This window comes from Protopterus annectens, chromosome 2.part2 (genome assembly GCF_019279795.1).
Source record: "Protopterus annectens isolate FY-2018-M chromosome 2.part2, PAN1.0, whole genome shotgun sequence".
NCBI lineage: Eukaryota > Metazoa > Chordata > Ceratodontiformes > Protopteridae > Protopterus > Protopterus annectens.
In genome coordinates, this window is record NC_056730.1 from 585,778,110 (window position 1) to 585,850,198 (window position 72,089).

The following is a 72,089-nucleotide window of genomic DNA, read 5'->3' on the forward strand; positions in this document are numbered from 1 at the left end:
AATATAAGAACTAATTCAATGAATACAGAACTGTTGCATGTGAGAAAAGAAATATAATACGTAACAAGAACAAAATACACTTTGACCACTGGACCGGCTAGCTACTAAAGTCAGAAATGCATATTTTGTAGATCATGTAATTCTAAAGGCTGTCTAGTCACTAAAGTTAGCACCAGCATGGGGAACCTAATTCTGAAAATAAATACCAATAAGAAAAAAATACTGTTCCTTCCAAATACCATAATTCTGAACATGTAGTTATTGCATTCCAACTTCTTGAAGGTCAGGAGCCTGTATGCTTGACAATTGAACACAAGAGCATATAAAGTCTTTGTCTGCATTTGCACTGGGTTCTGTCTAAGTGAATGGCTAAATGGTGTCCAAATATGTAACAGGAAAGATACTCTGTAATAAAATATGTCTTCTTCTTTTCACAGTTAGAGGTTGCCACAGCAGATCACCTGTCTGCTCATGATTGGCAGTGGAGTTTTATGGTGTCAAGTTACCAGCCCAGCACTCAACCTTCAACAGAAGGCACACACATGCACAGGGCCAATTTAGAGTGTCCACTCCACCTACAGCATGTCTTTGGGATGTGGGAGGAAACTGGAGAACCCAGAAGAAACTCACACGACCACAGGGAGGACGTGCAGACTCCATAAAGAAGGCACCCCAGCTGAGAATCGAACCAGAGAACCTCATGCTGTGAAGCGGCAATGCTAACTGCTGCACCACCATGGCCACCCATAATAAAATATGTCTGTTTTGTTTATTTATTAAAAATGTCATTTAGAAATATATAAGTCAGCCACCAAATCCAAAACATACACAGGAGCGAAAAACGGCAGTTGAATATAATAAAAACGTAACTCAGTAAAGAATCCAAAGTTCAAATGGAACTAGTAATCAATTCCGAGACGTGAGAAGTAAATAAAAACTTTTATTTGACAAGCAAAAAAGTAAGCGCTTTCACCCTGAGGCTTCATCAGACTATAAAAACATTGGTAAAGATTTGTTTAAAAAGTAGAAGGACAAACACCATAGACTAAAACAATCCTACACGTCAGTGATGTCTATTAAGCACATAAAGGCAAAGGTCTCCTTTCAAAATAAGCGCCACCAAAAACATGAATAAATCAAATCAGAGTAGTCAGTATAAACTAATCAATTATCTATTTGGAATTATTATTAATATTAAAACAACAAAACTGCCTAAAAAGTTATAAATTACATTATAAAGGAATCCTTGATTTTGGTCTAAACGGTCTCCTCTTCCTGAGGATGGGTTTCAAGTGGATCTTATCATTCAACCCAGGTGTTCTGTCCGCTCTACAGCAGATAATCCAACGTAACTCACATTCCTCAGTATAATTATCTATGTCGCCCCCTCTAATACTAGAGGCAATAATTTGTATGACATAGAATTTAAAACAATGTGTCATCCCTAACTGTCTACAGTGTTTGGCCAGAGCATTATGGTCTGAACCAACACGTATATGATAGGCATGTTCTCTAATGCGTTCTCTCAGCTGTCTATTGGTCTTCCCAATGTAGAACGCTGTACAAGATACACACCTAGCAAGGTATACCACATTAGTACTCTGACAATTGGTCTTAGTGTGAAAACGAAATTCATGTCCAGTAACAGGTTGTACAAAACCATTGTCAGTATCAATATACTGACATTGTCTGCAATGATTACATGGTATAGTATTATAAATGGATAAGGTAGATAAAGTATTACTCGGATTCCTAGGGTAATGACAAAGCATTTGTTTCACATTTTTCTTGTTTTTATAAAGAAATGTAGGTCTTAGGCCCACAACATCACTAATATCATCATCAAGCAAAAGGGTTTCCCAATGTCTCTCAATAATACCTTTTACATGTCCAACCCCTTCCGTAAAAAACAATGGTACTTTCAATCCACATGCCCTCATCGGCTGTACGGTGTTAGCATTGTCAACCCAATCCGAAAAGTATGGACGTGCTCTTGACGTCCTTAACTTATTCACAACTGATACTGCTTTATCAACCTCTGCTTTATTGTAACATCTCTCAGAGAGCCTATTCCTAAGATTTAACACTTCTTGTTCATATCCCTCATCCAAAGGATTAAGTCTGGACACTCTCATTATTTGTCCTTTCACCACATTGTCAAAGACATACTTAGGATGCATGCTATGCCTATGGAGTAAGGTATTCCTATAGCATGCTTTCCTATGCACAGATGTATTTAGCAGTCCATTCTCAAGTCTTATTATGTTAACATTATGTTAACATCTAAAAAAGAAATCTCATACATAGAAGAACACAAAGTAAAGCTAAGGAAGTCAGTTAAATTATTCATAACTGACACAAAATCTACAAGACTAGCCTCATCACCTCTCCAGATCAAAAAGAGGTCGTCCACGAACCGCCTATAGAATCTAACATATTGTTGAAAGGCTTCTAGTGGAAAAAGAAGTTCTTCCTCCCAATCAGCCATTACTATGTTGGCATAGCTATTGGCACACGAAGTGCCCATAGCTATGCCATCCTTCTGAAGATAAATATTTCCATCAAACACAAACACATTATTATATAGTACTGTTTCCAAAAACAGCGCTAAAAGTTCTATTGTGTTACAGTTCAAATTAGACTTAGTGGTTAGATAACGTTGTAATCTAACAACTCCTAGATCATTGGGGATAACTGTAAACAAGCTCTTGACATCTAGTGTTGCTAAAATATAAAAATCGTCATCCCCTAAAGTCCTGGTATAGCTATATAAATCTAAAAGAAACTGTTTACTATCTTTCAAAATCAATCGGTTAGCCTTAACAACTGGCCTTAGATGGTGCTTTAAATAAATAGAGAAAGGTTCAGTGAACCAACCCTGCCCAGCAACTATAGGGCATAGGGGTGGCTTAAAAATTGATTTGTGAACCTTAGGCAGACCTTGTATTATGGGTATGAGTGGATTATTCACCCTTAAATACTTGAACAGACTCAAAGTGATGTTGTGGCTCTTGACCAAATCATCAAGCATATCATATACCCTAAAAACCTTATTGGTTACGTCCAATAAATCAATTTTTGAGTAGAAAGCCTCTTCTTCTAACATGGCCCTCATACTTTCAAGATAATCGGGATGATCCATTAAAACAATAGGACCCCCCCCTATCAGCCGGTCTAATTACTATTGAATAGTCCCTACTCAAATCCAAAAGTGCCTTTCTCTGCAGAAAAGTTAAGTTATATTTCTTACCCCTGTTCTTAACATCGCGGTTCTCCTCATAATACTTGTATAAATCATTCTCCACTAATCTGGAAAAAGTATCTAAAAGTGGATGTAGAATTGGTGTGCAAGTACTAATTGGTCGAAAACTAACTGGAAGTTCATTACCATTATTATTTCCTTCATTCTCACCAAAATCTAATTTCAATTGAACATTCCGAACATACAATTTAATATCTAAGATAGAATCAGTTATGTCACTCTTGTTAGTAGGTATAAACGTTAGTCCTTTATTAAGGACTTCCTCACATTTACTTAAAACTCTATGTGATAGGTTCACAACTAAAGACCTTCCACTCTCCCCCATATCTTCTTCAGAGTGGGGCCGGTATATTCTCCTCCTGACCCCTTCCGTTTCTGCCGCCCTCTGCTCACTGATCTCTGTCTCCCAGCCTGGCGGAGGGGCTCTATCGGAAAAGGGGTCTGAGGGTTAACACCGCGTTCTTGTGAACATATTGACATGGGTTTATTACAACCAGTTTTCCTCCTCACTACAGGCTAGTCTTGTGGATTTTGTGTCAGTTATGAATAATTTAACTGACTTCCTTAGCTTTACTTTGTGTTCTTCTATGTATGAGATTTCTTTTTTAGATGTTAACATAATAAGACTTGAGAATGGACTGCTAAATACATCTGTGCATAGGAAAACATGCTATAGGAATACCTTACTCCATAGGCATAGCATGCATCCTAAGTATGTCTTTGACAATGTGGTGAAAGGACAAATAATGAGAGTGTCCAGACTTAATCCTTTGGATGAGGGATATGAACAAGAAGTGTTAAATCTTAGGAATAGGCTCTCTGAGAGATGTTACAATAAAGCAGAGGTTGATAAAGCAGTATCGGTTGTGAATAAGTTAAGGACTTCAAGAGCACGTCCATACTTTTCGGATTGGGTTGACAATGCTAACACCATACAGCCGATGAGGGCATGTGGATTGAAAGTACCATTGTTTTTTACAGAAGGGGTTGGACATGTAAAAGGTATTATTGAGAGACATTGGGAAACCCTTTTGCTTGATGATGATATTAGTGATGTTGTGGGCCTAAGACCTAAATTTCTTTATAAAAACAAGAAAAATTTGAAACAAATGCTTTGTCATTACCCTAGGAATCCGAGTAATACTTTATCTACCTTATCCATTTATAATACTATACCATGTAATCATTGCAGACAATGTCAGTATATTGATACTGACAATGTTTTTGTACAACCTGTTACTGGACATGAATTTCGTTTTCATACTAAGACCAATTGTCAGAGTACTAATGTGGTATACCTTGCTAGGTGTGTATCTTGTACAGCGTTCTACATTGGGAAGACCGATAGACAGCTGAGAGAACGCATTAGAGAACATGCCTATCATATACGTGTTGGTTCAGACCATAATGCTCTGGCCAAACACTGTAGACAGTTACATTGTTTTAAATTCTATGTCATACAAATTATTGCCTCTAGTATTAGAGGGGGCGACATAGATAATTATACTGAGGAATGTGAGTTACGTTGGATTATGCCCTGTAGAGCGGACAGAACACCTGGGTTGAATGATAAGATCCACTTGAAACCCATCCTCAGGAAGAGGAGACCATTTAGACCAAAATCAAGGATTCCTTTATAATGTAATTTATAACTTTTTAGGCAGTTTTGTTGTTTTAATATTAATAATAATTCCAAATAGATAATTGATTAGTTTATACTGACTACTCTGATTTGATTTATTCATGTTTTTGGTGGCGCTTATTTTGAAAGGAGACCTTTGCCTTTATGTGCTTAATAGACATCACTGACGTGTAGGATTGTTTTAGTCTATGGTGTTTGTCCTTCTACATTTTAAACAATTCTTTACCAATGTTTTTATAGTCTGATGAAGCCTCAGGGTGAAAGCGCGTACATTTTTGCTTGTCGAATAAAAGTTTTTATTTACTTCTCACGTCTCGGAATTGATTACTAGTTCCGTTTGAACTTTGGATTCTTTACTGAGTTACGTTTTTATTATATTCAACTGCCGTTTTTCGCTCCTGTGTATGTTTTGGATTTGGTGGCTGACTTACTTTGTTATTGGTATCACAGGAGCGTACATTTCCTGGCGGTCCTTGCTTTCATTTAGAAATATATGGTCATGTGCAATTTCACTGTTTACAAATAATATTTTTTACAAGCAATATGTATAACAAATTTTTATACATTAATTTCAGTTAGCCATTATATCCATATTTTCTCCAAGGCATGCCTTCCTTTACATTTTTAATTAACATTTTCTTTACAGCATGATCTTACTTTCTTACAAAAAGGTTAATTTCCTGTCATACCTGTATTTGCTGTACGAGTGAGAAAAATGTTACTTATTTCTGAGTGTATGTAGTTATTTTTGGGCAAATATAATTCACAGTGGGATGGCATTCTAATTATTCAGTGGAGGGGTACATGTATGAGGAGTCTTGGTGCATATGGGTAGTGTATGGTCTTATCTCCAAAATGGATCACTTTTTAAGTGTTTTGTTTTAAATTCCTTAGCTGTACTTTTCTGATGGAAGAACAGATACAAATTGTGCAAGCTGCATGCATGGTGCATACTGATACATACACACACACACACACACACATATATATATATATATATATATATATATATATATATATATATATATATATATATACAGATATATATATATATATATATATACACACACACACACACACACACACACACACACACACACACATATATATATATATATTGTATATATTATATATATATTTACACACACACACAGGTTCACAGAGTAAGACTTATGATTTTGGGTTGGTTTTGCTATGTTGGAAGATTTGCCAGATTGGTATTGCCTAAAAAGGCACTATGGGGGAATAATGTTTTAGCCAATATTCAAAAGCCTTGAGGGGATAGGTGAGGACCATACCTGATATATAAGTGTGGTCTGTTGACTATATCCCCATGATGACAAATATATCCCCTTTGAGTGACACCAAAAACTAAGCCAATTATTAAAGTCAATCATCTTCTGTTCATGTAGTGGCATCATCCTTAGAGAAGGTAGAATGCTGCTCAATGCTAGGCTCATACCAGCCTAGAACAAATAGTTCAAGAGTTCCATCATGTGTCTTTTCATATAGTTTATAGAAATACATCTCACATTGTTTATTCTCACATGGACTATGACTGAGTCATACTGGTACTTGTGTTTCAGTGACCTAAGTGCATGTGTGATCTGATGGATCCCGGCCCCTGATTGGCAACTGACCATGACTCTCTCATTACTCAGTCTGTTGAGTGGAGCATTTGTGTGTCTCACAATGGAGTCTCTTATGACCAAAATATTCGGTTGTGTGGAGGCTTGCCTTATGGGCTTAGAGGCTGAGATGCCATGAGATGAGGCTGCATGTGTTGTAGTGGGTGTTGTTTGACAGAGAGCTTTAGGGGTTGCTGATGATATTTGTTGTAGGTGCAATGACTGTGAGGCCTTTGAGGTTTAGGAAGATTACATTTAAGAGCCTCAGCATATGTGGGTCTGTGTGACTTGTCCATACTGAGTTTGGTGGGTATAGTGTGTGCATTACTGACAATCTAATTGGTATTATGAGTGCTTGTATATGAGACCCTTGCCACCAGTGAAATTATCTAAATGCATCTCTCACATACCATATCAGTTTATTTAAGAATTAGTTGGTTGTCAGTAAACATGAAACAATTGGTACGTTGCCTTAGGATACCTATATCCACCAAACAGTCTGCAAAGGAAAGTGCATATCCATGGTTACAAGTCCTTATAATGGGCGTGGTAGAAGAGGGGTTTACACCAGACCAGTTTGGGTGCTGTAAGAGCCTCGACTACAACAAGAATATCTAATGCTAAATCCTTGGAGTGGTGACCTGAATTCCTTATTATGTGATCTACAAGGGGGTGGTACAAGAAGGGTTGTAAAACAGGTTTTAACACTATTGACACAATTGACTTCAATGTTTGAACAACGGACACAACCAACAGCTTCCCAGATACCGGGGAACCAACAACAATTTAACAATCCCCCCAGAACACTTGCTGAAGTGGTTGGGGTTGGAAATGTTACAAGGAACGCTGAGAGAGGATGTAATCCTAGTAATTTGAATTCGAATTGTTTTGACCAAGTTAAAACAAACAACCAGGCTGCTTCTGGGTCAAATGAGCAGAGGAAGTCATTTGACTTCAAATCTTGGACAAAACAACAGTTTAATTTCAGAAAAGGTACTGTGCTTCATGATAATTACAAAAATCTTGAAAATGTGTTTTTTGACTTTAAAGACAAACTGTATTCTTACAAGAACAAACAGATGGAAGTTGATTATCTAAATGAATGTATTAATGTACAGAGAATTCCTAAAGGCTTGAGGTTTTTTAAGTTCCCCAACAACGTACAACATGGTTCTGTTTTATATGACCAGCTTTGTGAAATTTTCAACAAAGCAGGTTTGGACATGTTAAAATGTATGGTGATGGACTATGAGAAAAAAATGACTGTTTTGTTAAAAGATTTGGACAAGCTTAACGTAAACATGTTAAAAAATGAAACTTTTAGCTCAGTTAAGAGGGACTATGACAAGTTGTTTAGTGATGTAGACCAACATTGTTCTAGGGTACTTAATCGAAAAATTAGGAAATTAGAGAGAGACTTAACAGAATACAAGGAAGGTAGAGCCTACCCCCTCCCAATTATAAAAGGAAGAAGTAACAACAATACTACTGAAAATGTCTTTCATGAAAGGGGTGAAAGTAATAGGCAAGGGGAACCTATAGGGGGAGGAAATGACAATCTCAGAAGAAGTGAGAGAATAGCACAGAAGAACAGGAACCCGTCTACTCAGGATTTTTATTATCCCCAGAGGAGAGGGACGGGGCGCAGGGAACAATACAACAGTTGGAATCATCCAACAAACTAATTTTAAGATCTACAGTTGATGAGGACAATAGTACCATATTATTTCAAGGTAAACAAATTAAACATAGGAAAGGCAATTTTACCATTTTTAATTACACCGACTTATTAATAACGGACAATTTTTTTAGTTTACTTTCTAAGGGTTTTCATTATGTTCCCGTTAGGCCTTCCCCCATGGTTACAACCTTGATTGATTTAAAGCTTTTCATGAGGCAGCTTAATTTTAATTTATTGTTTAAAGATGAACGAAACTCAGAAAGGACTCTCATAAGAAAAAGCACCTTTAACCCCCCGGTTCACCCCACCATCAAAATTTTTGAGGAGTTAGTTGAGACTGACATTAGGAAACTTAAGGAGAAAGATTATTGTGAAACATCTGACAACATTACTGAGGATGAGTTGACTCTAATTAAAAATCTTAAAATGGAAGGGTGTAGGGTTATGAAACCAGACAAGGGGGGAGGGGCTGTCTTGATGTACACCTGGGAATATGAGGCTGCTTTGCACACGGTGTTACAGGATACCGATCAATATGAACTTGTCTCAAAAAATGAGATCAATATAGCTCAAGCTAAAATAAATTATTTATTATATGACCATTTAATGCAGAATGCTATTAATGAGAAGTTATATAACTACTTATTAGTAAAAAAACCCAAGGTTGCCCAGATTTTTGGAATTCCAAAGACACATAAGAATTTGAACCCCCTTAAATTTAGACCTATAGTTTCAGGAGGTGGAAGTGTCACAGAACCCTTAGCTAAATTTATCGACTTCTCCTTAAAACAACATGTAGAGAAAATTAAACATATATGTAAGGATTCGTGGGACTACCTAAAAGGAGTGGACCAGAGTTTATTCTTACCTGAGATGTTTATGGTCACTGTTGATGTAGTCGATTTATTCCCTAGTATTCCACACAAGACGGGCCTGGAGTGGTTAGGTACTTACTTATCTAATGAAGTCCAACTGGGGGCCAAGTTTACTAACTTAATTTTGGAATTTATGGACTTAGTTTTAGAAAATAACTTCATTCATTTTAAGGGGGAATTTTATCGTCAGAAAAAAGGTGTGGCAATGGGTGCCTCTTGTGCTTCCATGTATAAAATCTGGTATTATACCAATGGGAAAAGAAATACATTTTTACTAGTACATGGTATCAGGACATCTTGTACTATAGGAGATTTCTGGATGACATCTCCTTTATGTGGATGGGAAACGAAGGAAGTTTAATGGAATTTATGGATTACATCAACATGACGACCACATTTTTTAGGTTTACCTATAAGATCAGTAAACATCAACTTGATTATTTAGACATTTCACTGGTTAAGGACTATTCAAATATGTGTTTTCAGTCTAAGATTTACAGGAAAAGCACTTTTTCAAATGCATTCCTAAATTATCACAGTGGACATCCCTTCTATCAAAAGAAGGCGATAGTGAAGGGCCAACTAATTAGGGCTTCACGAATGTCCAGCACGGACAAACTCTTCAATGAGGAAGTTTCCATTTTAAAGAGATTCTTTAATGAGAAACAATATCCGGAAGCCCTGGTAGAAGCACTAGTTGTAGAAATTTCTGAGAAGAGGGCAAATAAATATCCCTTTATTGGGGGTGGGGGTTAATGAGATGTTACCAAACCCTTCAAAAGACATTCCACAGTCAAAAAATAGTTTTATACATACTTTCTCTAACAACTCAGATCAGATCGAGAAGATTATTAAGAAATATTGGCCCATTCTCAGACTTCAGGAAGATCTTAAGGATTCTATGCCCAGTTTCCCCTCTTTTGTTAGAAAAAGGGGCAGGAATTTGAAAGAACTTTTAGAAATTAGGTTAGCGGATCCACAGAATCAGAATAGAAAGAAATTAGGTACTTATCCATGTGGGATGTGCAAGCAATGCCATGCTATGCTGAATTCGGGGTCCTTCTACTTTCCCTCTAGAAGATTTAAGTTCCACTCTAACAAACATTTTAATTGTGGATCTAAGGGGGTAGTCTATCTTGGATGCTGTGTTATGTGCCATGGGTTTTACATTGGGAAAACTGAAAGGGTGTTTAGGAGAAGAGTTTATGAACACTTCAATGACATCAATACAAGGAAGGAAAGTAATGCCTTTTATAAACACTCTTTAACATGTAAGGACATGGGCATAAAGTTCATGGTTTTGGAACAGGTACAACCGGATATAAGAGGTGGTAGTTGGGAGTCAAAATTAGAACACCGTGAGCTATTTTGGCAGCTCCGTTTAGACGCTACTAGATACCCAGGTCTGAACGACACCCTTAACATTATTAGTGTTCTGAAATTGAGGCAAGCCCGTCTATAACACAGTTTGGCATAACATGAGATTTATTGTTTTATTCACTTTTGAATTTACAAAATTTTATAATAAGATATATGGAATGTTATGTCATACACTTGAAACTTAGAAAAGAAATGTTTTACAATGCTATTCAGTAGCTCTAGGTTTTAATTTGGAGTTTTGATTTTATCCCGATGAAAAAGGGGTCACTGCACTTATTTGTGATTATAAAAATATTTTGCAGAATTGTTTTTGGCACATTTTAACAGTTTGATTTAATTTTATGTTTAACATGGTATCCAGTTGCTGAGATTTTTTTAGAAAATGAATTTCTAATGATAATAAGAATGCATTTTAGAATTTCCTTATATGGTAATTTTCCTGTTGGGAAAGGTTTACAGGAAGTCATGTGATGATTGTGGAAGTATTTAATGTGAATGAACTTCCAGCAATGTTTTTTGCCTTGAAAAAGCTTGCAAGTGGTCGAGTGAAAGCGCTTGGAAGATATTGTGGATTTTTACTTTGCCTAGTTATATTAAAGGAGCTCATTGGAGATCTAGCAGCTGTTTGATTTCTTCATCTGCTTATTTTGAAAGCCTTTGTTTACGTGCTTCCGGGTCCTGTGGTGCCAAGTGGTTTTCATTCTTGGTTTGATTTTGCTTCTAGTTTTGGTGTTTTTTGGTACAAGAAGGGTTTACACCAGACTAATTTTCCTTATTATGTGATCTACAAGAGGGTAGTACAAGAAGGGTTTACACCAGACCAGTTTGGGTGCTGTAAGAGCATAGACTACAACAATGCTATCTAATGCTAAATCCTTGGAGTGGTGACCTGAATTCCTTATTATGTGATCTACAAGGGGGTGGTACAAGAGGGGTTTACACCAGATTAGTTTTGGGTGCTGTAAGAGCATAGACTACAACAAGGCTATCTAATGATAAATCTTTGGGGTGGTGACCTGAACTACTTATTATGTGATCTACAAGGGGGTTGTACAGGAGGGATTTACACCAGACTAGTTTGGGTGCTGTAAGAGCATAGACTACAACAAGGCTATCTAATGCTGAATTCTTGGGTGGTGACCTGAACTCCTTATTATGTGATCTACAAAGGGGTGGTACAGGAAGGGTTTACACCAGACTAGTTTGGGTGCTGTAAGAGCATAGACTACAACAAGGCTATCTAATGCTAAATTCTTGGGGTGGTGACCTGAACTACTTATTATGTGATCTACAAGGGGGTTGTACAGGAGGGATTTACACCAGACTAGTATGGGTGCAGTAAGAGCATAGACTACAACAAGGCTATCTAATATTAAATTCTTGAGGTGGTGACATGAACTCCTTATTATGTGATCTACAAGGGCGTGGTACATGAAGGGTTTACATCAGACTAGTTTGGGTGCTGTAAGAGCACAGGCTACAACAAGGCTTTCTAATGCTAAATCCTTGGGATGGTGACCTGGACTCCTTATTATATGATCTACAAGGAGGTAGTACAGGAGGGGTATAGACCAGACTAGTTTGGGTGCTGTAAGAGCATAGGCTACAACAAGGCTATATAATGCAAAATCATTGCGGTGGTGACCTGGACTTTTTATTATGTGATCTACAAGGGGCTGGTACAGGAGGGGTTTACACCAGACTAGTGTGGATGCCATAAGAGCATAGACTACAACAAGGCTATCTAATGCTAAATCCTTGGGGTGGTGTCCTGAGCTCCTTATTATGTGCTCTACAAGGGGGTAGTACAAGAGGGGTTCACACAAGACTAGCTTGGGTGCTGTAAGAACATAGAGTATTTTGAGACTACAGTAGCAATATGTTTGAGAAATTTGGTTAGCATTAAGTTATATACAAGGAATATAGCAATACCTAAAATAAAAAATATTTTCTAATATGTCATATACAGTTCAGAGTAACATTGTGACATAGAAGAACAAGGATATGTTTAACAGCATAAGTACTAACTACAGAGAGAGTAATATGTGCAAACAGTTTAGATAGCAGATACAAGGCAGATATGTTGATTGCAAGAAGGATGCATCTAATAAATAGCTGCATTACAGTTTTAGTGATGTGTGCTACAACAAGTACCTTTCTGAAAGGAGAACCAACTAACAATAAGTTAAGTCTGTAGCAGAGATGCTTTTGTAAGCCTATAACAAAACCTTCATCTGAAACTAGTTTCTGAAGTCAGACATTGAGGCCTGTATCAGGTGTATGTGTGTGACCATAGTTTTAGATAGTAGTGCTGAGCAGGTAAGTGTGTCAGTAATGGAGGTATAGTGGGCTGGTTGGTTTGCTTTGTACAGTAAGGTGTGATAGGGTTCCTATTACCTTATCGAAATTATAAAACTTCAAATACCACAAGATCGAACTTGTGTGTTCGAAGTTTTATAATTTTGAACACAACGGATAGAAAGTAACTGTCATAAGCAGGGGGCAAGTCCCTCCTGCATTCCCCATGTGGGGGACTGCACCCCCACACCCCCCACTCTTTAAATATACCAACTCCGAGATTGCACTACAGTGTGGAAAGGGAATATTTCCCTTTACTGAACTGTAGTACGATCTCAGAGTTGGTATATTTAAAGAGCAGGGGGTGTGGGGTTGTGCAGCGGGGCTTGCCCCACTGCTTACAACAGTTATAGACCCGATTTTTTTTTTATTCGAATTGCTGAAACTTCGAACATTTCTGTTTGATGTTTTCAGGTTTGAAGTTTCAGCAATTCGATAAGGTAATAGGAACCCGGTGTGATATGACAGCATGCAAATGGTGTACTTTAAATTAGTTATAGGGTTATAGGTTGGTGATACGAATGTTCAGTAAGATTATATATCCCATATGTATCCACAGTGTATCATAGCAATGGATACTAACAAATATGTGATAAGATATTTTTCTGGCCTGAAATAACATGTGGAAAGTAATACTTTTATCGCCATCATACCTATATTGTCAAGTATTCATCACCACTCTGCCTGATTCATTAAGTTAAGAAAACTCTTCTCCATTCACACTAAAAAGGAAGGATGAAAAAACAAACTTTATACTTTGCACACAAAAATGCACAGATATGCTCAGACATGCATGTACACACACACACACACACACACACACACACACACACACACACACACACACACACACACACACACACACACACACACACACATACACACATACACACATATACACACACACACACACACACACACACACACACACACACACACACACACACACACACACACACACACACACACACACACACACACACACACACACACACACATTGATGAAAAGTTAAATAAATATGCAAACAAACAAACCCTGATCCTATTCAAAAGAAACCTTGAATATTACATTGGAAATTGGAAATTTAACCCCGGTCTGACCCCCCCCCCCCATGTCCTTTATGGACAAAGGCAGTCAAAAAGAAAAGCATTATCCTAATTAACAACCTCCTTTAAATCCCTTACAAATCTCCTTTAAATCTCTTTACTAACATGTATCTCCCTCATATACACCCATGATACTTAGTATCTAAATGAGTTTGGGGTGCATGGCTAGACCCTAATGGTTGTTAGCCCAGAAAGAGCTCTTGAACCTAAGAAACAAATATAAACCATAATTAGGTAGCCAGAAAATGTCATTACCAGCAAAATTAACCTGAATCAAATAGCCACATTAAAATTAAACTGATTAAAACATAAATAAACTGCAAATCTAATATAGCTGGTCACTCACTACACTTTTAAAATAATATCACAAAATTGCCTGACAGTATCACAGTTTTTGAAACTTACCTTAGAGTTAGAGTAGGAACCCCCCAGTAGACAACCTATTATGTGGTATTTAGACCCTTTTTTACCAGGACACAGACCACAAGAGAAAGGGTGAATGCAATATATATGGACAGTTTACAGCAGCCTATCAACTTGCATGTTTTTACGATATACGAGTAATCCAGACCACCTAGAGAAACGCATGCAGACAGGGTGAACACATGCTAGTTCCACACAACACAGAGAGTGTTCAAAAGTCAGGGCTGAATTCCAGACTTTGATGCTCTGAGGCAGTGATCTTAAAGACTGACCCACTTATGGTGGTTCCATATTCAACTGAAATTAATGGGAAGCATAAATACTGACTAAAAAAAAAAGAAAAAAAAAAGAAAACTAAAACATGTGGAGGGCTCTTTTGTGTGGTACATTTGAAATGAAGTTTTAGGGATGACATTTCATGATGATTTGACTCATGGACAGTGACAATTGGCTTTGTCACTCATCATGAAACTCAGTCTCTACATTTGCAGTACAGGATATATTTGTATCACAAATCAGACCCCTCCCCCCTACATACTCAGATTTATCATTGTACCCTTGGGCATTCATTTCTGCCTCTACTTAAAAGACGTGTTAAAAGTTGGGTACACAAACTTTCATATAAGAAATGTGTGCATCTTTTATATAGTTAACAAAATAATTGCTAATTAAAGAGTGCATTTGTAAGACTGCACATCTGGTCAGCATTCAACAGCCTCATGTAAAAATATAAATGGTAATGTGTCTTATTGTTTAAGGCAAAGAACCTTGAATGGCCATTATTTTACAGCACTATATTTCACTCTTGGAACATTTATCGTTACACTGATTAACTCAGAGATAGATATTTAAGCTATCCTGGATCACTCCTGAATACAGAGATTGAGTCTAGGAAGGCAGGACTGGAATATGTAATACCATTTCAATGTAGTCTCTTTTGGAACACCTAAAGCCAAAAGCAACAGGTGTGATGGTTACCCAAGATTAGGTCATTTTTTCCAGGTGCTCATAAAGCTATACTTGCACTGTCTGATGATGTTTATTTTTTTACTGACTTATGTTTTGTTGACTGGCTTGGCCTTATAAGAACGATGACCTATTTTCAGATGAGAATTAAGGTGATATTTGTATATACACTCCACTATTCACATACTGTTCCCTAGACAATGACATATTGTGAGGATACAGTGTAAAAAAAAAACATGGCAAGCATTCTCTTACCAAAGCACTGGGCTAGACATTGAAATTAATCTAAGTTTTCAGCTTTGCTGCAATAAAACTTAAAACAGCAAAACATTAGCATGGCATGTAAAATTAAAATGTTTGTGTTTATGTAACGAAAGCAAACTCAGTGCCTACATCTGTCAGTACTATTTTACAAAATACGGGCGTCACAGCCCTTCTGATGATTCTTTTCATAGCAGGATCAGATAAACAAACTTTTTGTACAGTTGTTAGAATAATTACCGCTAAATGAAACACCAGTTATCATTGACCATTAGATGCAGCTGCATGAACAATTTAGATGGGGGTTATATATTTATCATTAAAATCTACCTCATGCCATCATAGGTGGCACCAGCCTTAATCAAATAGTTTGACACTTCAGACTCCATTACTAATTATAAGGTAGATGGACTAATTAAAATAGTTTTGGTTTAATAATGTTAGCTCCTGTAACTAGCCCAGAGTTCATAGAGAAGGACCAATGGATTCAAGCTTTTGTTTAATGATTAATGGAAAGAAGAAGAGTTTACTAAAATAATCCGGGTATATTATTGATTAAAATGTATCTATCCGCAGCACTCTGCACCTTGATCTTCACAACCTTGATTCAAATCTTATTTCATTGCAGTATGAAAGGAGTGGTGGTTTCACTTCTTCCTATTTGAGAGAAGGTCCATGCTCAGTGTCAGCAGAAGCAGTGCTGTGCAGTCAAATAGGCAAACAGAGAGGAAGGGGCCAGGGAATTTATAATGCAAATAACAAGACAGTGAGTGGGTAAAAGGTACAACAGCCTGTGATATCTAACCTACTACTGTCTGCACATTTCTGTTCTTTGTAGTATAATCCAAGCTGAGAATATTCTGTTTTATCTCTCAAATTAAAACTACCTCATACCATCATCTTCAGAGCTATTAGCTCACTTTCAAGGGTTCGTCTTCTATGGCATTGTTTGCTAAGGCTTAGAGTGGGTAACACACCATTGGCTTAGTATAAGCCTATGGACATATGAACCTAAAAATGATAATGAGGGAAGATCATCCCAGGAAATTTCACATCATAGATATTTTGGACTTCCTTGTAAACATTACTTATTTGTTTGCAGGCAAACTTGTAAAAATAAGGAGATTAACAAAATTTAAAATGAAACATCTCTTGTTTCTTTTATAGTACATAATGTATCTGCAGAAAACTGATTCACAAAACATGGAATCACAATTTTTAGAGGGGGATAATCTTCTGGGTTTGCAGTCATTGTTGTAGGTGTCAAAACCCTGGTATTGTGAACTTTAATTGATTCAACAATGACATTTAGCCTCAGTGCCACTGAAATTTCTCATAATATACTCTACAGACACTTTAATTCTTTGTCACTAGAAAAATGAGTAAAATTATTGAAGCATAACTCTTGCCAAAACTACATGTTTGTGAGAGAGTAATTTTTGTTATATGGTGCAGCAGTACTGCTTAACACCGAAATATCCTTTGTTTTACAAAGTTATGGTGGAACTTTAACCTGAGATCTGTACACAGCAATGAATAAGATATTTATAACAACCAAAGGCAAATACATAAATAAGTACATTATCTCAGATGACCCAAGGAGTAGACTCAGTATGTTAAGACAATAAAGAAGGTTAGAAGGGGACGAAGCATTTCCAGTAGAACAAATTATTTTCCCTTCAGTATAGCAATAGATATGTGACCAGCTCTGGACATAGTTTTGAAGTCCCCACATCCAAAATAACTAACATAATAAAGGTTGCCTAAATGACTGAAACAAATATGGTGAGTGGAGGACAAAGTACTTTAATATACACTCTTTGGAAGAACAAAGGAAGAGACTACACATAAGACATTTAAGCATCTCAACAGTTTCAAAACATTTTTAATAAGTATAGATGTACAGAAATAAGATACATACTTCAAAAAGGGAGGCTTGGTGGCCACGTGGGGCTAGGGAGCACCATAAATAAAAGAATAAGTGAGACAGATGTGAAAGAATCCTTGTGCAATACAAATTATGGAGGTGAACTACTACATAAACATTAAAGTTATAATGGGCAAATTAGGAAAACCCAGAAATTCTCATTGGGCAATAGATTATATGGTTCATACTTCTGAATTTACGCAATTATGAAGGTAAAGAATACAAACATGATTTTTGTGAGGTTATAGAAATTTTAAAAGAACTCTTTGTCCTTACTTCCAAAAAGTTTGAATCACTTGCTTGGTGTATCGCACAGTTTATCTTAAATAACAGTTACCTGGACTAAAATTTGTTAAGGGTTTGTTCTTGGCTTCTTGCATTTGTTTCCTGCCGCATGGATGGTTTATCACTAGCAAAGTTACCGTTCTCATGTTGGCAGCTATGCATTACATTATGGATACTAAAGTGTAATTGGTGTTTACCATGTATTTGATGGTAAATTCAGAAGCACATTCTTCAGTAATTTCCACATTTTCCAATTGACAAAGTAACTTTCTATCAAGTAATATGAGGCCCTATGCATGTGTAATTTAACAGTTGTCAGACATACGGTACCACTGTTTTGATATATTAGAAACCAGTACTGCAAAAACATCAAGTAATGAAGCTGGAAAAACTAAACTAGAAGGTAGATTCTGATGATTCTCTGCATTGAATTCTGATTGTGCGAGTTACCTTTTGTTGGTTTAATGATGGCACAATAGCTTGGGAGTGCTATGGAAGCAATAACATTCTTACAAATATCATTCACTGTAACAGAGGAGCCTGACATTTATAAATCTGATATCCCCAAACTGGTGCAAGATATACCTCTAATAATGGGAATAGACAGATGACTGACTTGTTACTAGTCAAATGTTGAGAATTCAGCTGAATTAAACAATAACATTCTAGGTTTCATTATGGATAATTGATTAGATACAAGTAATGAAGTTAAAACTATGTTGCGTTGACACCCTCTTGACTGACCTGAGAACATCATCACTGGAAGGTTGCTTGTGTCTTTTAATGGAGGTTTGACTTAGAGAAAAGGAAGCAGACAAGTATTATGTTTTCATCATTTCTTCTTCCTGGCAATTATGCAGTCTTCAAGTTCATATACATCTAGTTTGGGGGTGTGGGGGAGGATTGCCCCCCACATAAGGGGTTTACAGTAGATGTTTTTGTATTCTGCATCCTTGGGAATGTTGTTGTTTTAATAAGCAGCCCCTCAAGGTTTTAAATATTTAGGGGTTGAAAAATCACATGTGGATTAAGCAAGATGCAGTTATTCATAGGAACCCATAATAAAAAATCCCTTAAATACAGCAGCAGCATTTTTGATTTCATGTTCACATAGTTTGTTTCTTATTGTTTGTACTGTTATTTTCTTTCTTAATGATCCAATAAGCATTATATACTGAAGGTCTTTGTCTTTACTCCCTGTCTCTTATTCCTGGAAGATCTCAGCTTTGAGGTTTTCATAAAGCTTGCGATCAACAGCAATGCAGTTTTTCAAATTTTCTGGAAAAATCTGGTAAAATTCCTATAGGTCTCTGAATATAGGTAAGATAATGGGTTTCATGGAATTTGGTGTTTTAAACTAGAAGAGCTCACATTTCTTACTTCTGCTGTTTGCATTACTATTAATTTTATTTCATGCTTTGGATACAGAATTTACATTTATTCTGCTTAAATACAAATGTGTTAAGATTATAATGAAATTGCTGGTGTAATTCCCATAATTTAAGCTCATAAAATAAAAGTACATAATTTGCTAACCAGCAGCCTTATGTTTTATGATATTAATAGCTTTGTAGAGGAATCCTTTATTCAAAGAATACATTCATCCAATTTGCCTGAAGTTATAGTAGAAAGATTAATGGATGTTAGGAAAAAAAACACAAATAATGCCACTGTGGAAATGGTATAAGTGGAAAACAACAAATCAATCCAAAACAGAAAAGAAAATCCACTTCACCTCCACGACTCGAATCATATAAAACCAAGACGTATTTCTTATGTAAAACCAAGAAGTATTTATTAGGTTAGCGCTTTCATGCCTCAACAGATACTTCTTCAGACCATAAAACATATAAAAAGATGTCATTATATATACATCACATTACTTTCAAATCAACCTATCACAAACAACTAACAATAAAATCATTTAAACAACCTCCTTCCCTTCAAAAAAGGTTTTAAAGGGACAGGGCCGTTCAAACCTGGAAATGTATCACTATTTAAGCTAATGATCCAGTTTGTCTCTCTTTGTTCAAGGGTGTTATTTAAGTCACCTAGTCTTCCATTACTAACAAGCTGTCCCAGTACTTTAAATTTAAAATTATGTGAGTCGTTACTTTAGTATTCATAACGTGTGTTACAAGTGCATTAGTGGAATCACTTTTCCTAATAGCTAATAAATGTTCCCTAACCCTTTCTTTTAGCTGTCTTTTTGTTTTACCCACATAAAAACATGTACATGACTGACAAGTACCCAAATAAACAACAAAAGTACTCTTGCAGTCTGCCATACAATGTATAAAGTACTTATAATGGGTCACCAGGTGCTCAAAAACGTGGGATGTGTCTATACATATACAGAAATTACATTGACCATACCTGGATGTGAAACCTTCTCTAGATCCTGTAGAAAGCCTATTCACATCATAACATAATAGACGTTTCAAATTACATTTGTTCTTAAAAACAAATCTAGGAGTAGAACCCACCACCTACCCTATCTTATCGTCTAACAATAATACCGGTCAATGCTTCTTGATAATTTCACAAAAATTACCATGATCACTAGTATAATGCATCAAAAAATTGACAGAGTCAACTTCTCTATCACCATGTCTAATAAACTGCCTTCTTTCTCCATTTAATAAAGGTAGGGCTGTGGCACATCGCAATTGCATAACCTCCTTTGTCATATTATTAACCTCCTTAACGGAGTAACCCATCTCCTTAAACTCATCAGATAACTTCATTAAATCATGTTCAAACACAGTCTGCACACTATCTAGTCTAGATGTACGCATCCCTTGTCCTTTCATAATATTCCTAAAGATTCTACTCGAATGCATACTATCGCTACTTAAAATATTATTAACATGACATTCTTTTCTATAAAGATTAGTAGCTATGGAGCCATCATTGTCTCTGTAAATGCATACATCCAAAAAAAATCAATGGCATCCATAGAAAATTTATAAGTAAATCTCAAGAATGCCGTTGTAGTGTGTAGATAATTAACAAAATCAGGAATCAGATCAAGTAGACCCTGCCATAAAATAAAAAGATCATCAATAAATCTTTTAAAGAAAACAATGTGTTTCCTATAAGGATGATCATTCAGCACATACTTATTTTCCCAACAACTCATCACAAGGTTCGCATAATTATTCGCACAGGGAGTGAATACTAACGACTCACATCATTTTAAATTTAAAGTACTGGAACAGCTTGTTAGTAATGGGAGACTAGGTGACTTAAATAACACCCTTGAACAAAGGGAGACAAACTGGATCATTAGGTTAAATAGTGATACATTTCCAGGTTTGAACGGCCCTGTCCCTTTAAAACCTTTTTTGAAGGGAGGGAGGTTGTTTAAATGATTTTATTGTTAGTTGTTTGTGATAGGTTGATTTGAAAGTAATGTGATGTATATATAAAATGACTTCTTTTTATATGTTTTATGGTCTGAAGAAGTGTCTGTTGAGGCATGAAAGTGCAAACCTAATAAATACATCTTGGTTTTACATAAGAAATACGTCTTGGGTTTTATATGATTTGAGTCGTGGAGGTGAAGTGGATTTTCTTTTCTGTTTTGGATTAATGGATGCTATTAGTCACTAGTCACCAGACAGTGTGAACATTGGCTCTAGATGATGTTCACTGTTGATGTGATAACACGATTCTATGTGCAAAAATCAGAAAAAGGGGGTTATGGATGCATGGATTAGTCAACTGGATATGAAAAATGGATTCAACTAAGGAATAAATGCAATACAGACAGCAGTCATAAGTTATCATTATGATGACATGACAGCATTACGAAGGTGCTAGGAACTTAATAAAACACTTTTAATAACTATGAAAGGAATAAAATGAGTCAGCATTATGAAGGTGTTAGGAATTTAATAAAACACTTTTAATAACTATAAAAGGAATAAAATGAGTCAGCATTACGAAGGTGTTGGGAATTTAATAAAACACTTTTAATAACTATAAAAGGAATAACATGAATCAGCATTACGAAGGTGTTGGGAATGTAATAAAACACTTTTAATAACTATAAAATGAATAAAATGAGTCATTTTGATAAACAAAGTGAATACATTAAAGTTGTAATAAATAAAATTAATAATTTAATGAAAATAATTAATTGATAAAATGAATAATTTATTTCAACTGAATAACTATAAAATGCATAACATGAATCACTTATCTCATCAAACTCCATTTTTTAATGCAAATAAACCCAAAACCTCATCAAAAAAGACAACTATAGCATAATGGTGAAGCATAGCTACTAGTGCTCAAAATTCAGATTTTTTTTTGTGGTGTGAGCAGCATTATATTTCTTCCTTCCACTGAACTTCTGTCAGCAATTTGCCGAAATAAAAAATCCATTGCAGGGTGAAGTTTATAAAGAAATGGCACTGAATACTCTGTGTGTGTGTGTGTGTGTGTGTGTGTGTGTGTGTGTGTGTGTGTGTGTGTGTGTGTGTGTGTGTGTGTGTGTGTGTGTGTGTGTGTGTGTGTGTGTGTGTGTGCGTGTGTGCATGAGTGTGTGTGTGTGTGTGTGCGTATGTGTGTGTGTGTTTGTGTGAGAGAGTGCGTGTGTGTGTGTGTGTGTGTGTGTGTGTGTGTGTGTGTGTGTGTGTGTGGAGGGTTCCTTCACACTCCTAAATGTAAACATACCATTTGTAAGGTCTCAAAGCCTAAGAGAAAAGAAAAATACTCAGTTTGGCAATAAACCAAGTTAATCTAATCTACATTGCTCTGCAGATTTGATGATGAATGTCTTTATTTATTGACCTACCAAATTAGAATCCATGCATTCACAGTGACAGTTAATGAATAAGTGCTCATCACAAATGATTCATCCAACAGCCTGCATACCCTTTTAAATATATTGATTTAATCAAACATCACAGTAAAGAAGATATTCATTCATGTGAAGCAGAGTTCTCCCTAATCCAATTCAGTGCAACTTGGACAATTGGATGGGAAACCAGAAATTCATCCCTGATTTGGCACCTATCTCTCTGATGCAGACAGGTAACCTATAAATGGTTCATCTCCCAGGCCCATGCTTACACTTATCAAGGGTATCAGAACTTGTCAGAGATTTGGGATGCATGGCTAGGCTTAAAAAGGCCCTTGTGCTTGTTAGCTGAGTAAACACCTATGAACATATGATTTTGACTAATTGTCGTCTCACAGTAAGACGTTGTCCTGTTCGATTCTCAGCTAGAGCGTTTTCTGTGTGGAGACATGTGTGAATGGGCGTACCTTCATTGAAGGTTGTCCGTCATGACCAGCAACTCAGCACGTAAAAATCTACTGCCAATCATTAGAGGACCGGAGGTCCGCTGTGGCGACCACTAACCAGGAAAAGCAACATTAATTATTGTATGGGAACTTGCTGTTTTTTCAGCCTTATTTCTTGTCCCATGCCACTGACCATCAATCCCTAAAGATGACTGTTGACATTCATTTCTTTACTGGTTGTGTACATAATCAGGCAGCCATGTTGGTTATTTATTTATTATTTTTCATTTGGTGGCACTAATCCCAAGTGCCTAATATGCTTTCCCCTGACACCACACATGTTATCCTACATGCATCATGAAAGCTACTATGTAAATACAACGTGCCACAGTGTGACACATGTCTCTGGCCCATGTACTACATATCATAAACCTTTGTTTGATTGGGTTCAATAATTAATTAATAAAACAAATAATTTATTTCAACTGAATAACTATAAAATGCATAACATGAATCACTTATCTCATCAAACTCCACTTTTTAATGCAAATAAACCCAAAACCTCATCAAAAAAGCCAACTATAGCATAATGGTGAAGCATAACTACTAGTGCTCAAAATTCAGATTTTTTTTGTGGTGTGAGCAACATTATATTTCTTCCTTCCACTGAACTTCTGTCAGCAATTTGTTGAAATAAAAAATCCATTACAGGGTGAAGTTTGTAAAGAAATTGCACTGAATACTCTGTGTGTGTGTGTGTGTGTGTGTGTGTGTGTGTGTGTGTGTGTGTGTGTGTGTGTGTGTGTGTGTGTGTGTGTGTGTGTATGTGTGTGTGGAGGGTTCCTTCACACTCCTAAATGTAAACATACCATTTTTAAGGTCTCAAAGCCTAAGAGAAAAGAAAAATATTCAGTTTGGCAATAAACCAAATTAATCTAATCTACATTGCTCTGCAGATTTGATGATGAATGTCTTTATTTATTGACCTACCTAATTAGAATCCGTGCATTCACAGTGACAGTTAATGAATAAGTGCTCATCACAAATGATTCCTCCAACAGCCTGCATACCCTTTTAAATATAGTGATTTAATTAAACATCACATTAAAGAAGATATTCATCCATGTGAAGCAGAGTTCTCCCTAATCCAATTCAGTGAAACTTGGGCAATTGGATGGAAAACCAGAAACTCATCCCTGGTTTGGCACCTATTTCTCTGATGCAAACAGGTAACCTGTAAATGGTTCATCTCCCAGGCCCATGCTTACACGTATCAAGGGTATCAGAACTTGTCAGAGATTTGGGATGCATGGCTAGGCTTAAAAAGGCCCCTGTGGTTGTTAGCTGAGTAAACACCTATGAACATATGATTTTGACTAATACATTAATTATTGTATGGGAACTTGCTGTTTTTTCAGCCTTATTTCTTGTCCCATGCCACTGACCATCAATCCCTAAAGATGACTGTTGGCATTCATTTCTTTACTGGTTGTGTACATAATCAGGCAGCCACGTTGGTTATTTATTTATTATTTTTCATTTGGTGGCACTAATCCCAAGTGCCTAATATGCTTTCCCCTGACACCACACATGTTATCCTACATGCATCATGAAGGCTACCATGTAAATACAACGTGCCACAGTGTGACACATGTTTCTGGCCCATGTACTACATATCATAAACCTCTGTTTGATTGGGTTCTGACAAACTTCCTTCCTTCCCCCTAGGATGATGAGCCGGTGACAAATTCTAAATCTGCTCCTCTCTGTCAGCTCCTCCAGTACCAAAATCACTAGGTAATCCTGTGTCACATGACTTAAAGTCAGGGCTTCAATCCTTTCTATAAAAATGTGGCTCATTTTTTGAGGAATTCAACAGATATGTTATATATTAAGAAGCTGTTTCTTATGATATTTATGCATCTAATTCATGCAACAAATCTTCCTAAAGGCAATAGTGTGATTTTTAGTAGGCTTCTAGTTGTACTGTTAAAATTCTGCTATTATATATTTATCTCTGAGGACAAAAGTGTTTTTAGATTACTGTCATGCATTAGTTAAAGTGAAATACCATAATCTAATATGAATCATACAGAGTTTTTCTGTTACTGTAATAGCCCCTTGCAGGCCCTTCTTTAATGCATTCTGCCTCTGTGTCTTGGCTTAAGTATCACTTATTTACACTAGTGCATAGATATCTGATCACAGATATCAAACAGGATAGCGTACAGTATTCATAATAATGCACACTAGCATAATGAATGATGCTTCACAATAATGTAATGGGACATTTATTCTTGACATTCTGCTAATAATACAGATAGTTTTATGGACATTAAGTGTGCTCATGTTTGGGTTTGAATTATGATGATTTATGCAACCTAATGAAATCACTTCACTTAACATTGCATTTATGTGCCTCCCACCTATTTATTCCCATGCTTCTGACACTAATTTATGTACTTTTACTATGTATTGTTTACACTTGCCAGTTTTACTGACACAGAGGCGTTCTTCATCATTATTTCATTAGACACAATTATTAATTACACATTCAGCAGAATTCTTAAAAAATGGGGGGGGGGGGTCTAGCAGCAATCTAATCCAGTAATACAGTGCTCTGTTTTGTAAAAGGGCTTAACGTTGCCTAAACCTTGTGTATATCTAATAAGGATAGCAACAGACTTTAGTAAGATATTTATCAGTGAGCTACAGTAGTCATTAGTTGAACAGTACTAACATACAAACACACAAAGCACACAATGCATGGAAAAGAATAAGCATGTCAAATGAGGAGAAGAATTTCTGAGACTGCTGCTGTGTATAAGAAATTATTTGTCGCTTTTCTAAGTCAGCACTGTTTAAGATATGTTTAGAAGTTAATTTAGAGTTCTAATAAGCATTGCTGTAGTGGATTGGTAGTAGCTGCATTTATTTTGTCAAGATAATCAAGGTGTTCTTGATGTCTGTACCAAAAAACACTGAGGGGTGTTTTGATGAAATAAAAGGATCTGAGAGTTGTGACAGGCCTACGAAGGTAGGGCCTAACACTATGTTAAATGGCAGTCATTAGCAAAGTGATATACAAGAGCAGAGGCAGGTGTGTGCATGATATTGTGTCCATTTGATGTTAAATGAAATTATATCCTTGCTTTTTCTGAAGGAGGTTGGGATAGGGTCCCATTGTTTGGAGACACCGTTAGAATATAATGAGTCTCCTCTAGTATTTTTGGATTTGAATGAGGTAAGAAGATGTTTATCAGTGGAGCACAAGGTTCAGCTGGGGGGAGTAGGGGAGACGAAGTTATTTAGTCTTGTATTTTTTCTAGAGTATTTTATGGATTATCGGTAATTGTGAACATATAAGTGTATGAGAGAATGAACCACTGCATGGCAAAATTCAGCTTAGTGCTTTCATCTTTATTTGTTGTATGACCTCATTAGAATCAAAATAACATGTCGGCCAGCAACATATATGCCAGCTTCAATCTAAAATCACCAATCAAAAATCAAAAAAATTAGACATTATTTAATGTTAAATATAAGAAATAACAATGTCTGTTGTTAAATAGCCTCTAAAAATCCTAAAGATATTTAAAAATCTTTTATCATAATTTAGATGCCCGTAATTATAGGGCAGTAGTAGCAGAAATAAATTGATTCAGTCCTAGTTCAACAATGGTATTCCAACTTTAGCTGCCAAGTTAGTTCTTTGTATTGCAACAGACTCTCCCAAGCTCCACCCCTATCACTAATGATTATTTTCTCCAAAACAAAGAAAACAAATATCTTAAAAGATGCACAGACCTGAGAATGTTTATATAGTCTATATATTACAGTCTGTGATAAGGATTAAAGACCCACATTCACTGTGACAGTAACATTATAGCCAGAAGCTAAGTGGCAAGTGAATAGCTCAGTGCTAGAGAAAAAAGGCATGTAAATGCAGTACAATATATGGTGGGGAAGTGCGAGTTAAGTGATCGTGCAGCACTCAGTCTGCCAGTAGTATGGTCACAAACAATGGATAGTGACAAAAAGGATGAGATCATAGATGAAAGTGATGGAAATGAGTTTTCTTGGTTGGGATTTTGGGCTCACTCTCCTTGACTGAGTGAATAGGGTTACCACCTGTCCCACTTTGTGAGGGACAGTCCCTCTTTGGGTAGTTGTGTCCTTCAAAATAATTGTAAAAATGGCAAATGTCCTGAGATTTTAGGACAAAATTATTTCCTATATTTTATTTAATATTTGCATAAAACAGTTATTCTGTATCTGAAACACCTAAATGTTATAAGAAACAGGATAAGCAACTAACATGCTACAAGAATAAGCTACTATTTAGGCAAAAAGTGAAGTTCTGTCCTTTGTACTGGCCATGGGTATGTTTCGCCCTGCAAAATCTGACGTTTGTACCAAAAATGTCCCACTTAGGGCATTTGAAAAGGTGGCAACCCTATGAGTGAAGCACCATGCAGTCCAGGAAGATCTCAGAGTACAGCCATTGCTGCTACAGACAGAGAACAGTCAGGGGAAGCAGTTAGGGCATCCAGTGAGAATATCTTCTGCATAGTTTACACAGGAGGTGTGACAGATATGCCCAATGGGGGGAGCCATGATGTAGAATCAGGAGATGCAAGTGAGATTATGTCTTTCAGGTAGTCTCTACTGTAGCTGGGACAAGAATGTGTATTTTACCCTGCACAGTTTTCTACCTCAATAAGCCTCAGCGGGAGAGAGATTTCAGAAAAGTGACAGAGAAGTGACAAGTAGGATATGTTTGGTTGTCTGAGGCTTTATCTTCCTAAGAATTTTTTTGTGTTACTAAGTTTGTGCCTAGAAAGTTATTAAAAATTAGGTTAGGACCTAGAAAGCAGTTTCAGTGCATCTGAAGTTGAAAAAAATTTTGAGAAATGTTTGGGCACCAGTGACACAATTCTTATACATCTGCATAGCCGGCCTTAGGCATAGGCCAACCAAGCGGCCGCCTTGGGTGTCACTCTAGCAGGCAACTTTTCCAGTATTTATTTATTTACTTTTTTGTAGTAAATAAATAGTTTATTTAAAATGTGTTCAATGAATACAGGAAAAACTGAAGAGTATGACAAACTGCGAGAAAAATGAAGAAAAAAAGTAAATGGGATGGTATAGGTAAGCCAGGGTGGGGGCAGTGAGTGGTGTTGGGGAGCGCTGTGCAGCCCTTTTGCCTAGGGCACCACCTGACCAAAGGCCAACCCTGCACATCTGTATTCTACTTCTACTACTGGATATCTTGGAGAAGATTTGGAAAATGAATTAAGAGTTTTAAGGATAAATTGATATTTCTTGAAAAATATAAATAAGCAGTCTGGCAGCCAGCTGAATGGCAAAGAGATTTTGGCCTTGACTGTTCCATAGACACACTGAGTATAACTATTGATAAAACTATTGGCCCAGGTACTAGAGGAACTGGCTGGGGAGGGATAGGAGTACAGGACAGATGCCAGCTAATCCATTCCAGAGAGGTTCTATTGGGGAAGGCTTAGGACTGCAGCACTTGTAAGTACGACTAAGGGTAACTCAACACCACAAGGGGTGCACATGTGGAGGGCCAGGTAGTTGCACAAGGGCTTGTGGTGCAGGCAATTCACAGTGCTAGTTAGAAGTATTGTTAGGAGTAAGCAGAAAAATCCCTTAGCTCCTGGTGGACGACAACTGCTATGCCAGGTTCTTGCTTTCTTCTCCTGATGAACTGGACACTCAGTGTTCAGAAGAATGAATGAACAAGTGCTAGTGGCATGATAATCACTGGAAGGGGCAGGGGTCAAGAACATTTTTAAAACATCAAACTGAAAAAAAAAACAGTTTGAAAGAAAAAATGCCTTCACATTCCCCCTCAGCTTGACTCTAAGGACCATGAACAGTACGGAAGTATATAGGAGGCCTTGCAAGGAGGATGAGACTGCTGCCTTCAAGACCATAAATGCTGGTATGTTTATGAAATTAGTGGATCAGTACTTTGAGTGGTAAAGTGCAGATTTAGCTGAAGAAAGAAAATGTTTTATCAAATGACTGATACAGTCCCCTCTTCTGCTTCCCCAGTGTCTCTACTTTCCTTTCTCTGAGAACTGTGGAATTTTAAGAAACATTTTTTTTTTTTCCTGGAGACTGACTAAGGATTGTAATTCATTCTGGAGACTGACAGTAGTCCTAAGGGTTGAAATTAAATAGAAAAAAATAAACTTTGCCAAACAATTACAACTACAGCTACAAAGCCATTTGTATCTGATCTGGAACGAGTTTATTTGACTGGTGCAAAATTTGGAAAAACTTGATGGCTGGTAGTGTTGCAACTCTGAAGAAGGAGAATAAGGTGTTTGGTGTGTTGGATTAAGAAAACATGCTTTTGACTTTGTGGGAGGTAGGAATTTCAGTTTGATGAAGTTTATATTAATGTACTAATAAGATACAGTTTACAAAATTACTGCAGTGCTGCACAACATGATTATTGGCACTGATGGCAGAAAAGTTATTAATATTTTAAATATAGGTAGCAATCTCTGGTTAAATGACTTATTCAGAGTCAGAAAGCAGGCACATAGAGAATGACAGGACTAAAACCCTGGACTACAGGAAGCAGCTTGTTAACTGCTCATCGCCTTAACCCTCTGTGATATCTACCAGCTATGTTGTCTAAATTCTCTTCACATATTTATAAGTAAATTTATCTGTGGCTTAATTTGCTTTTAAATTGGCAGTTTATGGTGCCATCTGTTTGAGGAAAGTATAACTTAAGGGTTAAGTGTACAGGGAGAACATTGTTTAAAAAATTCAAGAACCTTTCTATTGCATCTGGGGTCATTTTGTGGTGAAAGCAAGTACTTAAGAAGGGAAGTTAAGAAGTAAGACTGAAGAGGATTTGCAGGGTCTATAGCACAGAGAGCTACAGCCCTGACAGTGAAATATTGAGCTGGGACTGATTAGTGACCCAGGCTGTGGAAGAACTGGCTAGAAGGGTAGGAGTGTGTGATTAGTGCCAACTCATCCATTCTTGGGAGAGGGAGGTTACCTTACCGGAAAATCTGTTGGCCCCAGAACTTGGACCGAAGCTCCAAAGGTGGTGGTGTTTCCATATTCATAAAGGATGCACACACCTCCAGACTGGTAGCCCAACATAACGCCTCATAGATACTTCAGGAGCAGCTAACATTGGTTAAGACAGCGATTCAGGTCGTAGCCTGTTATAGGTACCCAACCATGTCCCAAGACTCACACTCTATGTTCCTAAGTACCCCGGAGAATATTAGGGTCCAACCTAACACTCTCATACTGGGCAACTTCAACTACCCCTCCATTAACTGTGAAAACTATTCATCTACCAATACACTTGCCCAACGTTTCCTGGAATTCATTAATTCTAATACCCTGAACCAGCTTGTTTTTACTTCCACTAGAGGTAGCAACATCCTTGACCTGGTCATTACTAACATGGGTGACCGTTGCTCTACACCAATAGTCAACTCCTCCCTGGTTAGATCCGACCACAAACTAATCACCTTGGAAATCCCCCCCACACACACACACACAAAGGTAACCACCATGAAAAACTTCTCCAAAGCTAACTTTGGACTCCTAAAAACAGAGGTGGCTAACTTCACGGCACCCATGCAAATGGAGAATAGTTGCATGACTGCCAAATCATACACAAATGCACTGTACAAACACATACACAAATGCATGGAACTCACCATACCCAATAGAACCAAGATGCTCTCCTCCAAAAAAAGGAAGCCAATCTGGTGGTCCCCTGCCATAAACAAACTCTACAACTGAAGGAGGAAACTGATACTGAATAAGGTGAAGTTCCAAGACTGGAAAAACTCCCTTATCAGCTTCAACAAAAAGCTGAGATCCCTCATCAAATCCTCTAAAACTAGCTATGAAAACAGAATTGCAGCAGATAGTAAAGACAGCCACAAGTCCTTCTATAGTTATGTAAAGAATCTCCACGCCAATACCCAGATTTGCCCTGAGCTACTGCAAAATGGTACCTCCTATACCAAGCCAGCAGATATTGCCAATATACTAGCCGACAGATTCAGTGCCAGCATTACCCCTCCCCCGCAAAGGACCAATCATAATACCAGTAGATTGCAGGGCACCCAGTATTACTGCTGCACAGGTTAAAACAGCACTGTCCAAGGCCAAGATTACAGCTTCTGTGGGACCTGACAATATCCCTGGCTGTGTTCTACATGAACTACAGAGTGAACTGGCACCTCACCTGTGTGCCCTGTTCGTCCCTACCAAATGGTGCACTGCTGCAGTCACCACTATCCACAAAGGAGGAGCGACTATAGACCCAGAGAATTATCTCCCCATTAGCCTGACAAGTCTGATATGCAAAGCTCTGGAACACATCATCATGGACTTAATAAACAAGGATATAGGGAATCTCCAAACTCTGGATCCCTGACAGTTTGGTTTTGTGAAGGGTAGAGCATGCCTGCTCAACATAGTCAACTTCTTTGAGACAGTCACCAGAGCTGTAGATGAAGGCAAGGTGGTCATACAGTCTACCTTGATCTAGTCAAGGCCTTTGATACCATTCCCCACTCAGGAATCAAAGAAAAACTCACAAGCTAGGCAACAACCCCTATATCACTAGGTGGGTTGCAAACTGGCTCACAGATAGAACGCACAGTGTGAAAGTAGCTGACTCCAAGTCAGACTGCCCACTAGTTATGAGTAAAGTCCCACAGGGATCAGTCCTGGGTCCTCTCCTGTTTGGAATCTACTTCTCAGAAGTCCAGGTCAACATGAAAGGACTTTGGCTGACAAAGTCCGCAGACGAGTGCAAGTTGGGAGCCATTATTAACTCCCCAAGTGATGTTGACATCCAACAGAAATGCCTCACTGAGACCAACGACTGGTGTCAGACCCATGGCCTTAAGCTCAATGCCAAAAAATGTGTCGTCATCCCCTTTGAGAAAATCCCAGTCCCCACGAATTACCACATTGATGGTAGTACACTGAACACAGAAGGCATTATAAGAGATCTGGGAACACAGGTTGACTGCGACTTCTCTTTTGACCACCACATTGCTACTGTGGTCAGAAAGTACTTCTATGTGGCACATCTCATTACTAAGGGTTTTGCATCCAGGAAGAAAGAGGTCATTGTCTCCCTCTACTCTTCCCTCATTAGGCCAATCATCAAGTACAATGCCCCATTTGGCATGTACCTCACTAGACACCTGCAACAGGTGGAGAAGCCACAAAAATACCTCACAAAGAGGATCCTAGGCCTTAAACACTTGTCCTATATGGACAGACTCAAAAAACTCCAACTATTCTCTGTCTCATATCGCCTACTTAGAGGCAATCTCTGCTTGACTTACAAAGCCATGTCTGACCCAGCTCTGTTAGAAATGCTACATCTAAAGAAATCTCAATCCCTCCGCACCACATGCTCCATAGACCTCAAGCTCATTACCACAGTCAACAGAATGTGCTGGAGAGACAGGTTTATAACCCAGAGACTGCCCATGCTATGGAATAGACTTCTCATACATGTCAAACAGAGCACCACACTGGCCCTCTTCAAGAGAAATCTTGATGAGTGGATGGGAAATAGAAAATTCACCTCGAGGATCACTCCAGTGGATCTACTCGACAGAAGCACTGGGAACTAAAGTCGGATGGCATGATGCCAGGGTAATCTTATGGGCCAGGCTTGTAAAGGATCCAGGGCCATTAGCCTAGTAGACACCTATGAATCTATGAATCTATGTTGGCTCTAAGGGGAGGCAATGAGTTCAGGGTCAAGAGCACTAAATAGTTATCAAGCTCAACTTTATCTTATAGACAGTATGACATATATGTGGATGCATGTACACTTGCCTCAAAAGGATAATCCACTCTTTGGTGAAGGAGGGCAAAAGAATTAGGAACCCTACAGAGAAAATCCTGATAGCTACCTAAGTGTTGGACTAAGAGAATGGAGACCTAATGGCTAGCAAGCAGTGGGGAAAAATGTTCAAGAAAAAAGGTTAAGGAAACTTTATCTGACATTTCTCCTGTTTTTTCAGAGTTGATTTCCTTTGAGTAGAAGGCATGAAGTTTCCTTTTTATGAACAGAATATAAATGGTCATCATTCTTGTTTTGGGTTCAGACTTTTCAGGACAGAGCTTATGGGAAGAATCACCATGCAATAGGTGATACTCAGGTCTCAGAGTCAGAAACCTTTCATGGTCAAAATCATCTCTTTGTAGAATAATCCCTTTAAATGATTCCCCACCTCCTCAGCTCTTGATTCCATTTCCATAAAAGATTTGGTGGTCTAAGGGCAGAAATGCACAGTTCTTCAGCAGCTGGGAAGGTATTTAATAGCACAGATCTATGACTGGTAGGACTGCTGAGAGGGATTAAAATGTGCTGTTTTGCTCATTCAAGCTAGTTTTTTAAACGATTCCACTGCCACCCACATTACTGTGTTCCAGGGCAGGGCTCAGTTTATATGAGATGATGAAGAATAAAGTGATAGAGAGGGTCCCCTCTCCTTTCATAACATCATATTGCTCCAGATTCCTATTCCTTACTATGCTGAAAGTTGAGATCAGTAGAGATTAATTCTGGATATTTCCAGCCTCAACAAACACATTAGATGTGTAAGTTTAGAACTGTGAGATTTCAGTCACTGGTCTCCAATTTTTGTAATATGGGTGGTCACTCAGGATCTGAAAGATGCTGATTAGTGGCATGAACTGTTTTTCAAATCTTAAGTTGGAGTTCTCCAGTTTGGTTTTGAAACTGCTTTTACGGGCTTTTCAATGTCTGGGACCAGATTTTGCAGCCAACAAGCTGAGGAATATCCACATTTACTATAATCCAGATGTCTTTCATATACAATTCACAGAGCAGCCGTTGAGTATTTGCATCATTTCATCCTCTTCCTGAATACCCTGGTTTTGACAGTAATCAATAGGAAGTTAAATAATTTTTCTTCCCAGATGAAAGTGTTAATGTGATAGCTGGTGGATTTTGTGAAGGAAAGATAGTTTCTTATTTTGAACATGGATTAAGAGATGGTGATATCCCAGAGTGCCTTCTAAATAGCATGAAACATGACCTATCTGGCCCTCTGGAATTGTTATTTAACTGTAGCTTCTAAACAAGCTTTGTGCCTCACAAATGGAGAATAGCAACAGTCATCCCTCTACACAAAAGTGGGCAATCTACAGACCCTGGAAACATCAGAACAAGTCTCATTAGTCTCATATGCAAAACCATGTTAAGAATTATCATGGAAGTAACCAATAATGACATAGGAACCATCCAAATACTGGACCCAACCCAGTATAGTTTTGTCAAGGACAGGTCATGCCTACTCAAACTGGTGGAGTTCTTTGAGTAGGTCACCAAAGCAATGGATGAGGGAAAAATATTTCACACTGCTTACCTTGACCTGGCCAAGGCATTTGACACAATACCCTACTCAAGCATTTATTTTTATTTTATTTATTTAGGAAAATCCAGCTTGGAGCGAAGCCAATTTTAAGCGGAGGCCCATGGAGAAACGCTCCAAATGCATGTCTTTGTAACGTGGGAGGAAACTACAACACCTGGAGGAAACCCACATGAATGCATGGAGGACATGCAGACTCCACACAGAAGGCACACCAGCTGAGAATCGAACCAGAGAACCTCTTGCTGTGAAGCAATAATGTTACCGCTGCGCCACTGTGCCATATTATTTGGCATTATTGACAAACTCAGGAGGTTAGGTATAAACTGTTATGTTACCTGGTGAATAGCCCACTGGCTCACAAACAGGACTCAGGAAGTTAAAATTAGGGAGTCTAGTCACAATTGGAGTCCCACAGGGATCAGTCCTGGGATTGCTCCTTTATGGTATTTAATTCTCTGAATCCAAGGCCAGTGTTAAGGGCCCCCAGCTGATTAAATATGCAGATGATTGCAAATTAGGAGAAGTCACAGAATGCTCCACCAACACTAATGTTCTCCAGGAAAGACTGGCACAGGCAAATAACTTGTGTCAGAGCCATGGACTAAAAACTAAATGCCAAGAAATGCATAATTGTATCCTTTGGGAAGTCATCCACCCCTGCTAACTGTCATATTGACAGCACACCCCTAAGAGTTGACCCAGTAGTCAGGGACTTGGAAACACACACATAGATAGTAATCTAGCCTTTGACCATCACGTGTCTACAATAGTGAGGAAATCATTCTATGTTGTGCAACTTGAAAACAAAGGTGTGGCATCTAGTTCCAAGGAGGTCATTATTCCACAGTATTCACCATTCTTCAGACCTGTTATTGAGTACAATTCCCTCTCTGGTATGTACCTAACCAGGCACATCCAACAACTGGAATTACCACAGAGGTTCTTCACTAAAAGAATACAGGGCAAAAGTAACATGTCTTATGCAGACCATCTCATATCCCTATCTTTGTATTCTGTCTCTTACAGGCTGTTGTGGGGAGATCTATGCCTGACATACAAGGAATTGTCAGACCCTGTTCTGGTGGATCTCCTGTATATCAGCAAAACAAAGAGGACAAAAATTACCCGTTCTAAAGACTTAAACCTTGCCTGCGATATAAATAGGACCTGCTGGTGAGACAGGTATGTATCCCAGAGACTACCCCTTCTTATGAACTGGCTCTCTGACCATGTGAAGAAGAGTTCCTACCTAACTCAATTCAAGTGTAACTTGGACAATTGGATGGAGAACAGAAAATTCATCCTTGGTTTGGCATCTATGTCTCTAATGGACACAGGCAGTCTGTTATTGGTTCATCTCCCAGGTCCCTGCTTGCAAATGTTTCATCTCCCAAGCCCACACTTATATTGATCAAGCATAACAGAACTTGTCAGATATTTGGGATGCATGCCTAGGCTTAAAAAGGCTCTTGTGGTCGTTAGCCTAGTAAACACCTATGGACCTATGAACTTATGATATTCTTTTCAATGTGTAATTGATGGCTATCATTTTCTTCAGTATCCTATGTCACATTTCTGCCATCAGTATAATGGCTTAGAATGCTACACTGCCCATGAGAAAGTTTCTGCTTTATATGAGAAATTTGGGGTACCAATAAAAGGACCCTCTGAATGTGAGACATCTTTTGATGCTCTCCTTGGCCTTGGTTGGGGCTCCAGTGATAGGTTTCAGCAGCCTAGATGAATGCATATATATACTCTCCATACTTCCTTCCCTGACCCTGTCCCTAATGACAAATGTGTCGGTCACATGCTGGGCTCACACCTAGATTCTTTGACAGCCTTGGGAGTTTGGGCCACACTCAATCTACATCATTGTGAAAGAGATGTTTGTGGTCACCTTTGTCTTACTATCTTTCCAGATTTCTCTACATTAATGGGGTCTTGAGGTGGTTGCAGACAACAGCACAGTTAAGCTGTACATAAATAAGTAGGATGTTGTTCTTTCATGCAAAATGCATGTAATGACCAAAGAACTGTGAGAGATTACAATGTCCTACAAATTAATGCTGTTGATGTTTCATTTAATAAGTCCAGTGTATCACTGCAAACTGTTTAAGTTGACAAGTTTTAACAAGTTTTCATGAATTGTGAATAGTTGTTAAAGACGGAGTCCTTTGCTTCTTTTATATGTCTCTCTCTCTATAGAGCCCTGGGAAGGGACCCGTTTCCATCTCATTACTATGCATTTGGTTTTGAACAAGAATGCAGAAGATTCTTAGGTCATGGCCATGGATTGGTAAATTGTTATATTAATCATTTCTCATTCCTTTAAGTCAAACTTCTATTAAAGTCAAGAAGAGAAAACAAACAAGCTGATTCCCTTGATGCCTTGTTGTAGAAAAAATTCAAGGATCTCTCTTTTGTTAGACACCCTGACCTACTATGTGCACTTGCTCATCAGGAATATCTGTTCCTACAGCAACAGGACAGGGTTCTGTACTGTTCCTTCCATTGCCTAACTGCTTCCTTTAGGTGTGGCTGATAACATTCTAGTCCCAAAGAAAGAACTATTTTTTTTTTCCTTTTGGATATAATGCACATTACTCTGGAAACACAAAATCATTTCATCAGAAAATCCTGATTATCAAAACTGAAGAGGTTTTCTGTCTGTTTTCATCAAGAAAAAAAATCTCCCTTACCAGTAGACTTGTCTTCTGCAAATAACTATCTTACCAACTTGTTGAGTTTAGGCTTTTTTCTGCCATTTTGACTCATTATTTTACCCTGTCAGCCTGTTGTCGTTTGGATGTTTTCTTACATCAGTTAATATATTCCTTGTAAGTAATTTGGAGGACAATTTTTTGTACTGCAGGACTTGAACTTTGTGTTAAAACAATGGATAGTCTCATTTTTGTGCCTACTTATACTAGTTATTTGATTTTTTTTTGGTAGGGGGACTTGCATTTTTCTCCTTATTCAGTCTTATAAAAACATAGGGTGGCATTGTCTGCTAGTCTATCCTTCATGCTATGTGATGCTTGCAACTGCTTTTATAGGTTCATAGGTGGTTACTAGGCTATTGACCCAAAGGTATTTATAAGCCTAGTCATGTGTACCCAATATAATGGTAGAGGAACCCAATATAAAGGATCTTGCCTAGACTCGAGATCTTAGTTAGCAATGACTGCCCATATCTAGGAGGGTCATAGGTGAAATTCCCGGCAAGAATTTATGGTTTCCTATCCAGTCATCCAAGCTACCCTTAAACAGGGTCATAGCTGGGCTCTGTTTGATGTGAATTAGTAGCCTATTCCAGAGGAGCGGCAAAGAGACATATATGTCTCTCCAGCAGGTCCTATTTATGTTGCAGGCCAGGTTAATGTCTCTGGAGCGGACCCTTGTCCCATTTGACTTGCGGATGTGTAGCCTTTCCATTAAGTTTGGATACGAGATTGCTCTGGCCAGGCACAAGTCTCTTTTAAGTAGTCTGTATACTACTGAGTACAGTGACAGTGACTTCAATCTGTCAGTGTATGACATGTGCAGGATACCCTGAATTTTCTTGTTTAGAAATCTCTGAGGTCTCTCAAGTTGCTGCAGCTGCCTGGTAAGATACATACCAAAGGGTGCATTGTACTCAATTATTGGCCTGATGAGGGTCGATTACAGGGGAATTATGACGTCTTTCACTCTTGAGGCAATGCCTTTGCTAGTGAGGTGTGCAACGTAGAGTGCCTTCCTTACCACAGTAGGCAAATGGTGGTCAAAGTTTAGGATACAGTCAACTTGTGTTCTCATATCTCTCACTACTGAGTTGTTACTTAGGGTACTCTTATATGTTTACTGATGTTGTATGATGATATTGGACAGGGGCATCTTCTCTGTGCTCTACAAGTGGCAGTAACATTGGCAAAGACCCAACTGTGTTACTTTCTGCAGCTGGGGGCTAATGGTGGACATTGGATGCTGCTTCTGTCATCCAAACATGTATTCCTGATATAAGAAAATCGGGTGTTCTGTCTGCAGAAGTCAAAGTTTAATCTCATCCCTGTAGCTTAACTGTTAGCCTCAGAAGCAGCCAATTATAGTGAGACAAATGGGGGTGGTATCCACTGCTGGAGGGTAAAACAATGGCTGCCAATTAGCAAGGATCTGCATGGCCCAAAACACATATTGTTAGTACTGCAGAGTAGAGGTATAGCTAGAGTGGGGAGAAGGGGACATCCTCCCAGGGGCCCGAGGCATCAAGGGGGATGATTAGCAATACCAGCATTCAAAAATGAATGCATTAATCCACTTTCTTGTGGTTCAAGGCTGAGGCTCTTCAGAGCTCTGTGTGTTAGTCCAGTAGTGGCATTCAGACTGGAAGTTGATACTGCACTTATGGTCAGAGTACTTCAGCAGTCTGCTTCTTTCATGCATTTTTGCTGAAGTTAACAAAGAAACAGAAAAGGAAAGAAGAGACTTTATCCTTTAGGTCCTTTAGGGAGAGGACCTTTTTTTTTGGTCCTCAACTTAAGAGTTTAGAGGGGTCCAGACTGGGGAGTTGCACAGATCATCATTACAACTAGCTATGGTTCTGCTGCAGAGACAGAAATTATATCAAACATCTACTGTTCCTCACATAACAGTACTTTTTTTTTAGAAGGTAGGTAGTCATGTTTCATGTTTTTTTAATGATACAAAGTTAATCTTTCTTCACTGACTCCTGAAGATAAAGGTAATGATTATATCACCTTGCCATTGTACAACTGTTTGTGCAACCGCAGTGTTGACTAAACATTAATTGCGTCTGTTTCCTTGGACTGTTACATGTCTTGTCTCACATAAGTAATCTTTTTCTTTTTCCTCTCACCATCAAGCTCTTTGTATTTTGTGTATGTATAACAGCATGCAATATTTTGCAACCCTCCTGCATCCCAACCAATCCATAGTATTTATTCAGTTGCCTGAATAAATTCATTGAAAAATGTCAGTCTTAGCATTACAAGCTAACAAAAAAAAATCTTAAAAATTAAGTGATTTTGTAACAACATCCCTATGGTTATTGAAAGAAAGAGAGAGCAAACCGGTTTTAATAAACACATGTATCTCTAAAGCAAATGTCACATTTGTCATCAATGCTTTTTGTAATATATAGTCAAAAAGCAAACTGAAGCCTAAAGCAAGTATAACAGAAAAGACATCAGCCTCTTTGTTGTATCTGGCTGTATTACATTTTACCCAAACTGTGCTGGAATGTTAAAGGTTTTTGCATGAAAACCTACGTTCTGCATTTAGTGTGCTGTGTGAATTCAGCAACACCGATGGCAATATTATCAAGCTCAATTTCCCAATGTCAGAGGGTGTGATTGATGCTCTCTATAAGACATTTTTTGAGGTTGCATACCCAAACTCTTTGTTTTAAAAGTGACTCTAGTAGAACAATTTTTCAAAGAAAAGCAAAAGACCAAACAAAACTGAGTTAGGACTTCAGTTTTAGACAGTGTAGCATTTACTTTATGTACATGTCTGAGTAAATTAGACAGTTAACAAAACTGAGTTAGGACTTCAGTTTTAGACAGTGTAGCATTTACTTTGTTATGTACATGTCTGAGTAAATTAGACAGTTGGTAAGTATTGATAATCTGATCCTTCTGAATCCATAACTGAAATACTGGGTATTTGTTTGTGGTAAAATGTGAGTGATAAGGAATTCTTGAAATTGGGTTAGAAAAAGGAAGCAGTAACAGGATATTTACATACTCCAAACCAGACATAACACACAAACAACAATACTTGACCATTAGCTGTGTTGAAACAGTTCAGACAGTTTTCGCTTCCCTTGTTACAAATTCCAAGTGATAATGTTAATTATTTTCTTCAGTGAACACAGTGATTGTGAATGCTTTATCTAGATAACGTTAAGGAAGGGAAAATGGAAAAACTGTTGCACCTGTCAAGCTCTCCTGCTCCTTTCCAGACTTCACTTGAAGAGACAAATGATGAATTAATTCTACAAGCTACCATTGTTTCATGCCCTTTAGCTAAAGGCACCATGCTTAAGTGATCATAGGATGAAGTAGTGAGAGAAGGAACCAACAGAGTATAAGTATAACATGCTGTTTGTAATTAAGTAATGAGCAGGGTTTGAGCAACTCCTAAATTCACTTAGATTTCTTGTTACTTTTTTTCCTTGTTTCTAAAAAATACAAGTAACAAGAACTAAAAGTTGAACCTACTACAACTGGGGTACATAAAAGAGAACACAAACAGTACCATTAACCTTTGATTAATATAGCCTGTATATGTAGTCACGCTGTCTGCATTACTATGAGTTATCAGCCCATGGAATCACACTCCTAGAATTCTGCCTCCATTTTAATGTAATAATATGTTTTGCCCTTTTGTTCATCAATGAGTGTGGCAAGGGGACAAACAGTACGACACATAGACAAACTTCAGACTGGATATCTAAGGAACAGGAAATCAAGAACACTAATATGGAGATTATTTCTAGATTACAAAGCAATATAAATTGTTATCACTCAAAATAACACAGGATAGCATGCTAAAATGCACTGCAAAAGGATTTAGAGCTTAAATAAATGACATACTTTAGTGCATAGATACAATTCTTTTTTGTTGAGGTTATTTCTGCATTATAATCTATTGCGATCCATGACAGACTTCTAGAATCCTTTCACACACTTCGTATTCTATTTGATGAAGTCAAATCATAATAATCTGCATTTGATATTTTTACTGATTTACTTACTGATTTATTATTCAAATATACCTTATATCTATGTAGATGTTTTACAAAAGTGTTTTATTCACACTGTTTTTGTCTTATTCACAGCTGACAATCAGGTGCTGTCAGTGCCTCTCCTCACGTGCTATGTCTAGCGAAACTTCCTAATTTCCTTGGACTTGCTTTGACCATCTTTGGGGATGCCAAGCAGACTGACGCATCATAGGCAGCATTATACTGCTGCTGAGGTAGTGTTTTATCCTTTTCTGCTCCCTGTATTCCGCCAGTAACACCCAAAGGTGTGGCATGCAATGACCATTACCACTGAACCACCTCTCACTTCTTCAAGTGACTGACATCAGCAGGCCAGACTGGCCACCCTCGCGTAGTACCACACAAGAAAATAGAACCAGTGATTGTGCCCACCTCCTTCTAGAATAGACATGCACATCCTTTCTGTCTGTGCCCGCAAGTATCTGAACTGCCATTTTAACTCATTATACCTGAGCCATAGGCAGGGCTTTATCAGATTATGCCACTAGTGCAGGATAGAGTGATGTTTTACAAAAGTTGCACACTGGGTAACAATGTAGGAAGTTAAGCACAAACATATAGGAGTACAAGTGATTCTTGCAATACAGAAGGAAAAATGGAACCTAAATACATCGGATAAGAAAATGAGTATGTGGCTGCACATACATCCCTCTTTGTTTCATGCAAATCTGTCAGTAGATGCTATCAGAGCTGAAGCAAAAGTACATAGTACAGCACACTACCAACATCACTATATGCTTTTACTTTAAACTTTACTCCAAACTGAATACCAAGCTTTTGTGTCATAACTCACATCCTGTGCTACTAGTTATTTGAAGAGATAGCACTCTCATATTTGTATGTGATATTCTCATTTTACTGAGGACAGGGATTCACTCTAAGTGCTATAGGCATTTTTTGGGATCTCTCTGCAGTTCTGCCTGACACTCATCAGCCCAATCTCAGTCCATTTGTTCCCCCATTATCAGGGGTGAGAATCAGCCATGAGGAGCCATCATGTTGGCAAAAATCTGAGGTATTTTAAGATTTTTTATTGTTTTTTTGACCTGACTCCCAGCAATAGCCCATGAGGGGACATGCAATGGACATCAGCACTACTCTGCCCTTCACTTCTGCATTGGGGTGACATCAGCAGAACTGCCTTACTCACCCACCCACAACACTCATCTGTCCCTGATTTTACAGAATGTCCATGATTCCTGATTTTGCTTCAGATTTTTTTGGCCCTTCTTGTAAAACGTTTGATTTTCTGGTAAGTCACTGTGAAATACAATCAGTCCTACTTCTTACTGCTCTGAAAATGCATGCTGATGCAAAAAATGTTGCTGTGTTAACTTTATTTATAAAAGTTAGAGTAATGGTTAAAGTTGTGGCTAATTTTGGGCCTTCATTTCCCCAATATTCTTTTTTGGCTTTTTTCTCTGATTCTTGAGCAAAGGAGTTGTGGCGTATGCTGGTGACTGCACAAGAAGTACCAGGCACTTGTTTCCCCAGTTTCCAGTTGCTTCTCCTTCCTCAGTGGTTTTAAAATGGACACTGCTCTGTTTTTGAACCATTTATTAACATCTTGTACATAAATATAGATCCTGATTTTGTTTTGTTTGACCACAGTCGTTGCACTATTAACGCATTTCATTTGTTAACTGTATCTATTAATGGCTCCATTTACATTATTTTATGCTCAATTTTAGCCTTATAAGCAGTGATCACCTTGCATGGCCATTAATCACAGGAATTTCTTCAGATGATATCTTTGTGTGGTATTTTCCTGTAAACATCCTAAGCCTTAAAAACAAATTAATATATATTTTTAGAATAACAGTTTCATTCTCTGCAAGAGACTCTGTATTGTGATTTCCCAGTTTTTAATGAAATACTAATCAATTGCACATTTTTCTGCACTCTTAGCTGCAGATGGCTGTTTCACTGTCACATTTTGAATACACACTTCTTTTTTCAGTTGTGCATAATGTACACAGTACAGTTTTTCACTGTCCTTGCATACATTAGTTTTAATACTTTATCAACATTCTACTGGAGTGCCAACATGAATATTCTGAAGTTCTTTATATACGTTTTCATACTTCTCAGTCAAAATGTACTTCTGTTTGTTTCTAGTATCATTAGACTACATATTTGACTGCATTTTTATCATTCAGATTGTAAGCCAAAGACTGAACAGCATAAACTCTCTTTATCAAGCCCAAAGTCATGCAGTCATTGGTGCCAATATACAGTAGACATCCTCTTATCTGGTCTTGCTGGGACCGGACCTTAGGATGGATAAACGAATGTCTGGTTAATCATAAAATGCATACAAAATAGCATGTATAGGTTATAAATCAGCTAGAATAACAGGATTTGTGTTAGTATGCATTTTCTAATGAATATGAAGTCTAAAACTCAAATATGTCATTATTTAGCCCAGAGGAGGCAGAAGTGTTGTTCTTCTCTGTTGTCTTTTGCTAGGGCTATGGCAGAAATTTGATGGCCTGTTAAAGAGAAGCTGGTTAAAAAGAAGCCAAATAAGAGAGAGTCTACTGTATTTAGTTGTTACAATTGTGCATGCATAGTAACAATCTGAAACAGTAGTCTGTAACCTTTGTTTACTTAAAAAATGTACAACCCTGTTAAAATGGCTTTAAATTGTAGCCAATATAAGACTGAAAACATAAATGCAGACTTTTTCTGCTTGTAGTTTACATATAATATTTTTACATGGACTCAGTCATATTCTTAAATTTGGCACCAGTGTCCATTTTAAACATATTTTCTTGTTAATACTACATAGAATGTCTGCCCATACTTTCATTTGGTTGTTACTTACAGCTTTCAGGCTATGCAAAGAGTCAATCTGGCTATCTCTAAATGCATTACCATTTTATTTAGCATGCACTGTATACACTGAATGCACTTCTGTTGTTCTGACAAACATTTCAAGTTCTGACTGTTCATTTGTTTCTAAAGCATAAAGCTGCACAAGGGGGTGATGCCCTCATGAGTGTGCTGTCCTTTGGATGAGCCACTAAATTTAGGCCGCATTTGCCTGAGCTGTTGTTAGCTCGGGTGGATATAAAAGATCCCATGACACATACTGAAAATAGTCCGGGAGGTTTCTCAATACCCTGGCCAAATTTCTGTTAGTCAGTATGAATACCACCTCAGGTCTTCCCCGTGAAAATAGGCATATGGCCTAGTGGGACTAACCCAGTCAACAAAATGTAAATAAATAAATAAACAGCATTAATATTCTGCAGCTGCACTTTTTTCCATTTTAGACGCATCCTGGTGAAATGACTCCACATACTCTGCCAATTTGATTTTTAGCTTTAGACTTTACCTTTCCATGCCTGAATCTACAGCATTTACACAAGGTGTGCATTCTGCTCTCTTGTTCACTACCAGATGCTATCTTTGTTTGCCATGCAGTCACCTCCATTTCCATTTTTGTGTTTATTGTGTGTAATGTTTGTAGATCAGATTTTCATGTTAGTTCTGAACACAGTCTCAGTTTTACAGACTTACAGGTTCTCTGTTATGCTGCTAACTTACAGATTTGACAGCTTTTTGTTTCAAGTCAGATTCTCACAATCATCTTCCTTTAACTGGTCATTTTTGATGCCATGGTGTATTCCACCGCTTATCACTGAGTCAGACAAATCATGCATTTCACAGTTCTTGATGCTATTTTTAATTCAGTAGCATAGTCATCAATAACCTGCTGAGCACCTTCATGTCTTACGATAAATGAATATCTCACATATGGTAAATTCTTCTTTAACTTGCTGAATTCCTCAAATTTACTTTTTAATTTTGCAAATTTTTCTTTCTCCTCTTCTTTAAAAGAAAAAGTGTTAAATAGCTTATTGGCTTTGTGTCTTACAATAAATAAATATCTCACATATGGTAAATTCTTCTGTAACTTGCTGAATTCCTCAAATTTACTTTTTAATTTTGCAAATTTTTCTTTCTCCTCTTTTTTAAAAGAAAAAAGTGGTAAATAGATTATTGGATTCGTCACTGTGTGCATTCACTTGCAGTAAGATACAGCTCAAAACACTGACTCCTGGACATCCAGTTTTCCTGCAACTTCACAAATATAGGTGGCTGTAGGGTCACCATCTCTGGTCAAAAATGGAAGAAATAAGTGAAAACTTGCACCGTGAACCAATGAAGTGCAAATGAAGTGCAAAACAAATGAAATCAAACAAGTGTGAAATGCAAGACAAATGAAATCAAACAAGTGTGAAATGCAAGACAAATGAAATCAAACAAGTGCGAAATGCAAGACAAAGTAATACTTTTGCAGTTTTATTGATACTGTGAGCTGGAATAAAGTTTGGATTACTTTGTGACATTACCACCTCCTATGGTATCCCATTCATACCTAGCACTTGAGTGTGATTTCTCTAGCAACTGACATACATTCTTGGATTACTGAGCATTTTCTGAAAAGTCATGTTAAAAAGACACAAAATTAAATATCTGATGAACTGTAAATGTTATACAACTATCCCTGAGAGTGATAATGGAATATAATAGTCAACAAATTGAATGTATTTATACAAATATTCCATTATATAATAGTTCAAAATAATCCAAATTTATATTCTCAAAGTTTTCAGAAATATCTTTTCATATCTTAAGACGCCATGCATCCTAGAATCTTTGGACAGACATCAGCTTTCTAACATATGAACAGCATATAAATTCTGTGGTGTTAGTCTTCGACTAACTCATAATTGATCCAGCATGGGTTAGACCATGTTCACAGTTGGTTCAAGGACGATGCTTTCAAATTAAATGCAAAAAAAGTAGCATAGTTCATTTTGGTAAACAAGACTGTTTCACCTACAGTATAGATGATGCATCCTGTCAATCAGACACTCTTGTGATGGATCTAGGTACTGTTGTTGATAATTCCTTATCATTTGACCGTCATGTCACCACATTAGTTTGGAGAGCCTGTTATCTGGCTCACCTAATTTCAAAAGTCATCTCTTCTAGATCTAAAGAATCCCTAATTCCCATTTATTACTGTCGTAGCAGACCCAATATTGAATATAATGTACTTTTTGGCATGTATCTGTCTAAACATGTCACACAACTTGAGGGACATCAGAAAATCATAACTAAAAAGATCAATGGCCTCAAAAATCTTAATTATCAAGAGAGACTGGCAGCCCTTTCACTGTACTCGGTCGGTTACAGACTCCTCAATGGAGCTCTGTGTCTAGCTTTACAGACTCCTCAATGGAGCTCTATGCCTAGCCTTTCGAGCCATGAAAGATCTAACCCTATTTGACATCCTATTCATTTGCAGGCCTAATAATATCCTAAATGTTCAGTTAAAGGAAATGGCAGTCAGCTGGAGAGAGCAAAAACTAGACAAAAAAAGAAAAAAAAACACAATGACACAAAGGCTAAAACTATATAGCTTGTCTCCAATGATTCTTGGTTTGCTGACCAGTGAAATAATAAAATTCTCACTAAAATAACTGCCAATATATATGTAAGTACAGCTCCTTCTTGCTAACTAGATAGTTTCTAAGAGTCAACATTCTACCCCCTGAACCAGTAATGCATTCCAGGTCGCCAACACTCTTCCTTATACCTTTAGTTCCCTGAATACTTTTGCTTCATCTACCTCCCACCATTTGCCATTCATGGTTTATCTGCTTATGTTCATTTGTTGTGTCCAGAGCTTAATGTTCACAGCTGGCAAAAGAGTAGTTCTCAATAAAATGAGAGACAAATAGCTATGAGGATATATTAATCAATAGTACCTGACTCCCAACCTCCACCAAAAAAGCCATTCACCTTCTATGTAACCCTCTGGTATTTGATTGGAATGAAACTGAAAGAACAAATTTCAATACTTCCACAATGGCATTTGATTTCTTCCCTTGCTTGCTCCGTTATTTCCCTGTATGTTTGGGCGAAGAATTTTCTGTTATTAATATTTCTGTGCAGTAATATATTCTATTTACTTCTGTTATATAGCATGAATTTCTATTAATAGTCTTGATTACCGTGTTCATTTGTTTCAGATTTGTAACATTTACATCCTATTGACCTTCTGTAATCTGTTTCTTTCATTGATCATAATATGTCTACCCATCTGTATTAAATCAAACAATTCTTCCCTACATCTTTATCTTCTAAACTGAGGGTACATTCTTTATTCTCCATTGCCTGCTGGCATTCTACAGAAAGTTCTAGAACATATTCCTGTGGCATATTCTCTTCAGCTGCATCCTGCATCACCTGTTGCACTTTCATATGGGAACTCAAGGGCTGATCTCTCCAGAATATTATAGACTGTGTCAGAGTTGCCACCATTTCCTGTTCTTTCCCTTGCTATGCAACTACAGCTGAACTTTTGTAATGGTTTTCTACCGGAGGCTCCAAAATATCTTCATGTGGCAACTGATCTGTTGTTTCCTCTTCTTCCTGTTTCTCCTTAAATTGGAGACTCACTATTTTATCGTGCTGTCACATCACTAGAGTAGGATTTTTTACACTAAATCCTTCACTTCACAGGTAGTGTTCTTATTTTTTTGATTTGTAAAATTTTTCATATCTGGATGCCTTTGCCTGAATTTCTTTTCAAATATCTTTGGTGCTGCATTTTTGTATTGATTAGTTTTACTTTCTCCTTTCCATAACTATTGCATCATATTAAATCTCTTTTTTTCCCATGTTCATATTTCTTCCTCAGATGTCTCCTGTTCCACCTGTTTCTCCTTACTTTGGGGACTCATTGTTCCATCATTCTGTGTAAGACTTTCTGCACTAAATTCTTCACTTCATAGGTATTCCATAACTTCAGTTTCTATTTAACTTCTACTTTACTAATATTCTGTTCTACGTACCCCCTTTGTGATCTTATTTATTTATATTGTGAAATTTTCCATATCTTGGTGCCTTTGCCCATATTTCTCTTCAAATACCTTTCAAACAGCTCTTTTTTATTGATTAGTTTGTCCTTCTTCTTTGCATAAATATTACAGGATATTATATCTCTCTTTCTTTCCCATGTCCATGTTTCTTTTTTATACCTTTCAGAAATCCCTAGGTTTTATTTCTTATGTTTTCGCACTTCCTCAGTCACTTTTTTTTTTCCTAAACAGCCCAAGATTTCTTGGTTTATATAACGTTTTTATGAATCTGGTCTATTAATGAACATGAATTTGCATTTGAAGCTTTTGACAGTTTTTCTTGTGCAAGTATTTTTTCTTTCTTCTCTCTCTTGATCTTTTTGAATATCTTCTATCTGGAAATTCTGGGCTTGTTGCATAATAATATTGATGATCTTCTTTCAGCTTTTCCTGGTTAGGGGTCACCACAGTGGAACTCCGGTCCGCTAATGATTGGCAGTGGATTTTTACAGTGCTGAGGTGCCAGCCCGACGCCCATCCTTCAATGAAGGCATGGCTTGTTGCATAATAGTAATAATACATTGTTTTATTCTTAGCCTTAATAGTCGACTCTCTGTGTCTTGAGTTTTTTACACTGTCATTTTTTGCAGTCCTGGCACCAGTGCACCTGCCAAGATTAGGCAGTTTTTATCTTGGGACTTGTGAGCCAGATGTCTTTTTTATTCCTTAACCTTCTTCTGTCCATGATGCATGCTGTATAAAATACAGTCTGTATATGAGTGTCATCTTGGTGAGATTTTGCAAAACCAGGACCCACCCCATAAAGGGACTCACTAAGACATGAAGATGAATTAAATTTCAGAAATACTATTCTCCTTTTATGCTGATTTTATCATCTCTCCAAACCTGTATGGGTGGCCCACATGTCTATTATCAGAGTAGGGCCTTCTCACCCAACTGGTTTCAGCTGCATATTGTTCAGTGGAAGTATAGTTGTAATATTTGCTGTTCTAGAACCTTAGCCCCCTTGGGGCAGACCCATTGGGAAGGCCTCATAGCAGTACAACCCATGTAGGGTGCAGCTGGCTGGGACTGGACGGTTGCAGTCACTACACCCATGGAACAGCATGCTGAACTACTGTGGAACAGCATGCATGCTCAGTGTTGTTCTTTATTTAGATTTCATGTTGTGGACCATGCCCTGAAACATGGGACTTATGCAGTTCATGTGCAGTCTGACAGAAGGCATGATGATCTCATCAGGTTACAGACAGCCACAGTACTGTAGATGAGGCATTGTTCCAACAGTCTGAACATGAGATTCAGGAATTCAGCTAGTCACTGCATTTGGTATTGTGGCTGCTGTCCACAGCTATCAAGACACAGCAATCAGTATTCCCAGAAATGAGAAGTTGCTCAGCCACACCATGTTTTAGTGGGCCTCTGGTGACCCAGTCACAAATAGCAATGTCTTCACCTCATGCACAGATGGCCATAACTGGGGGGATGCCCTCTCAAGAACTGGCTAGACATGTTTCCATGCACACCTTTCAGTCTGGCCACAAACCTAGGGTGAATGTAGGTATATCGCAGTGTGTATGAGTGTGTGTGTATGAGCATGATAGGTTTGGGCAAAATTGGCATGACTATGTGCTTTTCATGGTGGCTGGATAGAAGCCTGGGTATGATGCTAATTGACAAGGAAATCTATGAGTTACTGACCACTGAGTACCTCTGGTTCCTGTTAGAACCTGAACCATGTGGACATAGCTTGGATAATGGTGGTACAATATTTTGAACCCTTGCTGAGAATTACAATATTTATTATTTCTGTACTACTGTATAATACATTACTACAGTATGTTTTATATCATTCTACTACTGAAGTCTGGATATTAATATATGTACATTTACATAAGGGCTTCATGACTTACTGTCATCCAATGACATTACACATCTGCTGGACTCATCATTGTAATACCACGAGTCCCTCGTGGTGGAGAAGAGTGTGGTGGTAGCTCCTGCATGTCATCATTCCCCTCCTCACTGCCATACTCTGGATTTGTCTTCAGGATCCCCAGCACCTTATTGATTAATATGCAGCAGGCTAAAAATGTTCAGCAGGATGTAATGTCACTAGAACTGTACAAACACTGGAAACGCATCCTTGAGTGCCTGAAGATGAACTCCATGATGATTGCTGTATGACAATATGCATGGTTGTAGACTTATGTGCAGGTCTTTTTGATGAGTGCATGGGTGTCAGTAGCCATGGCCCTAGTGGGTCTCTTTCATTTCCTAATCCTTGGGGTATCGGTTCTAGCTCTAGCACATGGTACATTGCCATCTGGACTGAGAAATGATACAGGAGTGGGGTTGTTTCTGCTGTTGTATACCACATGGTAATTCATCAAGTACTGTGTGTGACTGTTGAGTTATGCATGTATATCAGCTGTTAACTGGTTTATGTATAGCTGTATGTGTTCCCTCTACTGTACTAGGGATGCTTGTTAAGCAAAAACGTACATGAGAATCTTGCATAATGGGAAGGGGGGATGATCACAGCAGTAATAACCTCAATTTGCAGATCTATAGGTTTACTTCTATTTCTCACCTCAGTTACCTGACCCATTCAGCACAACTCGTTTCATGTGCGGCTATCCATATGAAGGCTATTATATTAGCATTACCTATTAAGACCAGTGTACATTATTCACATCTGAAATCACTTCCTGGTATGGTAATGATGTGCTATAGGATGTTGGGGTACCTCTGCCTATCTTGTTGTCAGGCAATGGTGATGTCCACAGTTCTTGCATTGTACATATATATTTTAGCACACACATGCATGTCACTGTGCATACTTAAGGCTCTTCTTGAATAATGATGTTATTGTCTGTTACTGTGTTAGGTTTAGAAGAAACATGCCCTTGTCATTGTTTTGTGGAAGCTGAGCTCCTTGTTTTGAGTGTTTTTTATTTAGGTTTATTTACATATCGTTTCACAGTGATGTTGCACATTTTCTTCGTTTCTGTTTGATTGCTTTTACTTTAGCACACAAAGCTGGGAACATACTATCTCAGGTCTGTTGCACACTATGTTTGTGAATAAAGCCAATAAACTGAAATTCTGCTCCTTAAAACAAGTATATTTTGACAGAATTCAAAGGTGAAGTCATTCCTTCCCAGTAAATGTACTTACAGTATTTACAGTAGTTTCATCTTTGTTACATATGCTTACAGAAAGCAAAAGAAGTTCACCCTTTCATTCTCACATTATTGTTTTTTAGTTTGTCTTAGCACAGACAGCTGAACTCCATTATATCCATGTTATTTCTATGCTAACATGACATACTTGTTAAATAAAAAAATGATGTTCAGACTCTAGTGAGTAATACCAATGTGAATCTTTTTCCATGTGGCTGACAGCCCATTAGTGATGGCTGGAGCACTGCAGATGCTGAATTTTTGGGGAAACAACCATTACCTGATAGGAAAAAGAATCAAAGATACCTGCTTTCATTTCCCCTGCATTAGTTTGCTGAAGAAGTCAGTTTGCATCAGAAGGATTTCTGTAGCTTAAAGATGAAAAGTATTACTTGGTTAAGGAAGTACAAAATTATGTTCTTCGGTATTTGGAATTATATGAAACAATGCAAGGCACTCTTTCAAACAATCTCATTTTATATTTTGAAGCATGGTAACATTTCAGACAGTTCATACCCATGTTTATTATACTGCTTAATTACCTAAGCACTTAATAAGGCAAACGGAACAGGGTGACCATAAAATAACAGATAATTGAATTAAGCTGGCAACAAATGTCTTCTCAACTAAACATATAGCTGAAACATTACTAAAAATGCAAAAGTAGTGTAACAGTCACTACTATAATCCCTCAAGTTATTACAAACTAAATTATCATAACAAAATAAACAAAGAAATTGTCCAACTGTCAAGTCATAAGACAAAGTACATTAAACGGTACTAAACACCTGTTCAACACCATCTAGTGGAACTGCATTACCACAGGACAGGAAATGAAGTGTTTCACAGCTAGCCAGCACAAAAACAAAAAAAAAAAAACTCATTCAGTGCTACAGTTTTGTGTCTTTCGGCTTTTCCCGGTTAGGGGTCGCCACAGCGGAACTCCAGTCCGCTAATGATTGGCAGTGGATTTTTATGTGCTGGCTTGCCGGGCCTAACGCACAACCTTCAACGAAGGAATGCCCATTCACGCATGTCGACACACAGAAGACGCTCTAACTGAGAATCGAACGCGCAACGTCTAACTGTGAGGCGACAACGCTACCGCAGCACCACCACCGCAGTATTCAGTGCTACAGTTTAAACTGATAAAATGTCCCTCTTCAAGCTACCCTGGAAATAAATCCCAGCAAATGATGGCAGCTAGCCAAAGAAGCCTTAGTAAATGGTCTTTAACCAAACATGAAAGAGGCAGCCATCCTCTGCAGCAATAAGATGCCAGAGGCAAAGGCTGCAAAAATCTAGCAAGCAGTGCTATTATTCAAAAATAAAGCTAATGTCTCACTTCAGACACCACTGTAAATTTTCTGCCAAAATCAGTAAATCAGAATCAGTTAATATCTATCTTGCCAACATAATGATATATAAGCAGATAATAGCAGCAGTTAAACAAATGCAGCAAATAAAACAGATGGAATGGGGAAAAAAGCAAATGATTTTCCCAATATTAGTCCGCATCCAGCCAACAATCTTACAAAATAATACTCAAAATAAGCACAGTGAAATGTTTAAAGCTGGACACAGACAACAGACCACTAAGAGCACGTCCAATATCTATTCTGGAAGCTTTGCAGAAGATAGTCCAAAATAATTAGTGTCTGATGACTATTTTCTTTATTTTTCTGTCTTTGCCTTGCAAGCTAAAAGAGTTTCTTTGGTCCATCTGCTGACTGACTTTCCAGAAGTGGGTATGAGTGTCTCTGATGCCTTGTTCTTTGCTATTGTGACTGCTGTCGTAGCCTCTTTGTTAGGCATCCGGTATTCTTTCTTTGCCTGATCTGCATTTCCTATCTCCCAGTTTTTCCTGCATGGTTCTTTCTTTTGATAACATTCTGGACTTCTGCATTACACCACTATTGTTCTTTATGTACCTTATTTCCATACCTAGTTCAGCCAGATATATTTTCGATAGTTTTCATACATGCCATTTTGAGATGCTACCCTTCACATAATCACTCACATAATTCATGTACATATAAAGGTAAGAAGCTGGGGTTTGGAATAACAGGTATGTTCTCTGCATAGCTAGACATCCATGCAACTGCTGTCCTGCTGACTGTGTACATAAATATTTGGAGTAATCCTGTAGCTCTGTGAGTAACACCAGGCATGTAGTGTATACTGTGGTAGACTTGGAAGGAGTTATTAACTGCAGTATTATTGTTACCAATATAGGCCTGCAGCTACAGAAAGCTGTAAGGTGTACATATAATAGGCAAATTTAATGATAGGTGCCGTAGTGTCAGGCAATATATATTGTACATTGCACTCTAAAGGTGATACAAGGATTACATGTCAGCCTTATGAGCTACAGGTAAATATAGTAGGAAACTACATAACATGATCACCTGGAATGTTACAGCATCTGCTTATTAAAAACAGGCTGCAGCAGGGAGTATATATGTATTTTGTAGGCATGTCTGTGGTGATGCTCTTGCAAAGGCAATCAGTGCTGGCTAGGGCTGTCAATCAAGTATGTAGCAGTTGTAACTGACTGGATGATGTGTAGCTGCACTACTGAAGAACTGTAAGATAAACATAATCGATTAGTCAAATAAAAGAGGTCAGCAACATGTGCTGGAGGATGCCAGAGACAAAGGTTAAACTGTTGAATAATGATGTGCCGGGCAGGCAGCAACCACAGAGATGAGGATGTTACAGAAAGTAAAGCACAATAATAGCATGGATGTAATCTGAAGAACACTGAAACTATGGAAGATATAAATAAAGCTGCGATACTACAAGTAAATGTAGATAGTAATATGCATAACTGGTGCTGGTTCCCTGCTAGAACCATGGCTGATAGCCATATCATGATCACCATTTGTATACAGAAGGGCAGAATAAAGATCATTTCTAAACATGTGGGGTTGTGTATTGCATGTCTCACTACATCAAGATGCATTGAAGGTACCTAGATGCTACTTAGGAGATCTACAGTCCAGATAAATAAAAAAGCTATCAGACTGTTCTTCTCTTTTACAGTGCTGCATAATATAGTGATGTGCAGATGCCTGGCAGCAGGTCACTCATCAGATTCACCACCACCTTTCCCAAGTGACCAAAACAGCAATCAAGATATTGAAATGGATGATAATCAGGACATTCCACGTGTAGCACATGTCCCTCACTGAATTCTGCATGTCCTGGCACTCTTATGTGCAAGATGTCTGATGTTCATAATAAGCAGCTCAGTGTGTGCTTTGGGATTATAGGTGGTTTTGTGTTTTTCAAAATGTTACCTGTAAATAAGCATACATTGAACTAATTTATCATGAGACATGTATCATAACACTATAACACCCAAAGACCAGTGGGCATATAAAACCGCCTGTATACTAAGCATGCATGGTTTACATTAGATAGGGCATCAGCTCTGAAAACATAAGCACTGTCATAGATTAAGTCTTTTGTGCAACACGCAGGACTCCAATATGGACACACTGACATTCTTCTCAAAAAGGACAAAATGTCTTCCTACACTCCCAGCCTCCTGCTAACTTATCCATCTTTTCATCCCCTTATATCATGCTCTCTCTTTTCACTTCCCCCTCCCACTAATCCTTTTACCCAACATAACATATCACACTATCTCCCTAACAACATATCCTCGCATTTAAACATCACTTTTACTTCTAGCTTTTACTCCTTTCACTTACACAAATTTTTCTCAACACTTACCTTTCCTTTCCAGAACCTTTAAATGTTATATGCTTCTCTATTGGCTGAACTCCAACCCACTAATTAGGTTCTGTGTAAAATGCATCTTATGAGACATTACATTTTTTTCTGTCTAATATATAATTTAAAATTGTACATTTTATGCAACCTATTGTACCACATGTATCTATCCTATGCTGTTTATAAATTCTAGCGTTATATGCTTACTGTTATTTCTGATGTAATATGTATCCTGTTGCCCATTTTTTGATCATTGTTGGAGCTTTTCTCCCTGGGCCTCTGCTGAAAAATGGGTTTCTGACCCAGCTGGACTTTCCTGGTCACCAAATATCAATCAATCGATAAATAAATAAATAAATAATGAAAATAGTTTTGTGAAGTACATAATCAAGTACAATGCTCCCTTCCGCATGTACCTAACCAGGCACTTACACCAACTGGAGTGGCCCCAGAGTTTTCTCACTAAAAAAATACAAAGTATAAGACACATGGCACATTTGACTCTATCCCTTTACTCTGTCTCATATAGTTTATTAAGAGGTGACCTAAGCCTGACCTACAAGGCATTCTCTGATCCAGCCTGATGAAAATGTATGTATTCACAAGAAAAATTATACAAGGGTTATACATTTCATGGACCTGAACCTTTTTTGTGACTTGAAGAGAACCTGCTGGAGACAGATTTGTATCTCAAACCCAAAGGCTACCTCATTTATGAAATAAACTTCCCATCTTTGTAAAACAAATCCTGTCCCTCACTCTCTTCAAAAAGAATTTGAATAAATGGATAGGGTACCATAAATTCACTTCCAAGGTACTGTCCATGTCCCTTATGGACAGAAGCAGCCTGTAAAATGACTCAGGGCTCCTACACCCAAAGACCCACTACCCTGATACTATCCCATCTCATACCTGGGGAATTGAGATATAATATTGTCATATCCTGGGTATTATTGGCTAGGCTTGTAAAGGCTCTTGTGCCATTAGCCTAGTAATCACCTATGAAACTATGAACCTACAAAGCTATAGTGCATGCTGTTTTGTATTTCCTATGCCCATGTGGCATCATGTCTCACCAACTATGATACACAACAGATGTGCACTAATACCTACATGATAAGAGCTTGGTCAGCACTGTTTGTGTATGTGAAAGTTTCTCTAGGCTGTACAACCATCCAGCTGGCACTACCTGATGCACAATATGTCATGGCATAACAACAGAAGCTGGCATAATATAAGCAACAGTAGTAGCATTACTGCCAGTGCCTATGACACCTCTGGCCATCAGTGTGGCTAACAGCTGTATCATTGCACATTATGAATGGGGAGGAATGAGCCATTATGGAAGTATGCTTGGTCCATGCCAGATCAGCTGACAAAGCCAGCAAATCTGTCCCATATCCTCCAATTTCTGCAAGAACCGAATAATGGAACAGTCTGTAGTTCTGTTTAGTACCGGCAAGTTGATCATTATTAGTCACTGTTTCTGAATATTGTGGTGCAACAAAGCAGTGCAGACATGGCTGATGGGACATGGAGGTGACTGTTACTCTGTCCATGGATGGATGCTCTACCAGTATCATCTATGCCCCTGTTGTTGAGATAACATCACGGGAGGTGGAAATGAGTATGTTACCCCAGTCTCCATATATGCCCCGATAGCAGACACAGTCTGCATAGAGGCAACCATGTAGGCATCGAAGTTTACCACAAAACACAAATCATGGAAATTGTCCACTTTTATTAAGCATCTGTTGTGTTGTTTGTTTCTGATAACTTGTTGCAGTTAAACTCTTTTTTTCTAGATGCTCCTTTAGCTGTTTAAAACTTTCATTTAAAGGCTCACTGCTGCTTTTCAGCTGTGAGAAACATTTCTGCAGTTTGTTTCTAAGTAGTGGGGATATTTGTAGCATTTCCATATTCAGGCTTGTATTTGGGCCTAGTGTTTGTGGAGGCTGTGGGTCTGAGCACATATTCAGGGACATCTTGGTTTAGCCAAAGCCATCAGGCATTTCAATGAGAGAGAATTGTTTGAGGTCATTGGCTGACTGAGGTCACCTGGACTACAGCTTGGACTAAGCACCTCATTGGTGCTTTTGAGGTTTCTTTCTTAAAAGCTGTCTCAGGTTTCAACTTTCTGTTACCTAAGAAGCTCAGTTGTGAGTGTTCTGCCATTTTACACTGAGCTAATCGAAGGAAGGATACTCAGCAAACTTGGAGCTATAATACATAACATTAAGTATCCTGTTTTTTGTTTATTTTGTTCTTTATTTCTTTGTTATTTATAGCACTTTGTGTACTGTGTATTTTTCTAGCTAGTTTCACTGTGTGTGAGGTATTAACTGGAAATTGTCCACTTTTATTAAGCATCTGTTGGGTTGTTTGTTTCTGATAACTTGTTGCAGTTAAACTCTTTTTTCTAGAGGCTCCTTTAGCTGTTTAAAACTTTCATTTAAAGGCTCACTGATGCTTTTCAGCTGTGAGAAGCATTTCTGCAGTTTGTTTCTAAGTAGTGGGGATATTTGTAGCATTTCCATATTCAGGCTTGTATTTGGGCCTAGTGTTTGTGGAGGCTATGTGTCTGAGCACATATTCAGGGATATCTTGGTTTAGCCAAAGCCATCAGGCATTTCAATGAGAGAGAATTGTTTGAGGTCACTGGCTGACTGAGGTCACCTGGACTACAGCTTAGACAAAGCACCTCATTTGGTTCTTTTGAGATTTCTTTCTTAAAAGCTGTCTCAGGTTTCAACTTTCTGTTACCTAAGAAGCTCAGTTGTGAGTGTTCTGCCATTTTACACTGAGCTAATCAAAGGAAGGACACTCAGCAAACTCGGAGCTATAATATATAACATTAAGTATCCTGTTTTTTGTTTATTTTGTTCTTTATTTCTTTGTTATTTATAGCACTTTGTGTACTGTGTATTTTTCTAGCTAGTTTCACTGTGTGTGAGGTATTAACTGGAAATTGTCCACTTTTATTAAGCATTTGTTGGGTTGTTTATTTCTGATAACTTGTTGCAGTTAAACTCTTTTTTCTAGAGGCTCCTTCAGCTGTTTAAAACTTTCATTTAAAGGCTCACTGCTGCTTTTCAGTGGTGAGAAACATTTCTGCAGTTTGTTTCTAAGCAGTGTGGATATTTGTAGCATTTCCATATTCAGGCTTGTATTTGGGCCTAGTGTTTGTGAAAGCTGTGTGTCTGAGCACATATTCAGGGACATCTTGGTTTAGCCAAAGCCATCAGGCATTTCAGTGAGAGAGAATTGTTTGAGGTCATTGGCTGACTGAGGTCACCTGGACTACAGCTTAGACTAAGCACCTCATGGTTCTTTTGAGATTTATTTCTTAAAAGCTGTCTCAGGTTTCAACTTGTTGCAGTCAAACTCTTTTTTCTAGAGGCTCCTTTAGCTGTTTAAAACTTTCAAATAAAGGCTCACTGCTGCTTTTCAGCTGTGAGAAACATTTCTGCAGTTTGTTGCCACCCTCGCTCCTTGTTGGTATAGTGTTTTTATAGTTGATGGCTTTGCAGTTGCCCGCCCCTAGTGTAAATTTGATCTGGGACCCTCCTCCCAGTCTAGTGTCATTACCTCATTCTACCCAGTACAGGGAGAACATTTAAAAAGGCCAATCAGCTTAGTTTCTGCTACTCCTTTCTCTCTTTCCAAAAAAAAAAAAAAAAAAACTTTTTCTAAGCTTGTTTCCTGCCTTTCTGCCTTTCCTGTGGGTAGTCTAGCCTGGATAGATTTGCTGTGTCCAGGACTATTTGTAGGCTTCTAGGGCCCAAGCCTTTCTGTGTTGAAAGGAAGCCTTCTAGCTTAATTTTGTTTCTTATAACTAGAAAGTGTTTTGTTTCAGCACTTGTTCAGAACGTATTATAAGCACTAAATAAGCTACAAATGACTACAGCACTCAACTTTCCTCACTGTCTAGAGGAAAACAGTTTCTAGTACTTAACAAATAAGCACCTATCCAGGCATGTTTAAGGGTCAGACCCTGTGTTTTCTCCTGTCTACCTGATGAATCTGGGCATCTTGGGGCAATGCAGTAATTGCCTCATGTACAACAGACAACCCTTTCCTCCTACTACCCAACACTACAACCTGTGAGAGATGCACTTATATAGCCAAACTGGAAGCAAAGCTCTCTTCACCCAAGACTGGACTAGACAGTCAAGAGGAGGAGGTAAACACTTGCACCACACCACACTCAGCACATAGTCCCTCAAAACCTACACCACCAAAACACACACATAGAAACACAAAACACACACCTACATTCACGGAGGCTCTCAGTAAAAACCTGCCCAAGCAACAGGGACTGCCAAAGCAGAAACACAAGCAACCTCCACCCCCCAACACAACCCAAATGACACATAACCCACAAAGTCAGTGTGCCACTCAACCACAGCCCATAAGGCATAACAACATACCCAACACTCTAGTCATAGGTGACTCTATAGTCAGGCACACTGATGTTCCACTCACCAGGCTAAACAAGGAGAAAGTTACTGTCAGCTGCCTGTCAGGTACCAGGATCCGCCACATAACACATGCACTCAGGTCACTCCACAACAAGTACAAATATGACTCTGTCATTGTCCATGTTGGTGTGAATGACCTGAGACGTACCTCCTTGGACTACGTGAAAAGGTACATGGAGGAGCTGTCCGATTTTGTAGCCCAGGCAGGTATGACCCTAGCCCTGAGTAGAATCCTGCCATCACCCAGAATGATACCACAGTACAAGGACAAAATGATTGACTTCAACAATTGGCTAAGCTTCTGGTGTCATTCTAAGGGGAGACAGTGTCTGTCTGCCTGGGATGACATGATCGACAAGCCACAATGCTTTGCCAGAGATGGCCTTCACCTGTCGCCCCTGGGATTCCGGATACTGGCTAAGGCTCTAGCCTCCCCTATAGTGCCATTTTTAGGCAAGGTTCGAATGACAAATTCACCACCCTAACAGGTACAGGTAAGAAGAATCTGAGGGTATTGCTACTCAATGCTAGAAGTCTAAACCTCAAAATGCACTCTCTCGAGGCACTCCTTAAAATGGAGAACATCGACATCTGTGCAGTGACAGAGACCTGGTTCAAGGCTCCAGAGAGTACCCCTGCATTACCAGGCTATAATTCAAACCACACCTTTCGGCCACCTAACCTGGACCGAAACACTAAAGGTGGAGGCGTGTCCATATTCATTAAGGATATCCGCACCTCCAGGCTAGTTGCTCAGCATAATGCATCCGAGATTATCCAAGTGCAACTAACTCTGGGCAAGACCGCAATCCAAATTGTAGCTTGCTACAGATCCCCCACCATGCCCCAGGATTCCCATCCCTCATTTCTTAATACACTGGAAAATATTAGGGTACAACCTAACACCCTAATAATGGGCGATTTCAACTACCCTACCATTAACTGGGAAAATTACTCGTGTACCAACTCTTGGGCTCAACATTTTCTGGAATTCATAAATTCCAATGCCATGGATCAACTTATCCACACCCCCACCAGGGGCAGCAATATCCTAGACCTGGTTATTACCAACATGGGCAGCAGGTGCTCCACACCAGAGGTCAGTTCCTCGTTGGTCAGATCCGACCATAAGCTAATCACCCTAGACATCCACATCCCTCCCCCATCCCCCATTAGGGAAACCACAGTAAAAAATTTCTCCAAAGCCAACTTCACGCTTCTTAAGACAGAAGTGACAAACTTCACGACACCCATGCTGACGGACAATAGAGGTATGACTGCTGAATCCTACACAAATGCACTTAATAAGCACTTACATGAGTGCATGGATCGTGCAATCCCTAACAGAACCAAGATGCTATCCTCCAAAAAAAGGAAGCCAATCTGGTGGTACCCTGCCATAAACAAACTCTACAACAGAAGAAAGAAACTGTTGCAAAAAAGAGTAAAATCCCATGATTGGAGAAACTCCCTGGTCAGCTTCAGTAAGAAGCTGAGATCCCTCATAAAATCCTCCAAAGCTAGTTATGAAAACAAAATCACCAGTGACTCTAAAGACAACCACAAAGCATTCTATAGCTATGTCAAGAATCTCAATGGCAACACTCAGATCTGCTCTGAGTTACAGCACAATGGCACTAAATATACAGAACCAACGGATATTGCCAACATCCTGGCAGATAGGTTCAGTGCTAACTTTACCCCTCTGTCATCCCCTAAAGGGCCCATCTCTATACCAGAAGAATGCAAAGTTCCTGTAATCACGGCTGCACAGGTAAAAAACACACTATCCAAAGCCAAGAACACAGCATGCATGGGACCTGATGACATCCCAGGCTGTGTTCTACATGAACTACAGAATGAACTGGCACCCCACCTAAGTACCATGTTCAATCATAGCCTCACCTCAGGCTATGTGCCCACTGAATGGCGCACAGTGATAGTTATCCCACTCCACAAAGGGGGAGCCACCACAGACCCTGGAAACTACCGCCCAATTAGCCTAGTCTGCAAGGCTATGGAGCGTATCATTATGGAACTTATAAACAATGACATTGGTAATCTCCAAACTCAGGACCCCACCCAGTTCAGGTTTGTAAAAGGCAGATCATGTCTCCTAAACCTAATAGACTTCTTTGAAGCAGTCACCAAAGCCGTAGATGAGGGTGAGGTGGTTCACACAGCCTATCTAGATCTCGCCAAGGCTTTTGACACCATCCCTCACTCTGGAATTATAGATAAACTCACTAAACTAGGTATAAATCCCTATGTCACAAGATGGGTTGCCAACTGGCTCACTGACAGAACCCACACTGTGAAAGTAGCAGACTCCAAATCCAGCTTCAGACCAGTGACAAGTGGAGTACCACAGGGTTCAGTCCTGGGACTTCTCCTGTTTGGTATCTACTTCTCTGAAGTACAGGTCAACACCGAAGGTCTTTGGCTAATGAAGTTCGCAGATTACTGCAAACTAGGAGCCATAATCAAAACTCCAAAAGATGTGGACATCCTACAAAAGGGCCTTGCTGAGACAGATGCCTGGTGTCAAAGCCATGGCCTCAAGCTCAATGCCAAAAGGTGCATTGTCATTCCTTTTGGTAAAAACTCAGTACCCATGAACTACCACATGGTGGTAGTCTACTTAACACCAAAAGTGTGATAAGAGACCTTGGGACACAGGTGAACAGTAGTCTCTCCTTTGATAATCACATCGCCACAGTAGTCAGGAAATCCTTCTATGTGGCACACCTCATCACAAAAGGTTTCTCATCCAGGAAAAAAGAGGTCATTGTTCCCCTCTACTTGTCACTCATTAGACCCATTATAGAGTACAATGCCCCTTTTGGTATGTACCTCACAAGACTTCTACAACAACTGGAAAGGCCACAGAAATACCTCACAAAGAGGATTACCAGCCTCAAAGAGATGCCCTATGCAGACCGTCTCAAAAAACTGCAGCTTTACTCCATTGCATATCGCCTACTCAAAGGCGATCTCTGCCAAACACACAAAGCTATGTCAAACCCAGAGCTTTTAGACATGCTCCACTTAAAGAAATCCCAATTCCTACAAGCTACATGCTCTAGGGACATAAACCTCATCACCACAATAAACAGAACATGCTGGAGGGATAGATTCCTGTCCCAGAGACTTCCCATACTCTGGAACAAACTACCTATCTATATCAAACAAAGCTCCTCATTAGCACTGTTCAAGAAAAATCTTGATGATTAGATGGGAGATAGGAAATTCACCCCGGGGATCACTTCTGTGGCTCTGCTCGACAGTGGCACAGGAAGATAATCTTCTTGGGTGGCGAAAGCCAGGGTACCTTTGGCTAGGCTTATATAGGCCCTAGGGCCAATAGCCTAGTACCTACCTATGAACCTATGAACCTATGCCTTGATGCACGTATTACTAACTGTTCACTGTCCCTGATATTGAACACTGTGATTTTTCTTTGGCTTTGTAGATTGTTCACTTCCAGCAACTATGAGGACACATCCTGTGGTGTCCCTCTACTGTTGTACTAAGATTGAAGTGACCTCCCCAACCTCTTCTACATACATATGTCTTATTTCCAGTGGTCTCCTTAACCATGATCTGGCACTCCTAGTCATACATGTATAAAATGCATACCTGGAAGCACAGCGCAGGATGTGTAGAGGATATACGTGTTAAATAACAACAAGGGACACAGATGCAATTTCATCACTCCTGGTGGCTGCAGCTTCCAGTGCTGTTATATAGGCCAACCTGAAAAATGCATGCAGTAGTACTGTGACTATACAAATACATGCAGTGTGTGCCTACCAAGCCTCTGCATTGTGTCTGTGCGTCAGTAACTTAATGGCCATAGGACTGAAGATGGTAAAGCTGTAGCCTATTGTCAGCTTGTGTACTGAGATACTCATTGTTCAAATGATAGAAAGAAATGACACAAGCATATTACGGCAATGCACATACTCCCCAAATGTTTAATATCTGCCCTGTCTGGAAACTACTACTATCTATGATATTTGTTATGCGCTTGACTGTGGTATGTGGATGCTATCACTGTCCTACACTGTGATGTTAAAATATGTTAACAGAACACTATCAGCCATACATGGATTACTGCAGCCATTGTAATATCTTATATCATGACAGTAAAATAACATTAATACCTATTTGTTTAACAGGTAAGCCCACTGGACACACAGTCCCCTTTCAGTGGTGAGCTAGGAGTAAGATCTGGTTAAATAAATTGCTGAAGGTCACGCAGTAGCCAAATGAAGGCTGAGGGAATCAAACTTTGTACCACAGAGACTACAGCTCACAGCCTTAGCCCTCTGAGCCAACTGCAGTTATCAAGGCAGTGAGTGCATATGTTATAACATTTGAAGATTTGCACATATACTTAACTGTGCAGGCTGTGGCTTTCAGGGATTAAGCCCTGAATATGACTCACTCATTCTCATTATGATTAGTCAGAAAGCTTGCAGTAATGCTGCATTCACTGAGCGTCCGTGTATTGCATCCTCTCCTGTTCCATTGTGTGGGCCCAGTTCATCACTCTGTCTTATGTATCTCTGACAGATCGACACACATTCTGAGTGTACTACCTGCTGCTTACAGATACCTGTCATCTGGTCTCACAGGTGCTTTCTCATGATGCACTGTCTGTCATTCTCATACCGTTGTTTAGCATGTGTACATACAACTTGTAGGAAAACTGCTATCTACTGAGGCCACAACTATACCACTCACTGGCATTGCATAGCCATAACATGTCATGAATCCTTCATATCAGCACAGATAGATGCATGGCACATGGTAAGACTCATCCCCATGTGCACATGTGACAGGTGACTTTTACATCTATATTCATATAAACTACACTGTCTGTGTGGTCTGTGTATAAGTTGTGTACCTAGCACTATGAATGTGACACTTCACTCTGCAAAACATAACTGGAGGTTTGCACATGTAAGCTATAGCTGCTACAGTACTGTAGCACTTGTGCTATGTCATGCTGCCCACTCTTACCATTCATATACATGCATGCACACATACATACATAAACACATGAAAGGCAGCATGTGAAACAGTATAATAGCTCAAGCAGCGTACTGCCTGAACTAATAAAAGATGTAGTCATGGTGCAGTAGTAGACCATCGGCAACATGAACTGCCTGTCCACTCCTCATAAAACCTGATCTTCATATCCTAAGCATCATATCAAATCACCTATATTCATACAAGCTAGTGAGATAGCAGCACAACCATTGTGGTTACTGATCCTAATGGAAAACACAAAATTCTTAGACTGTCTTCTAAAACAACTTAAGATTGCACCCAACCATATACTATATTTTTATAATGAATAGTTTATTCATTTTGTATAATGATACTAGAATTTAAATTAAAAATGTCATATGTGAATGTTTTTATTTTATTAAATTACAGATTTTGTAAAATGGATTTCTTTTTCTTTTTTTTTTAATTCTTAAACCTGTTAGTCCAGCATGTTTTTTTTTTCATTGCAGAAGCATAGCCTACCCAGGGTTTGGGCTTGAGAGTTCTACAATCTAGCAGCTGGAAGCTGGTGTACATGTTGGTGCACCATTCTGTCAATACTGCTAAAGAAACTCCACTATACCTTTTCATGCAGTAGCTAGATAGTGGGACAATGCAAAACTTGCAAGAAATGCTCTCCACTCAAAAAAAAAAGAAATAAATAAAAAAAATATATATATATATATATATATATATATATATATATATATATATATATATATATAAAACTGATACAGGCTGTTATAGTCCAATGTAGTAATGTTCAGCTTGCAAAATACATAGGTATGCTGGACTGTCAGTACAGTATAGTGTCAAACATAGTATTAGTGTTATTACAATGCACAGCACTATCTATAGCTGTTCCTATTTGTTTGATTGCAGTAAGATTAGATCATCAATGTGCATGACTATTTTGAGTTGAGACAGGTCTGTGGTAACGTCATTAATAAACAGTGAGAAAAAGAGGTTTCTTGGAGGTGTTTTTTTGTGGTTAGTTGTTTCCACTGCTTCCAAGCTAGGTGTCATGTTTTGGAAATTTGAATTTAGTCAAGGGTGTTTTGCCTTCATTTTACTATTGGGAAGATTGTAGCCTGTATTTGGCCCAAGATGTCTGAGAAGAAGATAAGCGCTGTGGTTGGATCTGTACAGCTGCAAACTGGATATGATTCAGTGGTAATTAAGTGTGAATGTAATATTTATTGCTTTGTTTTCTGATATTGGTTTGTATGAGAAGATACATGGTAGTTGATTTGATGCCTTAAAGGACCAGTGTTGAAATGATTGGTCATTGATAGCTTAGAATGTTAGGTAGGATAATAATTTGTCTGCATTTTCTTTTATGTTGGTCATAATGAGGTCAAGTATTGAGTCATTTCCTTTAATGGGGTTGGGTCTTGTAGGAATGTCAATAGGTTAGTCAAAGTTATGATGAAGGAGTGTTTTGTTGAGTGGATGGGAGATTTAAGCATTAGCCTTTATATTGAAGCCAGCTATTATGACTGCATTGTTTGGAACCCCCTTAGTAAATGTATACTCAATTAATAGTTGTCAACAGTGTACAGTAGATGGTGGGGCAATGTAAGTTACACATGTATGCAAGCTGGTATGTCCTCCCAGTGCTATAGTACTACGTTTATTAGAACCAGTTTTGATTTTTGTCTTAGGGCCTGCTGAGTGGGTTACTTTTAAGGTGCTGGCTGACAGGTCCATACAAATTAGTAGAGCTACTCCTCTTTGCTTTTCCCCAGTTTATTGCCATAATAATTGGTGTGGCAGGATTCAGTATATTGGGAAGGGCAGTAGTTGTCCTTCATTCTGGTTTCTGTAAGTCCTGTATTGTTTCATTTTTCTCACTAATTCTATCGATTTATTCATTCATTTTTCAAATTGCCAACTTAATCCAATTTTGGGCTGCAGAGCAGCCAGAACTAGTCGTGGCACTCAGTCTGCACAATGCAAAGGACACAAGTCTGGATAGGATGCCAGTCTATCGCAAAAGTGCGCACACACACACACACACACACACACACACACACACACACACACACACACACACACACACACACACACACACACTGTCTTATGCCTACAAGCAATTTGAGGAATTGGCGATTCACATATGACATGGCTTTGAGATGGAGGAAAATAGGAGAACTTATCAAAAACTGATGCAGAGACAGGGAGAACATACAGATTCCGCATAGAAGGCACCCCAGCAAAGAGCCAAACACAGCACAGAGATAGAAGGAACAACGCTAATTGTTGTTGCACTGTAGGGTCTTGGTTATATTTACTGAGTTCTGAAAAGGAAACCTCCTGGTAAGATGAAGTGTTATTGTTTTTTTATGACATGCCTTTAAGTGCAATTACTTTGCCACATCTTCACAAGCTTAATGTACAGCTGATGAAGTTGCTTGTATACAGTGATTGTACTGACATGCTGTTATTTCTCAGGTACTTTGTCCCTATGCTCTAAAATCTCGAGCCTGCCCTGCTAAGTAACAAATTCACAATGAGTTTCCATTTCACACCATACTTTCTCCTGTAGTTACAATGTGTGAAGCTGCTTTTCTTTAGTGTCACTTATGAATCAAATCCTTTTTATTCATAGCTTGTTCTGCTTGTTTTGTAAGGTATAAACAATGTGATACATTTACCAAAATGACTAGTAGAACTTGTACTGTGGACTTCTTAACTTGGTTATTATTTAACATTCTGTTGCATCTGTGTACTTATATATATATATATATATATATATATATATATATATATATATATGTTTTCAAGAATGCAAAACAAGTACATGAAACTTTCCAAATGTGTTGGAGTTAGTGGAGATTTGAGCTGGGATTTTTTTTTAATTCAGATGGACTAGTGCAGGACTATTGTAAACCGCATCAATTTCCGAAGTGATAAAGCAACTTGTCTTTGAATAGGTACATAGTGGAAACCAGTTTGTCTGGAGAAAAACAGTTTAAGAGACCCAGTAAAGACTGAAATGGGATGCAAAACTATTTCTGGCAGGGCATAGGGTCTTCTTAATAAATCTTAGCATGTTTAATAAAGTGCTTAAAATCAATACCAAGTGAGAATAGGAGAACAATTCAATGAACATCAACACCATGAAAGCATTCAGGAATGAGAACACTTTGGAGTGCACTTAATAGTACAAAAGACAGATGACAGAAATATTAATGACTTCTTTAATGTAAAAGCTCTAGCTGTCCTCCAAACAGATGCTCTTGGAATCTGAACACACAATGAAGCACAGCAACCTGAGAACTGAACAGTCTATCCACCAAGTTTAAGATGTTCAAATTATATAAAAGTCCATCGACACAAACGTCAAATGTATTATTTCCTTTGTGGTATTTTGCTTGTGAATAATATACAATGTGCTAAAGGTGTTATCAATGTGCTAAAAGATGTTATCATGAATAAAATGCTTTATAATACATTCAAAATGCTCTTAGAAGTGTTTTTTTTTCTTAATAATGCTAAAATCTATTTATTGGCTTTATAAACTATTACAAACATTAAAAAGTTCATGGTTGGCATGATATAGCCTGCTTTTATAGATATAACATGGTTAAAGTAAACCAGTAATATTAGATAAAGTGCATCACATGATGATGGATGTACCAGTGAAGTTAAACATTTGCCTTCTTGTGCCCATCCTAAAACAGCCCTGAGCAGTTTGCCAGTTAGATACCTGTTCTAGGCTGACCAGGTCCTTATGTATGTATGGATGTGTAACTAACTATACTTCATTAGCATATCTACTGTGTAAAAGGCTGCCATTAAACATGGTTTATTTTTCTGTATTAAAGTAATGAAGGTTGTTTATTGGGGAATTGGAATTGTACACTAACTTCCAGAATGTAGTCTCTTCTCTCCACAAACGTAAACAGTGCATTCCAATTGCCCCAAACTGAAACAGTGCATTCTGTATGCCCCCAAACTGAAACAGTGCATGTTTCTACACAGTGTACCTTATAATAATAATAATTATAATAATCAAAATAATAATAAAAACTCCTAAAATGGCAGTCTTAAAATTAGAAAACCAGGCATTCTGAACAAAGATCATTTAACAAAATATAGAGCTGTAAACCATTATAAATATGCCAGGGTATTTAAATTCTGCAGCATCCTATTGCACAAAATAAATACATTTTAAAAGGTGTACAAAACATTTTGCACTAATGATGTATGCCTGTCTACATTCTTGAAGTAGCTATTGAAATATAACAAAGTTGAAAACTACTTTCTGGCTTCTCTTATAGGTTCATAGGTTCATACTAGGCTATCTGCCCTAGGGCATTTATAAGCCTAGCCAGAGTGTGTTTGGCTTTCTCCACCCATTTTAAATTAATTTTGCTATGGCCTTTTTTGAGGTTAGTATACTATGCCTCTGTCTAACAGTGACACAGATGTGATACCCGGGGTAAACCTACGATCTCCCATCCACTCATCAAGATTCCTCTTGAAGAGAGTCAATGAGGGACTCTGCCTAACCTGGTCTGGGATTTTATTCCAGAGTGAAGGGAGCCTCTGGGTTATGAATCTGTCTCTCCAGCATGTCCTATTTATTTCAGTGCTGAGGTTCAAGTCTCTCGAGCACGTAGCTCAATGGGATTTGGATTTTCTGAGGTGCAGCATGTCCATTAATTCCGGGTTGGACATGGCTTTATACGTCAGGCACAGATCGCCTCTGAGCAGGCGGTATGCCACTGAGTAGAGCTGGGGTTTCTTTAACCGGGCAGCATATGGCATCTGTTTTAGCCCTTTGATCCTCTTGGTGAAGTACTTTTGGGGTCTTTCCAGTTGCTGCAGGTGTCTGGTAAGGTACATCCCAAAAGGGGCATTGTACTCAATTATGGGCCTGATGAGGGATGCGTAAAGAGGCACAATGACCTCCCCTGATCTAGATGTGAATCCCTTCATGATTAGTGAGGATTCAAACCTCAGCAGTGACAACTGAAAGGTCTAGGTTCCTCCAAGAAAATGTTGAAGTATTACAAATGCTGTGAAGTGCTTCAATAACTGCTTAGATCTGGAAAGTCATACTTCACTGAAATAGCGAAATAAATACAATTCCAGTTTTAAACAAGAAATATTCTAGACTGATTATAAAAGTAACTAATAATGCCAACAACATTAATGCATTCACAATTGTACTTACACTTATATTTGACATTCACATGCTTGGTAATCTTAACATTCCAGAGATGCTCACTTAGGTTCTTAGGTTAATATGAGGTTACTAGGCTACTGGCCCTAGGGCCTTTATTAGCCTAGCCATTTTACACCCTTGTTCCCTTATTGACCATGTTGTATGGTCTATATTTGCAGCTCCAGTCTAAAATCAGCATTGACTGCCCTTATCCAAGAGGGACATAGGTGAAACCACTGGGGTAAATTTACGGTCTACCATCCAGTTGTCTAAGTTACACTTAAATAGGGTCATTGAGGAGCTCTGTTTTATGTGAATTGGGAGTTTATTCCCAGAGGAGTGGCAATCTCTGGGAGACAAATCTGTCTCTCCAGCATGTCCTGTTAATGTCGCAGGCTATGTTAAGATCCCTAGAGTGAGTGAATCTTGCCCTGTTTGACTTGTGGATATGCAGCATTTCCATTAGGGCAGGGTCCGAGACTGCTCTGTAGGCCAGGCAAAGTCGTCTCTCAGCAGCCTATAAGATACAGTGTACAGTGACACGCCCGACAGTCTGTACATGTAGGTCATGTGTTGAAGGCCCTGAAATTTCTTGGTGAGAAACCTCTGAGGTCTCTCCAGCTGCTGCAGGTGTCTGCTGAGGTACATATGGCAGGGATAGATTAATTAATTGTTTTAAACTTCCATCTTGCTATGTTGTATATATGCTGCATTCTGTATAGCTTTGCAAATGTATGTTGCCACATCATTGGGACAGTTATAGATCCTATTTTTTTCCTGGCTGTTATGACTTACAGAGAGCTCTTAAGTGTGAAGAATGAGAAGGCTATATGCATTTACATTATCAGTGATTCTCAGGCTTGTTACTAATTACTTCTCAAACTCATTGAGTGTGGATGTATGTATGTGTGTGTGAGTGTAGGCAAATCAAAGTCAAAGTCAAAGAAAACTTTGTTGTCATTCAGAACTACACCACAGTATAGCTGAACAAAATTGCGACACTTTGTTCCCAGTGCAGAAACATACATACAGAGAAGAAGAATAAAATAACATTAAAAAAAAGTAAAAATAGAAAAAAATAATAACATAATGACCAAGCACACCACATATAAACAGAATTGAATAACAAAAATGTGCATGACATTAATGCAAATACTTTGTACATTAAATTATATTTTATTTTTTCTTTGCTGTGACACATTTCCCCCTTCTGACTGTTAAAAGCATTTTATCTATTTTCTTCTGTCTCTTGCAGATTTTCAGAGTTATTAGAGATATATATGTTTATATACAATTTTAACACACTAAATTGAGAACCGTCACTTGCTTTGCAGTTTTGATTTCTTTATAGATTCATAGATTCATAGATTCATAGATAAATACTAAGCTAACTGCCTTGCCATCATTTGTAAGCCTAGCCAATTATCCCTTGTGAGACTCAAACCCTGCACCTTGTGTTTGTAAGGCAAACACCTTACCCATTAGGCCACCCTCCCTCCCTACTGACCTTTTTTGTAGGTTTTAGCTGCAGACTACAGTAAATGTTGTGCTCTGTTGTGATTTTACAGCGTTTTGTGTCTTGTTTACCTTAGATACCTGCCATTGTTAGAGGCAACAATGTCTTTATTTTTCTACTGTCGTGTATACTTCACTGTATAGTTCTGCTGTACCTCTGCTGTCATTGTGACATGAAGTTGATGGTGCAGCAATGATCTGATTTTATTATTTGATGCACAGCAGACATTTGATCATTGCTTCTTTAATTAGACTTATGGTGGCTGATATAAAGCAATGTTTATATTTAAGGGCTATCAAAACTTGGCTTCATTGCATCTATATATATAGGTACAGTGTAACTGCCTAGTTATTTATAAAGCAACAAGCCTGTTTTAGTTTAATAGAACTCTGTTGCAAGACACACTGTTTTTTCTATCAACTTATTTTTAAATAGTTAGCCAGCCCAAAATCAAACACACTTATTGCTTCCTCTCATAACTCTCAACCTCTTGGAACAAGAAATCTGGGCAAAGCCATCAATAATGGTGGGACGAAGGCCCAAAAATAGGGACACTTTTTAAATATTGCTCTTATAAACTTAGAAAACTGATAAAATAACAGGTTTTGCATTAGCATGAATTTTCTGAAGGGTATGAAGTCTGAAATTCAAATGACTGTCATTATTTTCTTAACTCTCAATGATTTGCCAGTGATTTGTCAGAAAACCACAATTTTATGAGAAACGGAGCAAAAATATG